At 44.9% G+C, this 59,451-nt stretch overlaps 1 protein-coding gene across 1 annotated transcript; it reads left to right on the top strand.

Annotated features, from left to right (window-relative positions):
• The first annotated feature begins 9,977 nt into the window (after positions 1 to 9,977).
• Positions 9,978 to 29,116, top strand: CBX8 (chromobox 8). Its single transcript, XM_073684124.1, has 5 exons — positions 9,978 to 10,135; positions 15,961 to 16,004; positions 17,035 to 17,100; positions 17,207 to 17,273; positions 27,194 to 29,116. The coding sequence occupies exons 1-5, from the start codon at positions 10,067 to 10,069 to the stop codon at positions 28,016 to 28,018; spliced, it is 1,071 nt and encodes a 356-aa protein (XP_073540225.1). The 5' UTR covers positions 9,978 to 10,066; the 3' UTR covers positions 28,019 to 29,116.
• The last annotated feature ends 30,335 nt before the right edge of the window (positions 29,117 to 59,451 follow it).

Raw genomic sequence — 59,451 nt, 5'->3', positions numbered from 1 at the left:
CCCGTTACAGTTTGCTCGGGCCATGGAACCCGGTGGCACCCAAGCTCCCTCGCTCTCGGACCTTTGTCATGAACTGTTCCGACAGAGGTCCCAACAGGAGTCCATCCTGGGTCACCTGCGGAATGTCAATACTCGCCTGGACACTTTGACTGCCCCACCAGCAACCACCGCTAGTGTCATGACTCGCAGCCCGGCTGCTCCGCTGCCCACCAATACCATAGTATCCTGCTCTGGAATCCGGCTTTCTGCACCTCCTCGCTTCGGAGGCGACTCCGCTCAAGCTCAGGGCTTCATTAACCAGTGCACCCTGCACTTTGAACACCAGTCCCACCAGTTTAATTCCGACCGGGCCAAAGTAGCCTTCATCATGTCCCATCTCACGGGAGAGGCACTGGCTTGGCTAAATCCTCTATGGGAGAGAGGAGACCCTTTGGTGTCCGACCTGCCAGCCTTTCTCACGGCTTTCCGGAAGGTCTTCAACGAACCCGGACGGAAGACCTCATCCGCCTCATCTCTGCTACGCCTCCGTCAAGGGAGTCTCACCGTGGGCCAATATGCCATACGGTTCCGTACCCTAGCTTCGGAGCTGGCCTGGGATAACGACGCCCTGGTGTCCGTCTTCTGGGAGGGGCTGTCCGGCCGTATTAAAGATTAACTCGCCGGTCGGGACATTCCTACCACTCTCGACGATTTGATTACACTTGCCACCCGGATTGACATCCGGTTCCAGGAGCGCGCTAGGGAGGTCACCCGTGAGAGGAGGATTCCACGTCTAGTCCCTACCTTCCAGAGACCCGTCACTCCCCCTGTTACTCCCCAGGCACACTCACCTGAGCCTATGCAGGTCGACCAGACCAAGATGGTCAAGACCCGTCAAGACTTACGTCGTGCCGAGGGGAGCTGTTTCTACTGTGGCAGTAAGGAGCACCGGATCCGTTCCTGCCCTGAGAGGTCGGGAAACGCCTGTGTCTAGGATCGCTCAGAGAGGTCGCCCTAGACAAAAGTAAACCCTCTCCATCCCTGATGCTGTCTGTTTCTATCCTCTGCGGAGAGAACCGCTATTTTGAACTGGCTCAACTTGACTCTGGAGCTGCTGGAAATCTCATCTCTCAATCCCTGGTAGAAAAATACCACATTCCCACCAAACCTCTGGCCGTACCTATATCTGTCGCCGCCATGGATGGGGGCCTCTTACCACATCCCATCCAACTCATCACCGAATCTCTGACTCTACAGGTGGGAATGCTGCATTCCGAGAGCATCTCCTTTCATGTTCTGCCTGGACTCTCTCACGCACTATTGCTTGGCCTGCCTTGGCTCCAGAGACATGCACCCGTGCTTAACTGGCAGACCGGAGAGGTCCTTCGCTGGGGACAGGACTGCCATAAGACTTGTCTAGTTCCCGTTCATCCTGCCCGTCCTTCTCCTACCCCAGCCAATCTGCCCGGTCTTCCGGTTCCCTATTGGTCTTATGCGGATGTCTTCGATAAAAAAGAGGGAGAGACTTTACCTCCTCATAGACCATACGACTGCCCAATCGACCTGATGCCCGGCTCTACTCCTCCCCGTGGGCGAATCTACCCTTTGTCCGCTGCTGAAACCCGGTCCATGTCTGAATATATTGAGGAGAACCTGGCCTGGGGATTTATCCGGAAATCTACCTCCCCGGCGGGAGCAGGCTTCTTCTTTGTCAAAAAGAAGGACGGCTCACTCCGTCCATGTATAGAATATAGAGGCCTAAACCAGATTACTGTGAAGAATAAATACCCCCTTCCGCTTATTCCTGAATTATTTGACCGTCTGAGGGGGGCTAGAATCTTCGCCAAACTGGATCTCCGTGGGGCATATAACCTGGTCCGTATCCGTCAGGGGGATGAGTGGAAGACGGCATTCAATACCCGGGACGGCCACTATGAGTACCTTGTGATGCCCTTCGGTCTCTGTAACGCTCCTGCCGTCTTTCAAGAGTTGGTCAATGACATCTTCCGTGATCTTCTCTACTCCTGCGTGGTGGTGTACCTGGACGATATCTTGGTCTTCTCTCCGGATCTTCCTACTCACCGGAGGGACGTTCGTCAGGTCCTGCTCAGGCTCAGGCAGAACCACCTCTACGCTAAATATGAGAAGTGCATCTTTGAACAGACCTCTCTTCCATTTCTGGGCTACATAATCTCTCAGACTGGTCTACAAATGGATCCTGAGAAACTGTCTGCCATCCAGAAGTGGCCCCGACCAGAGGGGTTGAAGGCTATTCAGCGGTTCCTGGGCTTCGCCAACTATTACCGCCTGTTCATACCACACTTCTCTTCCCGGACCGCCCCTATCTCTGCTCTCACCCGTAAAGGTACGAACCCCAGAGAATGGCCGCCCGAAGCAGAGGAGGCATTTCTTTCCTTAAAACAGGCCTTCCTCTCCGCCTCGGTGCTGCATCGTCCGGACGGCAACAAACAATTCTTCCTAGAAGTTGACGCATCCTCCTCCGGAGCTGGGGCGGTACTTACCCAAAAATCTTCTTGCGGAAGAAAGGTAACCTGCGGCTTTTTCTCCAAACTTTTCTCCTCTTCTGAGCGCAATTATTCTATAGGAGACCGAGAATTGTTGGCCATTAAGATGGCACTGGAGGAGTGGCGTTACCTGCTCGAGGGGGCTCTCCACCCGGTAATAATTTACACTGACCACAAGAACTTGGCATATCTCCAGAGCGCCCAGAGACTTAACCCGCGCCAAGCCCCGTGGTCTTTGTTTTTTGCCCGCTTTGATTTCATTCTTCATTTTCGTCCGGCTGACAAAAACATCAAAGCTGACGCCCTGTCCCGATCCTTTCTGGTGTCTGATCTTGAGGAGGAGCCTAAACACATCATCGATCGCGCCAGAGTAATGCAGGTAGCCCCCGTGGGCCTAAATCGTCTCCCTCCCGGTAAGACGTTCGTAACGGAGTCCGATCGGGAGAAGATTCTACACTGGGGTCACTCGTCTAAGCTAGCTGGGCACGCCGGTCAGAAAAAGACCCTCCAGCTTATTACCCGGCACTACTGGTGGCCTACCCTGCACAAGGATGTAATTGACTTTGTTTCTGCCTGTGTGTCCTGCGCCCGCAACAAAGTTCCGAGACACCTGCCTGCCGGCCGCCTTCTTCCTCTGCCTGTGCCTGCTGCCCCGTGGCAACATATAGCTATGGACTTCATAACAGATCTCCCCGTCTCTGCCGGTTGTACGGTCATTTGGGTGGTCGCTGACCACTTTTCCAAAATGGCTCATTTTATTCCCCTGCCAGGCCTCCCGTCTGCTCCCGAGCTAGCTAAGGACTTTATCCGCCACATCTTCCGTCTCCATGGTCTGCCTCTCCACATCGTGTCGGATCGTGGGGTTCAGTTCACCTCACGCTTCTGGAGAGCCACATGTAAACTGCTCGACGTCACCCTGGACTTCTCCTCCGCTTACCACCCACAGTCCAATGGTCAAGTGGAGCGGATCAATCAGAATTTGACCAGTTACCTCCGGCACTTCGTTAATGCCCACCATTCAGACTGGGTGGATCTCCTACCATGGGCTGAGTTCTCTTACAACAATCACGAGAGCGAATCTTCCTCCAGATCCCCGTTTTTTGTAGTCTTCGGTCAGCATCCTCGGATCCCTTTTCCTGTCTCCACCTCTGTGGACAACCCGGCCGCGGAATCTCTCGTTAGCAAATTTTCCTCCATTTGGGAGAGCACCCGATCCGCACTCCTTCAGTCATCCGAGCGGATGAAGAGACACGCCGACAAAAAACGCCTGGATTCCCCACAATTTCGTCCCGGAGATAAAGTCTGGCTCTCATCCAAATATGTCCGGCTCAAGATTCCTTCCTATAAGTTAGGGCCTCGGTTCATCGGCCCACTGGAGGTTATCAAACAGATCAACCCGGTGGCCTATAAATTGAAACTCCCGGCCAACTTACGGATCCCTAACTCCTTCCATGTATCTCTTCTCAAACCCGTGGTACTTAACTCCTTTTCCAAGTCTACAGGTACGCCTCCTGCTCCGGTTTCTGCTGAAGACGAGTTTGAGGTAGAGAACATTCTGGCCACCAAAAGGGTAAGAGGAAAGACCTTTTTTCTAGTGGATTGGAAGGGGTTTGGTCCTGAGGAGAGAACATGGGAGCCCCGGGAGAACATCCATGCCCCTCTCATCCTTGCTAAATTTCTGTCTGGCCTAAAAAAGGGGGGGCCTAAAGGGGGGGGTACTGTAGCGTCGGCGTCCCTGCCTCCTGCTAGGCAGGGACGCTGTTCCCCTCACCTCTCTGCTCCGTGCCCGGCGGCTTCCTCCCGCTCTGCCTGCAGCGCCCGCTCTCCCCCGGTCACTGTGCTTAGGGCGCGCGGCCGCGCGCTCCCCCTCTCTTAAAGGGGCCGCGCGCGTCGCCCTAAGGAGTCCCCGGCCAATGGCCGGAGGATCCCTTCATATATAAGGCACCTCCTCCAAAATGGAGGTGCCCGAGCAATGTTGTTGCACTGTTCACTACTCTGCTTCAGCCCTCAGGTCCCGTTGCCAGTTACCTGCCAGTCTCCTGCCAGTTTGCTGCCTGATTCCTGCCTGTCATCCGCTTTCCTGCTTGCTAGCCTGAGGTCCGACGGTCTGCCTTCCGACACCTGTCAGTGTGTCTATGGACCAGCTTGCCCGCTCACCTGGGAGCGCTCACCTGCTACCTGCCTGATAGCCTAACTGGAGGCTCCGCCGTCACGTGCTGTGACCACCTGCCAGTCCAGAGACTCGTGCCCGCTCACCTGGGAGCGCTCATCTGCTACCTGCCTGTTAGCCTACTTAGAGGCTCCGCCGTCACGTGCTGTGACCACCTGCCAGTCCAGAGACTCTTGCCCGCTCACCTGGGAGCGCTCATCTGCTACCTGCCTGTTAGCCTACCTAGAGGCTCTGCCGTCACGTGCTGTGACCACCTGCCAGTCCAGAGACTCTTGCCCGCTCACCTGGGAGCGCTCATCTGCTACCTGCCTGTTAGCCTACCTGGAGGCTCCGCCGTCACATGCTGTGACCACCTGCTTATCCTGAGACTCTCGCCTGCTCACCTGGGAGCACTCATCTGCCATCTGCCTGCTAGCCTACCTGGAGGCTCAGCCGTCACAGGTCGTACCTGCCCGTTTACCCAGAGACTGCCCCGGTCACTTGCCGTGACCTCCTGCCCGTTTACCCAGAGACTGCCCCGGTCACTTGCTGTGACCTCCTGCCCGTTTACCCAGAGACTGTCCCGGTCACTTGCTGTGACCTCCTGCCCGTTTACCCAGAGACTGTCCTGGTCACTTGCCGTGACCTCCTGCCCGTTTGCCCAGAGACTGTCCCGGTCACCTACTGTGACCGCCTGCCTGTCTTCCCTGGTCGCCACCCGCTTCCTTACAAGGACTGCCCCCTTGTATAAGTTGCTCAGAGGTTCCGCCTCCCAGACCCGTTACACACAGTGACACCATCTGCAGCAAGTTGATGCTGCAGCTCTCTGGAGGTGGTCTGAGGATTGTCCTTGACTGATCTCACCATTCTTCTTCTCTGCCTTTCTTATGTTTTTCTTGGCCTGCCACTTCTGACCTTAACAAGAACTGTCCCTGTGTTCTTCCATTTCCTTACTATGTTCCTCACAGTGGAAACTGACAGGTTAAATCTCTGAGACAGCTTTTTGCATCCTTCCCCTGAACAACTATGTTGAATAATCTTTGTTTTCAGATCATTTGACAGTTGTTTTGAGGAGCCCATGATGCCACTCTTCAGAGTAGATTCAAAACAGGAGAACAACTTGCAAGTGGCGACTTTAAGTAGCTTTTCTCATGATTGCATACACCTGGCTATGAAGTTCAAAGCTCAATGAGGTTACAAAACCAAAAAAAGTGCTTTAGTAAGTCAGTAAAAAGTAGGTAGGAGTATTTAAAACAAGAAAATGATAAGGGTGCCCATACTTATGCACCTGTCAAATTTTGTTTGAATGCAGATTGCACATTTTCTGTTAGTACAATAAACCTCATTTCAAGGCAGAAACATTACTGTGTCCAACAGTTATTACATATATCAAACTGAAATAGCTGTTGCAAAAACACCAATTTTTATAAAACATTAAGCTTAAGATTAATAGGGGTGCCCAAACTTTTTCATATAACTGTATATACTTTTTTTTGTGTTCCACAAAATAGTCTAGTTTTCACCAAAATGCTGTGCAAAACCCAATAAAAAAGAGATTGTTTGGAGTGGCCATTTTTTCCATTGAGATCAGATGTTTGCTGGGTGTCAATAATGAATCTCTAAATGCAAGACGTAACTTATTTTTCCCATAATCGCAGTATGTTTGAGATATGGCATTTTCTGCACCTATTATGTAAATTAGGTTACTTGCGTTTTTTTTCATGCATTTTTTTTCATGCATTTATCATGTTTTAAATAAAGCTGATTTGTTTTTGATATTTCCTGGTATTTGGCTATGACAAAACGTTATTAATACAGTTATATGAAAAAGTTTGGGCACCCCTATTAATCTTAAGCTTAAAGTTTTATAAAAATTGGTGTTTTTGCAACAGCTATTTCAGTTTGATATATGTAATAACTGTTGGACACAGTAATGTTTCTGCCTTGAAATGAGGTTTATTGTACTAACAGAAAATGTGCAATGTGCATTCAAACAAAATTTGACAAGTGCATAAGTATGGGCACTCTTATCATTTTCTTGTTTTAAATACTCCTACCTACTTTTTACTGACTTACTAAAGCACTTTTTTTGGTTTTGTAACCTCATTGAGCTTTGAACTTCATAGCCAGGTGTATGCAATCATGAGAAAAGCTACTTAAAGTGGCCACTTGCAAGTTGTTCTCCTGTTTTAATCTCCTCTGAAGAGTGGCATCATGGGCTCCTCAAAACAACTGTCAAATGATCTGAAAACAAAGATTATTCAACATAGTTGTTCAGGGGAAGGATACAAAAAGCTGTCTCAGAGATTTAACCTGTCAGTTTCCACTGTGAGGAACATAGTAAGGAAATGGAAGAACACAGGGACAGTTCTTGTTAATGGCAGAAGTGGCAGGCCAAGAAAAACATAAGAAAGGCAGAGAAGAAGAATGGTGAGATCAGTCAAGGGCAATCCTCAGACCACCTCCAGAAAGCTGCAGCATCAACTTGCTGCAGATGGTGTCACTGTGCATCGGTCAACTATACAACGCACTTTGCACAAGGAGAAGCTGTATGAGAGAGTGATGCGAAAGAAGCCGTTTCTGCAAGCACGCCACAAACAGAGTCGGCTGAGGTATGCAAAAGCACATTTGGAGAAGCCAATTTCTTTTTGGAAGAAGGTCCTGTGGACTGATGAAACCAAGATTGAGTTGTTTTGTCATACAAAAAGGCGTTACGCATGGCGTCAAAAAAACACAGCATTCCAAGAAAAACACTTGCTACCCACAGTAAAATTTGGTGGAGGTTCCATCATGCTTTGGGGCTGTGTGGCCAATGCCGGCACCGGGAATCTTGTTAAAGTTGAGGGACGCATGGATTCCACTCAGTATCAGCAGATTCTTGACAATAATGTTCAAGAATCAGTGACAATGTTGAAGTTAAGCAGGGGATGGATCTTTCAGCAAGAAAATGATCCAAAACACCGCTCCAAATCTACTCAGGCATTCATGCAGAGGAACAATTACAATGTTCTGGAATGGCCATCCCAGTCCCCAGACCTGAATATCATTGAACATCTGTGGGATCATTTGAAGAGGGCTGTCCATGCTCAGCGACCTTCAAACTTAACTGAACTGGAATTGTTTTGTAAAGAGGAATGGTCAAAAATACCTTCATCCAGGATCCAGGAAATCATTAAAAGCTACAGGAAGCGACTAGAGGCTGTTATTTTTGCAAAAGGAGGATCTACTAAATATTAATGTCACTTTTCTGGTGAGGTGCCCATACTTATGCACCTGTCAAATTTTGTTTGAATGCAGATTGCACATTTTCTGTTAGTACAATAAACCTCATTTCAAGGCAGAAACATTACTGTGTCCAACAGTTATTACATATATCAAACTGAAATAGCTGTTGCAAAAACACCAATTTTTATAAAACAATAAGCTTAAGATTAATAGGGGTGCCCAAACTTTTTCATATAACTGTATATAGTCATGTATGGATTACATGCGTTTTTGATGCTTTTCCGCTGTGGAAACGTACTAATATGCATGTACATTTTTTCCTGTACGGATTTTCCGCATTTAAACTGATTCTATGGGAAAAATATGCACATAAAACTCAGTGTACCCTCAAGAGAAATTGATATGTTGCAGATTTGAAACACGCACCGCAGGTCAGTTTATGCCGAGTAAAAAAAAAAAGCACAGTGAGCATGAGATCCACTTTGCTGGAACTGTAAGACTGCATTTTTGATGCAGAAAAAATACGCAGCATCAAAAACTCATTATGAACACACAGACTAAAGAGGGTGGTCTGGTCATAACATATCGATGATCTATCCTTCAGATAGGTCCGACCTGCTCTGCAGCACCCAGCCGGGGCCCCTTCACATCCAGTGGAGCTGTGCAGTGCAGCTCAGTGTTTACATGTGCTGCTAATAGCTGGAGGTGCTGAGCGTCAGACCTCACGAGGACGACCAGTCCTGTAAAGAGATCATCAATATATTATGTACTCATCAACTTTGCTGGTACAGTAAAATCGGCACCAAACGTGTGAACTTGGCATAAGGGTGTGTTCACGCATTGCTATTAGCCATGAATTCTGATCCAAAATCCCTGTAAAAAAAATGCTTTAAATCTGCTTGTAACAAGCTTCCCATTCACTTGAATGAGAAAGCGCCTATAGTGCAAGTCAGACTTTTTATGTATGGTAGAAAATGAGTCGTTTTCGGCTTGAAGATTGCAGCAAAACGTGTTGTAGGGGTTTAAAACACAAAAACCAAGCAGGAAAAAAAAAAATTGTAAAAAACGCATCATGCAAGGCTATGTTCAGTTGTGTTTTTGCTGTGCTATTTTATGCAAATTTTAAGCTGCGTTTTACAGTATCAGCAAAGCCTATGAGATTTCAGAAATCTCATGCACACATGTAGGTTTTTTTCCTGTTTTTGCAGAATGCAGCATGTCACTCCTTTCAGTGTTTTTGCAGCGTTTTTGACCCATAGAAAGCAATGAGTAGTGCAAAAACGCAGCAGAAAGCGCAGGTATCAGGTTTTGCTGCGTTTTTGGTGCCAAGACCTGAGGAAATTGAATCAGGTTCTTTTTTTTTTTATGCACTAAACGTTATCAGCATCAGAGATGAATGTACCTGACAAAAACGCCGCAAGAAAATGCAGCAAAACCGCCACAAAAAAAATCAGCAAAACCTGCTTTACTGAAAAAAACGCAGCAAAACTGCAACGTGTGAACATAGCTGTGGTCTTACGAAACCTCCACAAAAATCAAGGTTTTTAGAAGCGTTTTTTCAGCCAGAAAAATCCAAGACAGAAAATTCTGTCTGAATGGGGACATTTTCTACAAAACACAGCATAGTCCAGATTATTTACAGGCGGTTTCCCATAGACTCCTGTATGGCAATAGAAAAACTCAGAATTTAGAAAAATGGCACCAAAAAATACAAATTTATTGAAATATTTAAGTAAAAAAAACGTGAAGGAAGATAAATGGGAAATGATGTAGGAAAAGCTCACATTAGTGAGGCCGCGCTGCTCCCGGTAACGGGAAGCGGGGTCTGCAGCAGCCGCCATGTTGCTGACGCCGGTGGCCGCCATACACTGACAGAAGCGCTCCCTCCATGACCGAAATTACCTCATGACTGCGACCTACACATAATACAGCCACACAAAAGAGCCGTCAGCTATAACCAAGCGCACCCGTGACGTCACTCGCCGCTGTCATTCACTACAAGATCACTGCCAGGCAAGGAGAGAGGGTGACAGACGAATGGGAGGAAGAGCTGGGGCAAGTTTAGGGGCGGAGACTTCTGGCATCCAATCAAATGGCGCTAGAGGTCCATCCTTCCATATTAGCATCGTCTCTAGCAACAAGTGGTGACGTCACGGGGAGCGCGCTGCGCGGCCCCGCGGTGCTAAATATGGAGCTGTCCGCTGTCGGGGAGCGAGTGTTTGCGGCTGAATCGCTTCTCAAAAGACGTATCCGTAAGGTAGGCGGATGGGGGGTGTTGGGGGGATTTTTTAGTATTTGCTTTCCCTTTCGTTTGCCTTCCTTTACATCGTTTCTCCAGACTAGGCCTCAATCCTCGAAATAGCATGATTTTCTGTCCGAATGCAGATAGGGGGCGCTGGGGAGCACCTGGAATAGGATCTGAAGGCTGGCCTGCAGTATGTCTGCCATCGGCTGTGGGTGGATAGTAGAGACCTGGCAGATTGGGAAGCAGCAGTGACCAGGGCTCAGATCTCCATGGTACATGTCTTGTAGACGTCTGCCTCTTGTGAGGAGATGCTCCAGCATGGGAGTACGGGGAGACCAGAGCCCACTGACAGCACAGCTCCTGCTATCATTGTCTGACTGTATACTTCTGTGTGTGTATGGCAGTGGCCTAACGAGAGCGCTGATGAGCTCCAGTATATACTGTGTATATGGCCGCGGGCTGATGAGCTCCAGTATATACCGTATATATGGCCGCGGGCTGATGAGCTCCAGTATATACCGTGTATATGGCCGCGGGCTGATGAGCTCCAGTATATACCGTGTATATGGCCGCGGGCTGATGAGCTCCAGTATATACCGTGTATATGGCCGCGGGCTGATGAGCTCCAGTATATACTGTGTATATGGCCGCGGGCTGATGAGCTCCAGTATATACTGTGTATATGGCCGCGGGCTGATGAGCTCCAGTATATACTGTGTATATGGCCGCGGGCTGATGAGCTCCAGTATATACTGTGTATATGGCCGCGGGCTGATGAGCTCCAGTATATACTGTGTATATGGCCGCGGGCTGATGAGCTCCAGTATATACTGTGTATATGGCCGCGGGCTGATGAGCTCCAGTATATACTGTGTATATGGCCGCGGGCTGATGAGCTCCAGTATATACTGTGTATATGGCCGCGGGCTGATGAGCTCCAGTATGTACCGTGTATATGGCCGCGGGCTGATGAGCTCCAGTATGTACCGTGTATATGGCCGCGGGCTGATGAGCTCCAGTATGTACCGTGTATATGGCCGTGGGCTGATGAGCTCCAGTATGTACCGTGTATATGGCCGTGGGCTGATGAGCTCCAGTATATAATGCGTATATATGGCCGCGAGCTGATGAGCTCCAGTATATACTGTGTATATGGCCGCGGGCTGATGAGCTCCAGTATATACCGTGTATATGGCCGCGGGCTGATGAGCTCCAGTATATACCGTGTATATGGCCGCGGGCTGATGAGCTCCAGTATGTACCGGGTATATGGCCGCGGGCTGATGAGCTCCAGTATATACCGTGTATATGGCCGCGGGCTGATGAGCTCCAGTATATACCGTGTATATGGCCGCGGGCTGATGAGCTCCAGTATATACCGTGTATATGGCCGCGGGCTGATGAGCTCCAGTATGTACCGTGTATATGGCCGCGGGCTGATGAGCTCCAGTATATAATGCGTATATATGGCCGCGGGCTGATGACCACCAGTATAGTAAGAAAAATAAAAATCTATCAGCTCACCATAGTTATCATCAATAAGGGAATACAGGAATGATGCACTGAAAGACCCTGGACCAGCACCAGCTGTAGAGCCACAAGAAAAGAGAAAATCCAGCGCCAGAAAAAATATGTATAAAATTAGAAAAATGTATTGATCTATGTCAAGAATTTAAATACAAATAGGACATGAATGACAAAAAATGAGAAGAGATGGGGGAGGTGGGGTAAGGGAGGGTTGAAAAACAAAACCTTACGTGTCCTTAGTCCTAGGTACCAAACAAGAAACAATGACGCCACATCCACCTGATTAGATGCAGGATCCGGTGACTGGTCACAATGTCATCTATTCCAGTCCAGCAGGGGCCGTCTGAGTGGGGAGAGGATACAAGTGGTTTATTATGTATACTTTTTTTTTTCTTTTACACTGTGAAGTATAAAATATATTCTGGACACCCCCACTGTACTGTATATGATTTGCTCCATCCAAGGGCCAGAATGTAATTTAAGTCCTAACAAGAAGTCGCCTCTGTTCAGACAGGATGTTAAGTCTGCATCCGATCACTGGACACTGACTGCAGCTGTCACTTGATCGCAATGATAGATGCGGACGAGCAGCGCTGGTGTGCTAGGAGTGTATACGCTTTATATCTTACACCCTGTGCTTATTTCCAGTGTAGTGATCCTCAGCCCAGACTAGATCAGAGTAGGAACAGTCACAGTTTAAAGTTCCACAGCAGAATCCGCATGTTATCATGCTGAATTTCAGTTTGGATTTTATCCTTGAGATGCAAATTAGCATGCTACATATTTATAAATCTGCATTGCTGGTCCATGCAGAAAATCTTCTGCAGTGTGCTGATGACATTTGACCTTTTCTGTTTCACAATACAAAGTGTGTATATTACTAAATTAATATCTTAGATCTGATGAGACTGTGGAATAAAAAAAAATCAGATCATGCTGCCATTTTGCTCTAAAATTGAATGCCACTGACCCATTCAAGTCTAACACATCGGACTGCACTCGGATGATATCTAAGTGCAGTCTGATTTCTGCGGACACAGGCAATGGAAAAGATGGAAAAATGTTGTTCTCCATCTTCTCCTCCAGCATACTCTGAATTTCTGATCCGAGAGAATCAACGGATCACACTATGCTGACGCTCGGAACAAACTGATCAGAGTTTGATTGGAGTGTCGTTGGCATAATTAACCTGATTCTCCTGGATGAGAGACTCTACGGTCTGGTGACTCTGGCCTAAGGGTCATACTGTACGCCATTGGCTGCATGAGGCCAAAACTCAGCCCACTGTGATGGCCAATTACCGTAAGATTTTAACAGTCGTGCAGACGTTGGCCCCCCCCCAATGGGTTGTTGAAGCTATGGCTGCCGCACCGTCTAGCTGTACCCTACAGACACGCAGCTTTTTGCACAAAAGGGGACAAAAAGAAAGTGCAGTGCTTTCTGTCTTTGTTCCCACACACCCCTATGTAGTTGCATTGGTTTACTAAATGTGGATCTAAAGCATGATTGTTTATACAAAAACTACATGCAGTTTTAAACTGTCAATACTGCACCATATAGTTTTTCCTCAATAGCCATGATCATGTGATGTGGTGTTTTTTTGTTTTTTTTTCCCCAGATGAAAGGCAGGAAAAAAACCAAAAAAAATCCTCAGTACAATTGCATTGTGTGAACATGATCTAAGGGTGATGGCAGAGTGTCTGCTCAAACTGCGTCTAGGTACATGTGTCAATCGCCCTAAGGGATTTTTTGCAAACCTTTTGGTACTTGCACTATCCATAAGGCTAAATTCACACATCCGTAAGTTACCTTCCGAGACAAAAACAAGACCAAATTATGGCTTAATGAAAATCTATGGGTCAGTGTTCTGTCCGAGATAAAAGCAGACAGCATGAAGATGTCACATGGATGTGTGAATGAAGCCTTATTTTTACAGCTAGATCATGTCTAGCCTGTTTACATGTGATGGAGACACGTCCTTCATTGATCCGTGTTGCAGATGAAACTCATTAATGGCCCTGTGGGGAAAAAAAAAAATGATGTTTCATCTGTATACCTTTAATTGGTGTTGAAAGCTAAGATTTCTTTTTTTTTTTTTTATTCATGATGGAAAAAACGGACACACTTATCAAAAATGGATCCATCAAGTCTGTTTTTCACATACCGGAAAAAATGAAGCTGATGTGTGAAAGCGGCCTAAGATGTGCACATTTAGTTTCACTTTGGGTGCACGATTTCCCTTTAGTTTTACGATTCTCAGCAGCACATCCTACACAAGGGTACGTGCTGCTGACGATCAAATATGTCGGTGCCCACACGAGATGAGATCAGTGAGAAAGAGAAGCGTTTTCTTGTTCATCTGATAACCGGGCAATGATCAGAATCATGTCTGAAGTTTGAATATTATTAATACAAACTATAAAGAATGTACTGTGTGAGTAATCTGTGCGTGGGGTCCACAGTGACTTCCCCAGCAGTCCAGGCGTAAAGTCCAAACGAGGCTTTCTTCATTCTAAGGCCATGTGCACTTGTTGGGTTTTATTTGTGAGCCAAAACCAGGAGTGGAACAAATACAGACCAAATACTCAGCGTGTGAACGTGGTCTAAATAGCAGAAACTTTCATGGGAAACAGAGTTAACGATTCACAAATGGGTTTCCTGACCTATAGTATTCAGCAAAAAACAAACAACCTAGATGTGGTCTAATTAGTGCTTTAAAAAGTTAAATTTTATTGAGCAAAAAAATATTACCAGCAATGAGCATGCAAAGGATTAAAAAAGGGGACACATATCATGGGAATGGTACACAAAAAACACTAAAGTGGTGTATAAAAAGACAGAGGAATATTAAATATCTCAGAACGTCTATATGAATACCAAGAACATGTATAGTTACCGTAATGTCTGAGTTACATATTTGCATAACGGACAATAGATCTCATACAGGAATTGGAAAGGTGTTGGTGCAGAGAAAAGTAACTAACTCCAAACTCAAATATTAGATGATAAAAGTTAGATCTCTTGTGATTAAAGGGTAAAGAGTAATGGACCACTGTGTCCAACAGTAATCCTATGTAGAGACACAACTTGACAGCACCTTGATAAAAGAGGTTGTAGATTTAAGCATACAATATATGGCAAGGTACAATATGACCAGTATATAAGTGTCTATACCGGAGTGTGAGATATGATGTGGAAGGGTCTGTAACATCCACGGTATGCGCCCATTCTGAAGCTCGTTTTGGTGGTCCTTCATCAGGGGGTCACCTACAGTATTCAGTAGATTGGCCTTCACACACCAAGGTCAACAGGCTCTCTGACCCTGCCTGCTTTGTTCTCAGAACTCTTAGGACAAAAAAAACTTAGAATAAGGATGAACTCTCATCGCCACACAATAAAAGAAAAAAGACTAGATCTACCTGTGGCCAAACAATTCTGTACCCTGATCACAACATCATGGACATGCAATTGCTGGTATTGAAAGGTAACTTGACATCCCAGAGCGACAGAAGAATGTGGGAATACAAACTTATGATGACTTTTGACACATTCGGAGCAGGAATGAATGTGTCACATGGATTTATGTCTTTCTTCATCAATTAAGGAATATGCTCCTCAGACTATTTGGGGGGCATCACAACCCTGGACTGGACCTCACTCCTTATATATGAACTCCTCTAATATTTACTGCGACAACTGTTTTCTCCCCTTCCCACAGTAATAGTTCTTATTTACTGCACTGTTCTGTGTCCTGTTGTGTATTATTATGTGACTCTTCATATTTTCTGTTATTCTGAGCCTGATGAGGAGACCCGAGTAGTCACTCTCAAAAGCTGCTATTACAATCTTTTCAGTTAGCCATTAAAAGGTATCGGCCACTGAGGACTCTCAAATTTTAATATTTTGGAAGAACTATAGACTTCTTATAATTTGCCACAAGCAAAATTAAAGACGTTTTGCTATTTGGTTAAATTATTCAGAACTATTGATTGTATATTTTATTTCAGTTGTGGGGTGTTTCTTCATCAATCCTAGTCTAAATTCTAACATGAAAGATTACATGCCCAGCTCTATGGCTGTAGTTTGCCAGTAATCCATATTGCCAAACCTTATCTAGCCTATTGCTGGTATGTTGAAACCTTTCCACCTACAGCACTATTATAATGTAATAGAAGTTATGTAGCACTTGGGCATTTTTCACACTGTCCAGATTTTTTTATATATATATATATATATATATATATATATATATATATATATATGTATGTGATTACTTTTTTTTATTATTATTATTATTTTTCGTCCTCCAGGGTCGAATGGAGTATTTGGTGAAGTGGAAAGGCTGGTCTCAAAAGTAAGAGAATAAATTATTTTGATTGTTATACTTATAAATTATGAAGGGTTCAATGTACCTTGAATTAACGTAACTGACCTTGACGATACTTGTAATAAGAAATGTGATACCTCCATACTCTTTGCACATTGCTAAAACTTTACTCTTCTGCTTCTTTTCATGCAGTTTGCATCAGTATAGCGCATTATTAAAGGGGTTGTCCTGTCTAAATCGATAAGTCTGCAGTCACATAGTGACTTATGAATACCCCCCCCCCCCCATCCTGATCGCACGCACTGTGGAGATTCACCGGGACCAGAGGATATGTATGAGTTGTACAAATACCTGGGCAAAGCCCATCCAGTGATTGCGGCCTCGCTCCATACACTTGTATGAAGCGAGGCTGCACCCTCTAGTCGGCCACGTCACAAATTGGGGCGCGGTCTCACTACGTACAAGTGTATGGAGCGAGACTGCGCCCGCAGGGAGTGTATATAACTCAGACACCCTCCGGTACCAGCTCAGAAACTGGTGAATCCCCGCAGTGTACGGTGCATGTGCTGGGGGGATTCATAAGTCTGCAGTCACACAGAGTGACTGCAGACTTATCTGTTTGGACCGGAAAACCCTTTAATTAAAATACATAACTTTTTTTTTTTTTTGTTAAGACAATTTAAGAGTGACATCACATGATTATGCCATCTTAAATTGTATTGGTGAGTCTTTTGTATATAATCACGCATGTCTATTTTATGTATAGCTTTGGCAAAGAACGCAGGCTTGCGTTTGAAACGCGTTGCTATGTCCACTTTTTCCGTGGAATCTTTATTCTATCAATACATTTTTTGCACATGATAGAAGCTGGAACATTTCATATTTAGTCGCATAGCGTGACTGCAGACTCTTGTCCCAAGCCTGGACAACACCTTTAAAGTGCTAAAACCATGTCGTGGTTAGGACAAGGCCATACTGTGCAGTCATAAGGCAGTCCAACACCGTGTCATTTATGCAACAAAATAAGCATAGTTTAACTTTTTTTTTCTGCTTCCAGGTACAGCACATGGGAACCTGAAGAAAACATCTTGGATGCTAGATTAGTTGCAGCTTTTGAGGACAGGTAAAGAAAGTTTTCTCCCTCTTCCTTTTTTTTTTTTTTTGTCCTTAATTTTAATAATATGCTTAAGGTTGGTGACACAAAGTGTCTATTTTATCTCTTACCACAGAGAGCGAGAAAGAGAGTTGTATGGCCCAAAAAAACGGGGTCCCAAGCCGAAGACGTTCCTTCTTAAGGTAACATTTGCATAATATTCATTTATGCTCTGACTGACGCTGACTTTATGGGGACTCTGTCATTGCTGAATGACTGTTCAAACCAAATACAGGCGATCGGTGCTTCATGGCGTGGGCAATAATTTATATACACCTTCCCACCTGCTTGTTTCCCTTGTATCTCTATCCCCCTATGTTTCCCCCACATCCTCTATCTTGATTGACAGCTTTTGCTTTGAAGAGCAGAGATAGAGGGGAAAGCTGCACATAAATGTTTGGTCTCGCCAAGGGTGCACCGAACTCCTGTACTTGGTTTGAACAGTCATTCTGCATGGACAGACTCCCATTTAAAGGGAACCTGTCATCAGGATTTTCTTAAGTAAACTACAAGCATTGTCAGGTTGGCGCTGTTACACTGATTAAAATAATACCTGGTTGAAGAAATCCGTCTTGTGGTTGTTGTTTAATCTGTGTTTGCAGTTTTGAGTTAATGAGATGCTCGTGCTACGGGTTGGGCCTGTGCGCGGCTCTTTTTTGGTGCTCTGGCCTCATCGTCACCATTCTAGGCTTAAGTGACAGGTCACTGAACCTTCAGTTACCTGCCTCCTATTTTAAATACTGCACAGTTAATATTGTGGTCTTAAAATTTGGAGTCCAACAAAATGTCGCCGGTGGCAGTGCATGCGCAGTAGCATCTATCGGCAAGCAATGCTCTTAATCGGTGGGCGGCACTGTCAGCGGATTGAGAGCATCGCCACCGGAGTCCTTTTTGTTGAAGCCAGTTTTTTAAGACCACAATGTTAAATGTGCAGGCGCAGTATTTAACCCCTTAATGACCTTGAGATTTCCCATTTTTGCGTTTTCATTTTTTGCTCCCCTTCTTCCCAGAGCCATAGCCTTTTTTATTTTTCAGTCAATGTGGCCAGGTGAGGGCTTATTTTTTGCGGGACAAGTTGTACTGTTGAACGACATCAATTGGTTTTACTATATCGTGTATTGGAAAACGGGAAAAGGATTCCAAGTGTGGTGAAATTGCAAAAAAAAAAATGCAATTCCACAATTGTGGTGTTTGTTTTTTTTTGTTTGTTTTTGTTTTTCACTGATTGCTAAAACTGACCTGCCATTATTATTCTCCAGGTCATTATGAGTTCGTAGACACCAAACATGTATAGGTTCTTTTTTATTTAAGTGGTGGAAAAAAAATCCAAAGTTTGCAAAAAGAAAAAAATAAATAAACAAAAATGGCGCCATTTTCCGAGACCTGTAGTGTCTCCATTTTTCGGGATCTGGGGCCGAGTGAGGGCTTATTTTTTGCGTGTCGAGCCGATGTTTTTATTGATAGAATCTACCACAAAATAATATGTTTTGATCGCCTGTTATTGCAATGTTGCGACAACCTAAAAAACTTAGTTCTGCCATTTGAATTTTTTTCTCGTTACGCCGTTTACCGATCGGATTAATTCTTCTTTTATATTGATGGATCGGGCGATTCTGAATGCAGCGATACCAAATATGTGTATGTAGTTTTTTTTTTTAATTTTATTTTGAATGGGGCGAAAGGGGGGTGATTTAAACTTTTTTTATATTTTTAAAAACATTATTTTTTTTACACTTTTTGCCTGCTTCAATAGTCTCTATAGGAGACTAGAAGCAGCAGTTGTCTGACTCTGCTACATGCAAGCGATGAGCAGATCGCCTATATGCAGCAGAAATGCTCAATTGCTGAGAATGCCGACGACTGGGCGGCGCTCATAGCACTCAGGAAATGACAACCACAGGGATCTGCTGCAGACCTCGGGTTGTCATGCTAACCCATGGGTGACCCGCGATCATGTGACAGGGTCACCGGTGGGAGGGGCTAATGCTGCGCTTTCGACGCGGCGATGTTAAATGCCGCGAGTGGTATCGCGATTCCACCCGCGTCTGTTGCAGACACATATCAACTGACATGTGCCCGGTTTAGTGCGGGCTCAGCGCCGGAGCCCTCGCTGAACCAGGAGTGATGACCTGGGGCATACTAGTACGCCCTAGGTCATAAAGGGATTAAAATAGGAGGCAGATCTCTGAGGGTATGTGCACGCACGTTGTGTGTTTTCTGCACCAAAATCTGCATGAAATCTGCTGATAAATTTTCTCTGGCAGGAGATTAGCTGCGTCAAAAATGCTGGTTTAGCTGTGTTTATTCTTACTCCCATGACAGCACCATGAGAGAGAGAGAGGATCTGCCCATCAAGGACAGGAAACCTACAGGTTAAAAAGGGCTGCACCTCTCTCCCGCCTCAGTTTAGGTTTCCTGTCCATGATGGGAGACCTCTCGGGTTACCTGCAGGATGAAGACGGTCTCCTGCCCCAGATGAAGTCGACAGGGTGTCTGGAATGCAGTCTCCCACCCTGGGTCGGTCCTGGATTTCTGGAGACGCCACGGCAGGGCTCATGGGGGCGCCTCCGTGTGCGTTGCGGCAGGCGCGACATCGCCTCACGGGAGGTAGATGTCCGCCATGTGTGGAGCCGCATGTTTTTTGCCTTGGTAAACATGGGAGATTCACAGGAGCAGCTATCACCTCAGCAAGAACAACTGCTGCAGGAGCAGCCCTCTGGGGAGCCCTCACAACTGGCGGTGCAACGACTTTCCCGGTCTGGGTTCAATCGTTCGACTAGGAAGTTCACCGCAAAAAGCAGAAAAGAAGGTCCGGTTGTTCGGCGTGATTCTCCGCCGGTTAAGATGGATTCTTCTGCTTCTACGGTACCAAATATTCCATGGGGTAAGTGGAATCTTCGTGAAAGTTCTACTAATTCTTCCTCCTTCTCTGTCTATAACTTTCTTTCAGAGCAAGAAATGTTCATTTAAAACTAAACATAAGGAATGTGCCTTATGCTGCAGCCCGCTCCCTGATGCATATGTTAAGAACTTATGCCAGCCTTGTATTGACAAGGTAGTAACGGAAGAGACTCCGGGGTTTTCCTTGGGCCTAAAGTCTTTAATTAGAGAAGAAATAGGCAAGGCTCTGCAGGGGAAATCTGAGTCCAGTCATGTTCCTAGGGACCCTCAGCCGGGCTCAGATTCTGATGTTTCAGATGTTTCTTCTTTATCTTCCTCTGATGGCGAGTCGGATAGACAGTGTTTTCCTCTGCAAGAGGTTGATGCCTTGGTGAAAGCTGTCTGGGCTACCATGGGCATTATGGACACAAGGCCAGAAAAATCTGTAGAGGATGTAATGTTTGGGGGATTAGGACAAAAGAAGAAAAGATGCTTCCCCGTGAATACGAGAGTCAAAGATCTCATTGACAGAGAGTGGCAAAAACCAGACAGGAAGGGCAGCGTTCATCCCTCTTTTAAAAGGAGGTATCCATTTGATGATGCCGCATGTTCCTCTTGGTCAAAGGCACCAAGGTTGGATGTCGCCATCGCTAAGGCATCAAAGAAGTCTTCTCTCCCATTTGACGATATGGGAGCATTAAGAGACCCCCTGGACAGACGAGCCGATACCTTCCTGAAAGGTGCGTGGGAGACAGCTGCAGGAGCTCTGAAACCAGCAGTAGCAGCCACCTGCAGATCGAGAGCCCTAATGGTTTGGCTAGAACAGTTAGACAATCGGCTAAAGGAGGGTGTCTCTAGGAAGGAGATAATTTCTTCCCTTCCCCCAATCCAGGGTTCTGCTGCCTTTCTTGCTGATGCGTCTCGGTTAGATTGGCAGCTAAATCATCAGCTCTGTCAAATGCTGCTCGACGAGCCCTATGGATTAAATGCTGGCCTGGAGGTATACAGACGAAGTCTAGACTTTGTACAATCCCTTGCAAAGGAGAATATCTTTTCGGCCAGACCATGGACGAGCTGTTGGAAAAAGCTGGAGATCCTAAGAAGGGTTTTCCATCTGTACCTCTACCCGCTTTTAAGAAATCGTTTTGGAAAAAGAAATTTATCCAAAGGAGATTTTTCAAAGAACAAGAAAAATTCGAAGAAAGAGGTTGCAAAGGTAGAGGCCTACTCTTTGGTTCTTCTTCCAAAAACGAACAGAAACCAGGGGAATCCCAATCGGCCCAGGTGGGAGGGAGATTGTCGTTATTCCTCCCAGCTTGGGAGCGAATTTCACATAGTAATTGGATTTTGAGCCTAATTAAATTTGGTCTTAAATTTCAATTTCAAGATCTTCCTTACAGAAGATTCTTGATTGTTCCCTCTAGTTCCTCCCCAGAACGGCAGACTGCCCTTGTATCGGAAGTTCAAGTGCTAATAAGGAAAAATGTCCTGATTGAGGTTCCGGATTCAGAAGAGGGTCACGGATTCTACTCCCCGCTCTTCCTGGTCCCCAAACCAGATGGGTGTTACAGGACAATCATAAATTTAAGATCTTTAAATAGCTTCCTTAAAATTGACACCTTTAAAATGGAATCCTTAAAAACGATAATAAAATTGCTTTTTTCCCACTGTTATATGGTAGTTCTCGATCTTAAAGATGCTTATTACCATGTTCCCATTCATAAGGACTATCAAAAGTATCTAAGGGTGGCCATTAAAATAGGTGGAGTGGTTAAACACTTTCTGTATACTGCGCTTCCCTTTGGTTTAGCCATAGCCCCGCGAATTTTTACCAAACTAGTGGCAGAGGTTATGGCCCATATAAGAGAAAAAGACATCTTAATAATCCCTTACCTTGATGATTTCCTGATAGTGGGGAACTCCTTTGTTCAATGCGAGGCCCACCTTCAGGTAACTATTTCTGTCCTGGAAGGACTAGGTTGGTTTTTAAATCTGGAGAAATCTAGATTGACTCCATTAAAAGCTCAACAGTTTCTGGGGGTCATTTTAGATTCTGAAAGACAATTATGCTATTTATCAGAAGAAAAGATTGGAAGGGCTTGGTAAGATATTGTATGGATAAACCATCTATGACACTCCGTAAGGCCATGTCATTATTAGGGACCTTGACCTCAAGTTTTTCCGCGGTGCGTTGGTCCCAACTTCACTCAAGAGCACTACAGTGGGACATATTATATAACGATTTGATCCTAGATGGACATCTAGACCGGGAATTTACCTTGGCCCCTCGCTCCTTACAATCCCTTCGTTGGTGGTTAGTACACACTAATCTTTCTAGGGGGTTCCCTTGGGAATGTAAGCCTACTGCAGTCTTGACTACGGATGCAAGTGCTACAGGTTGGGGAGCTAATTTTGAAGGTAACTTAGTTCAGGGGACCTGGTCAGAGAAGGAGGTGCAGTTTTCCTCAAATGTTAAGGAACTTTTGGCCGTGGATTATGCGTTCAACAAGTTCCTTGTATATTTACAGGGCCAGGATGTCCGTATACTCTCGGACAATCAAGTCTCAGTAGCCTATATAAATCACCAACGGGGAAACCCGTTCAAGAGACTTAATGAAAATAGCGGACAGACTTCTTCAAAATGCAGAGGATCATTGTCTCTCCCTTTCTGCTGTTCATCTAAGAGGGAAAGAAAACGTTACAGCAGACTTTCTCAGTCGTACTTCCATAAAAGAAGGAGAATGGTCCTTGAACCTTCAGATATTCTCCAGGATTGTGGCATTGTGGGGTCTTCCAACAGTGGACTTATTTGCAACAAAATCCAATCGGAAGGTGACAACATTTTGTTCCCTAAACCCGAGGGAAAATCCCCTGGCAGTGGACGCCTTCATAATTCCCTGGGAATTCCCTTTGGCGTATGCATTTCCTCCCATGATCCTGCTTCCATCAGTCATAAGGAAGATCAGGGCAGACAAAGCCAGAATAATTCTCATATGCCCCTTTTGGCCCAAAAGACCGTGGTTCCCTTGTCTCCGGAGAATGTCCATAACAGACCCCTGGGTTCTTCCGGAGATTCCGGGCCTTCTCACTCAGGGTCCAGTTTCCCATCCTCCAGCCTCAAATCTCCATTTAACGTCATGGAATTTGAATGGGAGCTATTAACCAACAAAGGTTTTTCCTCAGATGTAGTGAATACTCTCCTATGTAGCAGGAAACCCGTTACTACCCGTATTTATGCTAGGACCTGGAGAAAGTTTCTGTCCTTTTCAAATATTAAACCAGAGGAGGGGCCCCCTATTGGGAAAATACTAGAGTTTCTGCAGCGGGGTTTAGAACAGGGCCTTACCACGAGTACATTGAAGGTACAAGTTTCGGCCTTGGGAGCTTTGTTTTCTTCCGATATAGCGGCTAATTATTGGGTAGCGCGATTTATAAAAGCTTCCTTTAGGTGTAGACCTATTATAAAAACTAAATCCTCTCCCTGGGATTTAAACCTAGTCCTAAATGCTTTGACTGACCCTCCCTTCGAGCCCCTGGATTTAGCCTCCAATAAGATTATTCTTCTCAAAACAGCCCTGTTAGTTGCCCTGACTTCAGCGAGGAGAGTAAGTGACATACAGGCTCTCTCTCTATCCCCACCATTTACTCAAATTCTAGACGATAGAATTATATTAAAACCTGACCCAGCCTTTCTTCCAAAGGTAGTCACTCGGTTCCATAGGACTCAGGAGATTAGTCTTCCAACCTTTTGTTTTCCCCCTAAAAATCAAAAAGAGGAGAAACTACACACATTAGATGTTAGGACGTGCGTACTTAAAACCGTGTGAAACCTCCAGGTATTTAGGAAAGATAGTTCCCTATTCATATGCCATCAGGGGGCTAGGAAAGGTTATAAAGCCTCAAAATCAACAATTGTGAGATGGATTAGAGAGGCCATCGCCCTCGCCTACTCTTCAGGGGATAAGGAAGTACCAGAACAGTTGAGAGCTCATTCCACCAGAGCAGTAGCAACCTCCTGGGCGGAGAAGACAGGGGTTTCCATTGAAGACATATGTAAGGCTGCCACCTGGTCTTCTCCCTCCACCTTCTATAGGCATTATAGATTGGATTTTGGTGACTCTTCTGATCTCACCTTTGGGAGAAGGGTGCTTCAAGCTGTGGTCCCTCCCTAGTCTCCTTTCATCTCTGTAATTCTCTCGTGGTGCTGTCATGGGAGTACGAATAAAGCCTTAGTTACTTACCGGTAACGGGATTTTTCGGAGCCCATGACAGCACCCTTATATTCCCTCCCTACACTGGTGTTTTTCGCACTCCCGTAGAATTAATTTCCTTTTTTGCACCCTCGGGGGAAGTTACTTAAAGTAATTGGCTTAAAATGAATTTGTTTGTTGTAATTAACCTTGGCGGTCCTCTCATGCTCTGTTAACTAAACTGAGGCGGGAGAGAGGTGCCGCCCTTTTTAACCTGTAGGTTTCTTGTCCTTGATGGGCGGATCCTCTCTCTCTCTCATGGTGCTGTCATGGGCTCCGAAAAATCCCGTTACCGGTAAGTAACTAAGGCTTTTTTGTTGCGTATTTGCAGCGTTTTTTTTCAGTCCTTCTGTCTCTATCTTGCCATCAAAAACACTGCAAATACTCAGGTGCGTATTTGTAGCGTATTTTCATCCCTCCCATTACTTCCTTTTGGGTGAAAAAAATGCTGGAAAAAAAAAAGCGCTGAAAGAAGTGACATGTCACTTCTTTCAGCGTTTTTCTAATCACAGAAAATACGCAACAAACAAAAAGCAACATATGTGAACAGTGAATTCTGGTTTCTCAGACTTTGCTGGTACTGCCAGACGCAGCTGAAAATTTACTTAAAAATCTGCTGCAAAACACAACGTGTGTGCACATACCCTGAGGATTCAGTGACCTGTCATTTACGCCCAGAATGATAACTATGAGGCTAGAACACCAAAAAAGACCCGCTCACAGTCCCACCCCAGAGCACGAGCATCTCATTAACTCAAAACTGCAAACACAGATTAAACAAGAACCACAAGATAGATTTCTTCAACCCAGGTATCATTTTAATCGGTGTAACAACGCCAACCTGTCAATGCCTGTAGTTTACTTAAGAAAATACTGATGATAGGTTTCCTTTAAGATGCACTCAAGTTTAAGCAACAGGAAATAGGGGAAAAAAAAAAAAAAAAAAAAAAGTTCATAGTAATTTTAAACTTTTCTGGTGGATTAATTGGCTCGTTCAGTGTTTGGAAGAGCTAGTAGAATTGAAGTAATCAATTTTAAATTCCACTCAAATATCATAAAAATCCATATTTGATAAAATGTGGGTGGATAGAATATATATATATATATATATATATATATATATATATATATATATATATATATATATATATATATATAATAATATAATATAATTTTTTGTAAAAGTTGGGAATGAAACTAAAAAGACTTATATTGTGCATCTATTTTCATGAAAAGAAAATGAACCCAATACTGGTTCCGAGATGGGCAACTATAGTAATTGAGAAGACAATTTGCATGATTGTGGTTTGTTTCACGATTGATCACTGTAAATAGGTCTTTCCTAATATTCCAAACTTATTCATGAGAATATTGGCCTGTTTAAGTAGCCTGGTTGGGCACATTTAATGACCGCCAAGTTTTTCAAGAAATTTTTTTCACTTGGCAGAAACACTTCAAATCCTCCTCCCATATCTAAAAAACGCAGTAAAAACCACTGAGTTTTCAGTATGTAAAAATGATTCCGTGTGCATATATAGCCACTGAGTTTTCAGAGCAAAAACTCAAAATACTTCTACAAAACTCCTCAAAAACCCTGTGTGCACATGACCATTTAGTGTCCTGTATAGATGGACCAAGGAACATTCTACAGCACTTAGAATGCCCTGTTATCTGAAGCCCATCCTGTTAATGCTTAACCCCTTAGTAACCCGACCAATTTTTTGAAATCTGACCAGTGTCACTTTATGTAGTAATAACTCTGGAACGCTTCAACATATCCCATTGATTTTGAGACAGTTTTTTGTGACACATGATACTTTATAATAATGGTAAATTTAGGTTGATATGTTTTGTGTTTATTTATAAAAATATCAGAAATTTGACAAAAATGTTTTAAAAACTGCAATTTTCAAACTTTGAATGACGATCCCTTTAATCCAAATAGTCATACCACACAAAAACATTAATAAATAACATTTCCCTCATGTCTGCTTTACATCAGCACCATTTGTAAAATGTTCTTTTATTTTGTTAGGATTTTAGAAGGTTTAAAAATGTAGAAGTAATTTTTCATTTTTTTTCAAGGAAATTTACACAACTTATTTTTATAGGGACCTATTCAGTTTTGAAGTGACTTTGGGGGTCCTATATGTTGGAAACCACCCAAAAGTCATACCATTTTAAAAACCGTACCCCTCAACGTATTTAAAATTGCTTTCAGGTAGTTCATTAACTCTTCTGGTTCTTTTCAGGAAGTAATGGAAATTGGCATGACAAGAATGAAAAAAGGTTTTTTTTGTTTTTTTCACCACCTGAATTTTGATAACTTCTGAACAGGCTATAGCCGGAAGACTCTAAGGCCGTTATTTGGCTATGAATTGCCATGGCAAACATCAGGACCACACAATCAAGATCTCAGGGTGCCGATAAGGTTAAAGAGAGCTGCCATACTCTGTTAACTATTTAGGTTCTGTAGTCACTATTGACAGCAGCATCTAAGGGGTTTAACATTCATGGTCGGTGCCAACACAGATTGTGGGTGATGCAGCAAGTTGTCAGCTATAGTGTACAGGTGACAGCTACAGGATTGTCACCTGTCGGGGAACACTAGTTGCTTATATCACAGGTCAGTAAAAAGACGTCTGGTTGTCACTATGGGGTTAAATCATTGCTCCCAATGAGCAATCATTGTTTGTCAGGTGATTGCTGGCCTGTGTAGATGTCAGAATAGTCAAGAACGATTGTTCGCCCGAATACTGTTTATTGGCTCATCTAAACGGGCCATAATTCGTAGTTGCTCAATAGAAGTCGATCCTGGTGAACCTGTCTTTTTCACATGTGATATTGTACAATGTATTTCTGGAGACCTTTTCATATTGTTTATTGTAGAGGTTTAGTGAACTTGAAATAATCATTGTACTTTAATTTTACAGGCGCAGGCCAAAGCAAATGCGAAGACCTATGAATTTCGCAGTGAGTCTGCGCGAGGTTTACGAGTTCCATATCCAGGGCATCCTTCTCCAGACATGCAGTCTAGGTCCAGAGAAGGTTTGAGAAGTATTCCTTCCTCTTCCCAGGAGACTAGTGAAACTCAAGTTAACCTCTTTAATGAAAGGTTGGGAAGTTCAGATATCGGAGAACATTATCCTTTAAAGATTAAAAAGAAAAAAAGTCACCATGCGAAACTCCTTCACAAGGCCAATGTTCAGACCTTGAGAATGCCACCTGCCAATCACATAAGTCAGACTGAGCAGGTAAATAATTCTGCCAAAGCAGATGATTCTGGACCGTTAGAGTATCATTCCACACATGGTGTCATACAGATTGCAAGGCGTCAAAACTCAGATTTGGGATCTTCAAGTCAGATTGAACATTGTTTCATATCTAAAGAACATGGACTTGTGCAAACCAAACAACATGGATTTGGAAGGTCAAGTACCGACACTTCTTTACATAGGACAAAGAACAAGGGTGACCTTGTCAAAGATGGTGTCATCCCTAGAACTAGGATCAACTCTCAATGCCAGGAACAGGTGTCTGACTTCTACGGGGAAGCACTAATAAAACGTGGGAGGAAGCCTTCTCTTATTGCCCGTATTCCTGTAGCCAGGATTTTTGGAGAGCCGGAAGAAGAACCATGGCGGCCCCGAGTGGACAACTTGGAGAAAGTAGTAGTGACAGATGTGACTTCTAACTTTCTGACTGTGACTATAAAAGAAAGCAACACAGACCAAGGCTTTTTTAAGGATAAACGATAAGTATTTGTATATAGTATGCGAGTTGCTAAATTTCCTGTTCATGTTTTATGTTTTTGTGATTAAAAAAAATCTATATATTTTGTTAGCTCTAATTAAAGTATTCATTTTTTTTTTCCTCCCCTACTCTGTGCATCCATCCAAAATTTGGGTTGGGTCAGATATCCTTAAGTTCCAGTGCACGCCTGTTTATGCTTGTATTTTATTTATTTGTTTTTGAGGTTTTTTTTTTTGCTTTGTACAAATACAATGTAGCACCCTGCCAAGTGGGCGGCAGTACACGGTTTGCTTTGTCCAGCCATAAATTGGCAGCCTAATCTAGCTACTGAAACATCCATGATCAAAACAGTTGTATAAAAGGTCCAATTGTTTTCGCCAGAATTCTGGCATAAGACACCTTGCCAAAAATTTTGCAATATTTTAAACTCAAAGTTACATAAAAATGTTTGCAACTTTTGGTGTTTTTATGCCATTCCCAGCCAGCTATGCCAACCTTTAGAAAAGTGTGTGGAGTTGCGGCAGAACAGGGCATGACCAGTAGCTGACTAATTCATGATAACTAACTCCGCTAAAGTGGCGACTGTTACGGCAGATATGTACTTCTGTAACAACATTTTCTAGAGATGGCGCATGGCAGTTGACTCATGTCCCAAATTCAGCAAGAGGCGAATGCCTTTTAATGAACTTTGTGCTGCAGTAAGATGTACAAAAGATAGTTAAAGTCTCCAAACATGCAATTTCAGGTGTCCATCCATGTTCTGTTGACAGTTGTCTCTTCCGAATACCGCATATAAATGAACATTGTATATTTTCATTGTAGAAGGGAGAAAGCCGCTGCCAGCAGCTCTGACCTCTGCTTTTCTGTTTTGAGAGCAAAAGGATCTGGCCCTAGATTCTAAATTGCATGATCCTTCTATCCTCGGTCATCTGTTGGAAGAATCAGGAGGCCTTATATGTGGCCTATCCCACCGCTTCAAAGTCACACACACACACACACACACACACACACACACACACACACACACACACACACACACACACACACACACACACACACACACACACACACACACACACACACACACACACACACACACACACGCTTAATTGTTTTCAATAGTTATGAACAGACTTTTTTCTTGAATATAAGGAATAATAATAATAAAAAAAAAAATATTTTGGATATCAAGGTCCCTTGGGAGAGGATGCATTCTAAGTTATTGGTAGAGCTAAATTTCTTTATTTTTATGGTACCCAACCTCATTGATGTATCCCACCTAAATGAAAAGCTCCTTTTTCTGTTTTCTCTTTTCTTTTTGCACTTTAAAAGTATAAAGTTTTGTGAAGTTCCTTTTCTGTGACACAATAGAGTTCCTACAGCCAATGCTTTGCAGATGCAAATAGTGATGTCATTTATTCTCCTATAAAACTGTCATGTACAGAATGTTCGCAAAAAATACCTATGTGTAATTCTTGACTTGGTCATTTTTTTTTTTTTTCTGTTAGTGTTTTACACCTGTATAAATGTATCCATATAGATATTATACATATAGAAGCTAATTATTAAATCATTATTACACTTAATGACTTCAATGATGTGCAATGGGCAATTCTAATACTAGCTGTGAAATCGGGTATCTACGAAAAAACATTAACTTTTAAAAGAAATACAGAAAATGTCTTTTTACACTACATCGTTATTGTTTTTATATTTGTACAGTTGCTTATTAAAAGGAAACTAAACATTTAGTCTATTCTATCTTGATCTGTTGCCTGGGAGCAGCCATTTTCGGCTAGGAAGAGGCGGACTATAATGTCAAAAAGGATGGCAAGGGCATATAAAGTCCAGAAAAATTTCTAAAGTGGTTGTCCAACCTTCGTTACAAGTTGCAGTGATGAGTTAAAGTCTGTGATTACATGAGTTAATAAACGCATAGGCAGCTCCAGTTGTACCTCTGATGATGCTCCATTCTTGCCTGCTGCAGACAATCACAGTCATCAGCACCTGTCCCTGCGCAAACTTCCTAAATGGGCGTGCGATGGATCCAAAGTGGTTGGAGTAGGTAAGTATGCATGATATAATTAATTTTTATAAAATGTAAGAAATCCTTCATTGTAAATTTTTGTTTCCAAGCCTGACAATCCCTTTTAAGATTGGTATGTATCTCTGTATTGGTCCAGCTGGGAGTTAATGCTAAGGCCCTCCCGCCTCACCCCCTCCCCCCTTTAAAAATTATTTCCTATGGCACACAGCATCCTAGAAATATTGCTCTACGGGTATGAGCTACACGTTCTGTATTTACAACAGAAAAATCTACTGCAATTACTAATGTGTTGGCATGAAAAACGCAAAGTAAAATACGTGCATTTTTCCCACTCATTAGTGTGGGTGAATTCTGTAGCAAAAATGCTTAAGGAATTGATGTGCTGCAGATTTAAATCTGCTGAAAATCTGCAAAGATAACATAAGTAACTTGTGCATGAGACTTGGAAATACTTCAAGGTTGTCCACTACTTTTACATTGATGGCCTATCCGTAGAATACGTCATCAGTGTCTGGCTGGGGTCCGACATCCGGCACCCATGCCGATCAGCTGTTTTCAGTGTCGATTCAAATCAATAGGAGGCGGACATGCAGTACCCTGCAGCAGCCACTACAAGTAGACGGAGCAGCTCGGCAAGTGAGTACATGCGGCCATCGATAACAGCTGATTGGCTAGGGTCAGACACCCCCGCCAATCAGACATTGCTGGCCTATCTTTAGGATAGGCCATCAATGTAAAAGTAGTGGACAACCTCTGTTAAAGTTTTGTGACAAATCTCCTTTGAAAGAAAAAAGCGACAAAACCGCAGTGTGTACACAGACCCTTATTGTTAGGCGTTGGATGGTATTCTGCCAAGCCGTTCACATGCCATGTATATTGTAAGACTGAATTTATTTTTATTAGATTTTTTTTTACACTGTACAAACAATGTTTTATGAGCTATTCAGCTGGTGAAATAAGTATTCAACATGTCACCAGTTTCCTAAGTAAAGATGCTATTGACATGAATTTCTCACCAGATAACGACCTATCAAAAGCACACAGGCAAACAAATCAAACCATAACTGTCCATAAATTAGGTTGTGTGTAAGGCCATGTTCACACGTTCAGTATTTGTTCCACTCCTAATTTTGGCTTACGAATACTGATTGGTCAATATTTTCTATCAGAGGAAAGGTGTAATAGAAACATGCGCACCACTTCTGCATTTTTTCACCCACCTCTGGTTTTAGCTTACAAATACGGATGTAAAATACTGAACATGTGAATGAGGCCTAATAATGAGACGACACCGGGAAAAAGTATTGAACACCTGAAGAAAGAGGTGCAAAAAGCCATGGAAAGTTATGACACCACCTGAAATCTGTCAATAATTAGAAAGCAATTCAAAAAAGAACGGCACTCCTCGTATAGTTGGTGCACGGATAGGGTCCCAACCCTTAGGGCTCTTTCACACGTCAGTATCTCCGGTACGAGTGGTGACAGCTTCCACATGTAAGGGAGACACTGACACATGCAGACCCATTCAAATGAATGAGTCTGTGCACATCTCAGTGTGTTTTCACGGACCGTGTGCGCCACACGGAGAAAAGTCCGCTTTTTTGCGGATACATGGTCTGCTCAATGTACCACACGGATGACATCCGTGTGACACGTACCGGCGCCAGGGAATCAGCGCTACAGTTAGCACTGTACCCAAGCATGGGGTGCTGAACGCTGCCTTCATCATGGCTCCCAGCCAGCGATGCGAGCAGCACTAGCAGGGACAGTGATGAGGGTAGTGGTAGTCTACTCCCGGTGTCCCCACCTGTAAAAATAAGAATAAAATCATTCTCCCCAGGCTACTGTTGCCGAGTAGCCGGGGAGAATGAGCCGGAGCTGCGCTCAGTGATTGACAGGACACCCCTCCTGAGCTGCAGCCCCGAAGCGGCTTATTCTACCCGGCTCCTTGGCAGCAGCGGTCACATGGATTACAGCGGGGGACATCTAGGAGAGGTGAGTACATGGATTTTATTTTATTGTTATTTTTACAGGTGGAGACACTGCGGGAGCAGACTACTACTACCCTCATCACTGTCCCTGCTGGTGCTGATCACAGGAACCATGATGAGTGTATAGTATAGATTTTGACGTTTTAGTCTGTGTGACCTTCCTCAGAATGTACACTAGAGATTAATCATGTTATTAACACGTGTATGAACTAAGGAATCCGACTGATCAAGAAATCAGATAGCCACCCTAAAGGTCCTGGTTAAAGGAATATGTATACAAAAGTAGCACACACTCAGTGTGATAATGCATGTACCCTCAGTTCCTGGGCCTCATGTGGCGTGTCTGCAGCATCGGCAGATGGCGACCAGTGTCGCTCTATCAGCTGGAGTCATTATCACATAACTGGAGTCAGTTATGGGGTAATAACTCTGGAAAGCTTCAACGGATCCCAGTGATTGAGTGTTTTTTTGTTACATATTGCATCTCATGATAGTGGTAAAATTTGTTCGATATGATGACTTGCGTTTATTTGTGAAAAAAAACTAATTTGGCCAAAAACTTGTAAATTTCGCAATTTTCAAACTTTTTTTTTTTTTTTTAAATCGGATAAGATTTTTATCTAATTTTTCCAAATACAACATAAACAAACATTAACGCAAATTCCCATATAACCCCCCCCCCCACCCACACTGTTTGTTCTAGACCTTGTTGGTATAATTTAATAATCAATTTTCAAACTTTTAATTTTTATGCCCTGAGAGTTATGTGTCACAAAATAGTTGATAAATCACATTTTACACATGTCTACTTTACATCTGTATAATTTTTTAAACATATTTTTTTTTTGTTTGGAAGTTAGAAGGGTTAAAAGTTGATCAGCAATTTCTCATTTTTACAAAAACATTTTGTTTTAGAGACCACATCACATTTGAAATGACTTAGGCCCCTATATGTGACAGAAAATACCCAAAAGTGACACCATTTTAAAAACTGCACCCCTCAACGTGCTCCAAACCACATTCAAGAAGTTTATTAACCCTTCAGGTGCTTCACAGGAATTAATGTAATGTGGAAGGAAAAAATGAACATTTTACTTTTTTCATAAAACTGTTGTTTTAGCCCCAATTTTTTTATTTTCACAAGGGTAACAGCAGAGAATTGACCCCCATATTTGTTGTGCAATTTCTCCTGAGTACGCCAATACCCCAAATGTTGAGGAAAACTACAGTTTGAGCGCATCATATTGATCAGAAGGGAAAGAGCACATTTTGACTTTTTGAACTCAAAATTGGCTGGAAGCGAGAGCGGACGCCATGTTGTCTTTGGGGAGCCCCTGATGAGCCTAAACAGTAAAAACGCCCCATAAGTGACCCCATTTTTAGAAACTAGACCCCTCAAGGAATTTATCTAGATGTGTGGTGAGCACCTAGATGTGTGCTTCACAGAACTTTAGAATGTGGAGCTGTGAAAATAAAAAATCAACTTTTTCCCACAAAAAATGTTGTTTTAGCCCCCAAATTTTTATTTTCACAAAAGTAACAAGAGAAAATGGACCCCAAAATTTGTTGTGCAATTTCTCCTGAGCACGCCAATACACCATCTGTGTGGGAAAATCTACTGTTTGAGTGCACGGCAGGGCTCGGAAAGGTAGGAGTAACGTTTTGGAATGCAGACTTTGATGGAATGGTCTGCTGGCTTCATGTTGTGTTTGGAGTGCCTGTGATGTGCCTAAACAGTGGAAACCCCCCACAAGTTACCCATTTTGGAAAATAGATCCCTCAAGGAATTTATCTAGATATGTGGTGAGCACCTTGAACCCACAGGTGCTTCACAGAATTTTACAGCATTGAACTGTAAAAATGAAAAAATGTGACTTTTATCACAAACGTTCTTTTAGCGCAAACGTTTTTTATTTTCACAAGTATAGCAGGAGAAACTGGACCCCAAAATTTGTTGTGCAATTTTCCTGAGTACGCTGATATCGTATATGTGGGTGAAAACTACTGTTTGTGCGCACGGCCGGGCTCCGAAAGGAGGGAATGACATTTGGAACGCAAACTTTGATGGAATGGTCTGCGGGTGTCATGTCGACAAGTGACCCTATATTGGAATTGGTCTAGTGTTTTCCTAGTATGTGAATTTTATAATGTAGTGGCATATGCAAGTTGTGTAGAGTGCATCAGGTTGGCATACATGAGTTGTGTATGTCAGAAATTAATGTAGCAGTCCATGGATGTGTGGTACAGTTTGAAGCACTCTTTTATACACAGGCCAGGTTTGTTGGGGCTGGTGTCACATTGACAAGTGGGGTCCTTTTTTCATTCCCCTTCTGTAACACCAGGGGCGTACATAGAAATTATTGGGCCACCCCTCAAAAAATAATAATAATAATTGTTGGGGGCCACAGAAGAGCATATGTTACAACTTTCTAGCCTTTACATAGTAATTTTCCTCTTGCTGAAGTTAGATTCCTCTTTCATTGCCCCCATAAAGTATGATGGCAACAAGAGTGCTCACCAAATGCAGTATGAATTGCTCCACATTAGCCTCTACATGCATAGTGTAATGACACTACTGTACCCCACCTCAACTCCCGAGGCAAAGTATGGTGACCCCAACACAGTATGATCCCCCAACTGTAACCCCCCACACAGCACTCCATGCAGTATAATGGGCCTATATACAGTATAATGGACCCACACTGTACAATGGCCCACACTAGCCATCCAAGCAGTATAATGGCCCCCACACAGCCCTCCACATAGTATGATAGGCCCCACACAAACCTTAACACTGTATAATTGCTTGCCCCCCCCCAGATAGCTCTCCAAATATTATAATGGCCCCACATAGCCTTCCACGTAGTATAATGTGTCCCCCATAATCCTCTATATAGTATAATGCGCTCCCCATGGTCCTCCATACAACATAATGCACTCGCCATGGTCCTCCATACAATATAATGAACCTCCCATGGTCCTCTATACAACGTAATGCGCTCTCTATGGTCCTCCATACAATATGATATACCCCCTCCATGGTCCTCCATACGATATAATACACCCCCCCATGGTGCTCCATACAACATAATGCATCCCCCCATGGTCCTCTGTACAATAAAATACATCCACCATGGTCCTCCATATGCTATTATGGCCACCAGTCACTGATTTAAAAAAAATAAATACAATACTCACCTCTACTCATTCCACCCGATTCTACAGTCTGTTGAGACTGTGGTGTGAAGCACTGCACATGTCAGAACAGCGGGCCCCCCTCCGGCCATCAGCGCGAGCTTTGATGATGGAGGAGGGAGCACCAGCAGACGCTTCCACCCCCATTATTCTGTGCAGGTGGGCAGTGCTGGTGCTGACGGGCGGAGGCCTGTCGTCATTGGTGGTATGCCACTGTGTAACACACTTGGCACCTCTTTTGCGACCTTCCGTTCTTTGTGGTTTCCCTTATCTGGGAAATGTTGCACTGGTATGATACGGGCACCTTCAGTTCCAAAAGTACTGGGCCCTTCCTGACTTCCAAATATTAGGGACTTGATCACTACCTCCTGGAACTGAAGAAACGTACCGGTCTGGCCTGCACATCGTGATAGCACGAAAGAGTTATACATTACCATCTGTACGACGTGCTCGGCCAGCTTCTTGTACCACACCTTAGCTTTTTGCATGGCGCTGTAGGGCTGGAGGTCTTGATCAGAGAGATCAACTCTCCCCCTCCCCATATTTTTATTGTACACCAGGACACAGTCTGGTTTGGTGACCTGTGTAGAGGAACTTCGTACAGTGGTGGTCATCTGCCTTCACCATGTATGGTGGTCAAGAAAAGGACATCCCTCTTGTACTTGACCACCAGCTTGTCACTACATTGGGCTCTGCTCTCACCCTTTCTGAGCAGCTGCCTAATTAGTGTCTTAGGGTGGCCTCTCTGATTTTTGTGGACAGTATTGCATGCTGCGGTAATTCTGGCAGAGAGGGACTTGAAGAGTGGGATCCTGATATAACAGTTATGAATGTAGAGGTGATAACCTTGATCCTGCAGTGAGTGTACCAAATCTCCCACAATTTTCCCTCTCACTCCCAGTACAGAAGGGCATTCAGGGGGCTGAATCCGGGTGTCCTTCCCTTCATAAACCCTAAAATCTGTGTGTACCCTGAGGTACTCTTGCACAGCTTGTAGAGTTTAATTCCGTACCTGGCCCTCTTACTGGGCAGGTATTGCCGTATTTTGTGCCTCCCCTCGAAATGTATTAGGGACTTATCCACGCAGATGTCCCTTTGGGTAACGTACACCGCAGCAAACTTGTTGCTGAAGTGATTAATGACCTGCCGAACTTTGAAAAGTCCGTTAAGGTTGGGATTAGCTCAGGGAGGACACCATGCCTTATCATTGTGATGCAAAAATTTGTGGATGGCCTTAAATCGTTTATGGGTCATAACCATGCGGAACAATGGAGTGTTGTATAAAATATCAACACTCCAATATTGCCGAAGTTCTAGCTTCTTCACTAAGTCCATGTAAAGGACAAGGCTCCAAAACGTCATCATTTTTACTGCGTCTACAGGGGTCTAGTTAGAAAATGATGAAGTGGGGTTTTGGGCCTAAAACTGTTGGGCGTACAAATTTGTCTCGGCCACCATGAGGTTTACAAAATATTCAGGGAAAAAGACGATTTCTGTGAGGCCGGTAGTGTTAAATTTGATTCCTGGTTACATTACAAAATCAGGAATCTGTGGCTCATCATTTTTTGGGGGTGAGGTCCATACAGGGTCAGTAACTATGGGCGCTGGTTCATTATCTGTCTTGGGGCGTCTCCGTGGCGGTTTGGTATCACCTTGAGGAGGAAAAATAAAGGAAGGTGGCATCCTCTTCCTCACTATCAGTGTCGGAGGCAAGGAAGGCATATGCTTTCTCAGCTGAATACCGTCTTTAGGACGAGCAGGACATTTTTTTTCACGTGTGTGTTGTGTGTGTGTGTGTGTGTGTGTGTCCCAAATTTTATTCAGGTGTGTGTGTGTGTGTGTGTTTGGTGTAAAGTTTTTTTTATTTAAAAGAGAAGAAAATGATCTAGAAAGAAAAAGATGAAATAAAAAGAATATAAAATTTTGGTAAAATAAAAAAACAAACATACTAATTGGACGTCATTAAAAAAAAAAAAATTACGGAGCGCCCTCAACTATCTGACACTAACCCTGACTTTAGTCATTGAAAAATACTGTAGTGGATGTTGATTACTACAGTTTATTTTCACTGTTCATAATCTAATCCTATTAATTTAGATTAGTTATTTTTTTTATTCTTTTTTCACACAAAAAACAACAACCGGATGCCGATCAGTGATGTTCATCACTGATCAGCGCTCAACGGCTGTAGGATGCATGTGTAGCACCCTGAGGACTCGGCTGCTACAGGGGTATTACACCTCAAGCCAGAGGTGTGGTATTCCACTCCCGGGTAAGGATGGAGTGTGGGACTGAGCTCAGATAGCTGCATACACTACATACATCCCATTTCCGGGGGAAAGACCGACGGTACTCCCACCAGTATATGTGCAGGTACGACAGTGTCTGTCCCTGGCTGGAGTGGGAGGGGGGTGGAACATCCCAGTAGTGTAGGGGCAGATAGGGGGAGCAGTCTGGGTAAGGCTAGGAGCTCATTGGGTGCTGGTCACCTGAGCTCACACATAGAGGGAGTATATAAGGTGGGCACCATCTTAGATCAGGGTCAGTCTTCTGTAGAGGGTCAGTCAGTCCTGAGAGAGGTCCAGGAGCGCCTGCAGAGAGAAGAGAGAGAGGAGAAGAGAAGGACCCAGAGGGGGAGAAGAAGGAACCCCAAGAACCCAGTATACAACCAGAAGGGTGAAGGGTTGGCACGCAAGGGAACCGGATCCCAAATTAGTGGAGGAGAGAAACTACCCTCAGCTAAGAACCGGAGGCTGCGACATTACATGTGGAGCAGCCCCTCACCAAGTCCACTAAGAAGGCACACCGAGCATAGGGTCGGGGAAGCCAAAGAAGGTTCACCCAACAGGAGACCCGAGGGAGCCGGACATAAGTGGACCCCTGGTGGGAACGGCCAGTAGAGAGGACAGTCAGAAAGGGAGCTCAGGACCACGCTCCAGAATTGCTTGGGGGTTGGCCGAGTCCAGGACCTGGTGGACGCAGCACGGCTCGGGCGGTCACTCAAGGCCAGAGTGACCAACAGAACAGCAGTAAGTAAAAACCCTGAACTCTGAGTCTTCTTACCATCCACACTGCACCACCCCTACCACCATCCTCTACACCTGACCCCCTGAGGCTATACCCCTCCCGTTGGGGGTTATACTACCACAGCTGCACATATACCACCAGCCTCAGCGGACCCTGCTGCAGCGGCGGCCTTTTGACCGCAAATCAACGGGTGGCGTAGTCGACACTAAGAACAACTAATAACATCTGTAAAGACTGCCACACACTGAGTTTGACACCCTGGGCACGGACCGGGTCGCCGCCACTCGGAGACTACAACCCCCATCTGATCCGGCTCCGGGTAATCCCCAAACAGCACTGGCCCAGGGGGCGCGTCAACTTTGGCGTAGTCGGCAGGATTACGTGCCTGCAACCACCGGGTACTGCGTGCCTGAAGAAAAGTTCAAATTTACCTCAAGAAGAAGTCTCCCGCCGGTTCCAGAGGGTCCCCGTCATGGAACGCCATCACGGATCGTTTCCCGCCGGTTGCCCGCCATCTGCAGCTTTTTCCCGCCATCCACGGAGTTTCCCGCCACTGGGAGACGATTCCCGCCATTTCCAGAAGATTTCCCACCTTGGAAGAGCAGACGCCATTATGGGCGTGCCAGAGGGTGGCAAGAGGTCACCTCCCATCGTGGGCCAGGTCAAGGAATGGCGCCAAAAGCGGAAACCGCCCCCACCAACGGAGACTGTGATGCTAGAGATGTCCATCAGCGTGAGAGAACTGCCCCTGGAACTGACAATCACAAAGTTGCCCCGGGACCACCTTCAATGTGGGCGGAGACAGAACAAAAGAGCGAAGATGGGTGCAGCCTGGAGGAGTCTGGAGAGAGCGCACCCGGAGACAAGAAGTCTGGAGAGGACTCCGGAGAAGTCGTACCCGGAGATGGAAGGAGAGTCAGGCAGCACCAACCCTGTGGTCAGGAGCCTGCTGCAAGCAACAACCCCACTAGGCTTAGTGGAGATCCTGGCACAGCTCCCCCGAGACCGGGAGTGTGCGCAGACCGCGCTGGAGCGCCTCGCATGGAGGATGGCCGAGGTGCAGCGAGAGACGCTGACGGAGTGGAGCCGAGAGATGGCCCTGCAGGCAAGAACCAGCCAGCGAAGCACGCCACCCGAGACGAGGAGACAGACCGCCTCTGAGGATGGTGCAGGAGGAGTGAAGGCCGGAGACGGCGCCGAAGAGGGAGCTGAACAGATGGAGGCAGGTAAAGGGGACGTCACTACCCCGAGCCGAGAAACCGCGTGCCTGCCCCAGCTCCCCGTCGCAGAGCCCGAAATTCCCCCTGCCGTGCCCGTCGCTGCATCGTCACCGCTCCAGACAAGGCCTCAAGCAGAAGCCGCGGCCGCGACCCCTGTGACGTCACGCGCCTCAACCCTGAGCGCGGCAAAGCAGGAAACACCACCGGCCTGGTCGCAAGGTCTAGTACCCCCGGGCGCCGCAGTACCAACAGCGCCCTCTACCTCCACTGAGCCACCGGCCTGGTCGCTGGGCCGAGTAACCCCGGGCGCCGCCGTTCTTACGGTGCCCTTGACTTTCAGGGTGCCCCAGGCCTGGTCGCAAGGCCTGGTCAATCCGGGCGCCGCTTCCACCACCGCGCCCTCAACATCTAGAGTGCCGCACCTGGGTGAAGACCTATTTGCCCAGCATACGTGCCCGGATGGGCAGCCCTTTAGATGACCACCGGAGTACTACCAACTGGAACTCCAAAAAGCAAGGCCCCTGTGCGAGCCCCTGATTCCGGCTCCGAAGCCCGTTAAGAGGACCCCGCTCCCGCTGGAAGAAGCGCAGTTCGAGTGGGACCCCACCGGAGGAGACCTCATGGGGTTCACTCAGGAAACTCGGGCAGCCGCAGCGAAGCGTGTGGAGTGCTGCCGCCAGCAGTTGGCAGTCTTCGAGCAAGAACGGAGAGAGAGGCGGGTCCGTGAGCAGCGGCTGCAGGAACAGAGCGCAGGGCAGAAGAGCAGGACCAGGAGAGACCCCCGTGCAGCTCATGGTCCCCGTACCACCGGGACTGTGATTAAGTTTCAATTGCAGCACGGGTGGGGCTTCATCAGGGATCACCACACCCCCGGCGACGTCTTTGTGACCAGAAGAGACGTGGAGTCCCATCTGCCGGAGGGACACAGAGGTCGTGACCTATATGTAGGGGACGAGGTCACGTTCACCCGGCACAAGTGTGCCAAAGGACCCTACGCCCTCCATGTACACCGGCTGACGGAGGAGGAGCTACGGTGTGAAGAGGAGCAAGAGGATCCGGACGGGTCTGAAGGAGGAGCAGGAGTACGCCGTCATTAAAGTACGGTAAAGAGACTGTATATAGTTACCCGTCAGGGTATAAGAACTGTTACTGCTGCTAGTTAAAATATAGTCCCTGTTGGGACCAGCAAATTGAACTGAAACCCGTGTGTCCCTATTCCCACTGACCGAGGACTGAGAGCGGTCATTCCTTTCCTAATACCTGGCCGAGGACTGAGAGCGGCCATATTTCATCTTGTAAATAGTTGCGCTTTTTAAGGCGCCCCCTACTGGTTTTATAGGAAAGCTGTGTTATTCTACAAGAGACTGTCGCACTTTACCCGGTCACAAGTGCACCGTGGCCGGAGGAACAAGAAAGTTTACAAGAATGTTTATTATGAAAAAGTTTTATGCTGCAGAAATATATATATAATGTTTTATATGTTTATGTTGTTATAAAAAAAAAAAATTGTATGTTTATGGATGTTTTATTCTCTTACAGCCCGAGGACGTGCTGTGATTTACCAGGGGGGAATGTAGCACCCTGAGGACTCGGCTGCTACAGGGGTATTACACCTCAAGCCAGAGGTGTGGTATTCCACTCCCGGGTAAGGATGGAGTGTGGGACTGAGCTCAGATAGCTGCATACACTACATACATCCCATTTCCGGGGGACAGACCGACGGTACTCCCACCAGTATATGTGCAGGTACGACAGTGTCTGTCCCTGGCTGGAGTGGGAGGGGGGTGGAACATCCCAGTAGTGTAGGGGCAGATAGGGGGAGCAGTCTGGGTAAGGCTAGGAGCTCATTGGGTGCTGGTCACCTGAGCTCACACATAGAGGGAGTATATAAGGTGGGCACCATCTTAGATCAGGGTCAGTCTTCTGTAGAGGGTCAGTCAGTCCTGAGAGAGGTCCAGGAGCGCCTGCAGAGAGAAGAGAGAGAGGAGAAGAGAAGGACCCAGAGGGGGAGAAGAAGGAACCCCAAGAACCCAGCATACAACCAGAAGGGTGAAGGGTTGGCACGCAAGGGAACCGGATCCCAAATTAGTGGAGGAGAGAAACTACCCTCAGCTAAGAACCGGAGGCTGCGACATTACATGTGGAGCAGCCCCTCACCAAGTCCACTAAGAAGGCACACCGAGCATAGGGTCGGGGAAGCCAAAGAAGGTTCACCCAACAGGAGACCCGAGGGAGCCGGACATAAGTGGACCCCTGGTGGGAACGGCCAGTAGAGAGGACAGTCAGAAAGGGAGCTCAGGACCACGCTCCAGAATTGCTTGGGGGTTGGCCGAGTCCAGGACCTGGTGGACGCAGCACGGCTCGGGCGGTCACTCAAGGCCAGAGTGACCAACAGAACAGCAGTAAGTAAAAACCCTGAACTGCACAGCCCGACTCTGAGTCTTCTTACCATCCACACTGCACCACCACTACCACCATCCTCTACACCTGACCCCCTGAGGCTATACCCCTCCCGTTGGGGGTTATACTACCACAGCTGCACATATACCACCAGCCTCAGCGGACCCTGCTGCAGCGGCGGCCTTTTGACCGCAAATCAACGGGTGGCGTAGTCGACACTAAGAACAACTAATAACATCTGTAAAGACTGCCACACACTGAGTTTGACACCCTGGGCACGGACCGGGTCGCCGCCACTCGGAGACTACAACCCCCATCTGATCCGGCTCCGGGTAATCCCCAAACAGCACTGGCCCAGGGGGCGCGTCACATGCACGGATGTGGTGCAAAAAGGGGATAAAAAAAAATAGACAGGAATAAAAAAAAGCCCTGGCCAAAAGCGAACACAGACGCTGATCAGTGGTCTGCGTTATTGATCAGTGGCTCAGCAGCTGCAGGAGGCATGCACGAAGGAGGTGCAAAGAGGGGGGAAGGGTTAAAAAATAGACAGGATAAAAAAGTCCTGAAAAAAAGCGAGCATGGGCGTCGATCAGTGATGTGTGTCATTGCCCAGCGCTCGGAGGCTGTAGGATACATGCACAAGAAAAAAACTGGCAAAAATCAAGCGATGAAGTACTGATCAGCGCTTGGCGGCAGAAAGGGGGGTGGGCAAGGGGTTAGGGAGAGGGGGAGAGGATTAAAAAGGAGGAACGGTGGAGAGGGTGGATTACTAAAAATCAGGGAACAGGTCAGGAACGGGTGAGAATTGTCTTCTTTCTTCTTTTAGGAACAGGAGCAGCAGCAGAAGTGTTAGCACAGGTTTGTAAAAGTCTGTGGCACCACAAGGCCCAGCAGATGCACAACAGAACAGCACAATGACCGCTCTACAATGTCTCCAAGCACAGAAAGAGAGGAGAGCACCACCCAAAATGGTCTACCTAGGGATCTACCTGTCACATACAAAAATGGAAAACGGTAGTAAACAAAGAGAAAATAAGTATGTATAGATAGTGATCACCACTAAGATCAAAAAAATGTATATCATTTTATTAATACAGACTAAACAAACAACCCAAAAAACTAAAAAAAATTAAAAACAATTAAAAAAAGCATCCTCTTCTTCATCTTGAATTATCATTCTTTGATTATTCACTTTATCTGGGCTAATTGTGCTAACAGCATGGTATATTTTTATATCTCATCATGAGTACTATTTTGTATGATATTGACCTAATATTGTCGTTTATAATTGCAAGTATAGATTACTACCATTATGCCCTAGGATCATTAGGATGTATTGCATATGATTATATATTAACAGATTGGTGACATGTTGGAGGATTGACCTGAGCATTATTATGTTGTGGTTTGGTATATTGATGAGCGTTATGCTTTTTTAATTGTTTTTATGGTTTTTTTGGTTGTTTGTTTAGTCTGTATTAATAAAATGATATACATTTTTTTGATCTTAGTGGTGATCCCTGTCTATACATACTTTTTTTTCGCTTTGTTTACTCCAACCTGGAATGAGGAAGTGTAGGGCGATCACTGTGAGGTCAGACGCATCTATGCACACTGATTGGAGCCATCTGCGTCATTGTCCGATTGCCAAATCAGTGCTGGGGCTGGCGACGCTGCCGTTACCTATTACCAGCCTATGAGCGGTGCTCTTACAGCACTGATTAAATGCTGGACATCAGTGTTTCAGGCAATTTAATTTAATTGCCTGAAACTCTGAAATCGCTGTGACTGAACAGCCAATCACAGCGATCGTAGTTGCGGTGGGTGGCAGGGGCACGAAACCCCTCCCTGATGACGAGTCCCGGTGCCCTGCTGTAATATTCAGAAGGCACCTTAATGCGTATTTTAAGGCAAAGAAATAGAATATTCTCCAATGGCCGGTTCAATCATCAGGTCTCAACCCCATCGAGCAGCATTTCACATGCTTAAGACAATACTTAAAGGGGTTGTGCTACGAACAAAACTATATTTTAATCAACAGATCTTGGAATAAAAATAAACTTCACAATTGGATGAGTTTAAAAAAAAATGTTCCTGTCCCGAGATAATCTTATAAATGTGCCCCTGCTGTGTACTGTGTAATGGTTGTGTCTGACCGTACAGGAACATGGTCTGATCATACCACATCTCCTGGGCAGGGGGGAAGGAAAATAGTATACAGACATTACAGCATGGGGTCACAGCTGATTCTTTCTTTGAGGTAAAATATTGTTTAAAAACAGGCAGTGAAATTTTTTACCTCACAGAAAGAATCAGCTGTGACCCCATGCTGTAATGTCTGTATACTATTTTTCTTTCCTCTTCCTCTGAATTTTGTTGTGCATTTTCTCCTGTTACCCTTGTGAAAATGCACAATTTTATGCTAAAAAACATTGCTGGAAAAATGTTGCTCTTTTACATTTTCACAGCTCAATGTTGTAAACTTCTGTGAAGCACGTTGGGGTTCAAGGTGCTCACCACACATCTAGATAAGTTCCCTGAGGGGTCTAGTTTCCAAAATGGTGTCACTTGTGGGGGGTTTCCACTGTTTAGGCACATCAGGGCCTCTCCAAACGCGACATGGCATCCGCTAATTATTCAAGCATATTTTACATTCAAAAAGTCAAATGGCGTACCTTTAGTTCCAAGCCCTTCTGTATGCCCAAACAGTAGTCTTCCTCCACATATTGGGTATCGGTGTGGTCAGGAGAAGTTGCACAACAAATTTTGGGGTCCATTTTCTCCTGTTACCCTTGTGAAAGTAAAAAAAATTGGGTCTAAAGTAAAATGTTTGTTTATTGTTTTCTTCCAGTTAATAAACTTCTTGAATATGTTTTTGAGCACATTGAGGGGTGCAGTTTTTTAGAATGGTGTCACTTTTGGGTATTTTCTGTCATATAAACCCCTCAAAGTCACTTCAAATGTGATGTGGTCCCTAAAAAATATGGTTTTGTAAATTTTGTTGTAAAAATGAGAAATCGCTGGTCAACTTTTAACCCTTATAAGTTCCTAACGAAAAAAAATTATGTTTCTAAAATTGTGCTGATGTAAAGTAGACATGTAGGAAATGTTATTTTTTAACTATTTTGTCTGACATAACTCTGATTTAAGGGCATAAGGATTAAAAGTTTGAATATTGCAAAGTCATATCAAAGAAATTTTACCACTATCATGAAGTACGGTATGTCACGAAAAAACAATCTCAGAATCACTGGGTTGAAGCATTCCAGAGTTATTACCTCATAAAGACACAGTGGTCAGAATTAAAAAAATTGGCCTGGTGAGAAAGGTGAAAACAGGCTTCGGGGTGAAGGGGTTAAAGCTAAAAGGCTCACAAACAAGGAACAACTGAAGTCAGCTGCAGTAAAGGGCTGGGAAAGCATCACTAAGGACGAAACCCAGGGTTTGGTAACATCCATGGCTTCCAGACTTCAGGCAGTCAAAGGATTCTCTACAAAGTATTAAACATGAACATTTTATTTAGGGAAAGTTCATTTGTGCAATTACTTTAGAGCCCCTGAATTGAGGAGACTTTGTTGAAAAATGGTTGCAGTTCCTAAATTTTTCACAGGATATTTTTGTTCAAACATTTTTGTTCAAACCCTTTAATTAAACCCGAATGTCTTCATTTCAATCACATCTCAGTTGTTTCATTTTAAATCCCAAATAGTGGCATGCAGAGTCCAAATCACAAAGATTCTGTCACTGTCCAATATTTCTGGACCTAACTGTATATACAGCAAAACTTTATTCATATTTGCAAGAGTAAGTTACTCATCTCCCATATTGATAAAAAAAATGTTGCTAAAATAATCAAATATTTGTAGACGAAGCAGTGCCATATGCTTCATGTGGTTGGGTTGCATCACTTTTCTCTGCTGAAATCTTTGCAAAACTAATTTACACATCTCACATAGGAATCGATTGGAAATTACATTTTTTTTAGCTCAACGGTTTATCTCTTTCTAAAAGCAGCAGTGCCATGTACTGTGATATATGCTGCTGTCAGCTCTCTGCTCCGTCACTTTGCACTGGGGTGATATTTGCAAAACTATGTTGGAGATGCTATTATCCAAGAGACTGATAGAGTCATCTGCCAGAATCCCCTTAAACGAATGATTTGCCGTCTCCTGGGTGACACACATGTCTTAGTTGATGTGGGAATTAATGACAGAATAAGTGGCAGGTGGAGGATTGTATGGAGTCAGTTTAAGGAATTAGGTCAAAAGATGAAGAGTAGATCCTCAATAGTTGTGTAATCTGGAATTTTGCCAGCCCCATATGCATTACATACAAGGCAGAAAGAGATTAGGAGGCTTAAATTGGCTTTCCCATTTTCTAGAGGGATGGCATATTTTCATGCAATGTCATTACTACTATATGATAGGTTACGGTATGACCTCTTAATTCAGAGCTGTGGCCCCTACTGTTTTTCCGACAAAGCAGCATCTGCCCACCAGCTGTGCAGGGCAACTTCAGCACCGCTTCTTTCGAGTAAATATGGCTAGCTGCAGTCTCATTCACCCCCTTAATTCTCAGGGTCAGTGGGGTTCCCAGAGGTGCCATCTTTTCCTGCTGGGGGAACAATGTGATTATCCTCCCATCTACGGTAGATTTCTATAAGTGAGCTATCATGCTATAAACATATAGTCAGGAAGCTTAAAATAACAGTTATCCCCTTTTCACAGCACAGGTGAGAAATATGTGATTACTTGGGGTCTGGCTGCTTAACCCCTCAATAACCGCTAAAAAGTCTTTTTACACACCTGAGGTATAAGAGAATAACATCTCCATACAGGTGACAATCCAACAGCTGTCTGGTGACTACGTCGCCGAACCGCTACGTGGGTGCAACTGTTGTGCAATTTCCAACCATGCGAGGTCAATAGCCAGCCTGTCGTGGTTTGTTGCTCCACCAATGAAATGAGGCGCTCGATGTCAACACTGGGGGGCATTTTAACCTCTTAGTGACTGAGCTAATTTTAACCTTAATGACCAGGTCAAATGTTACAATTCTGACCAATGTCACTTTATGTGGTAATAACTCTGGAATGCTTCAACTTACCCCAGTGAATCTGAGACTGTTTTTTTTGTGACATATTGTACTTTATGATGGTAAAATTTGTTCGATATGATTTGCGTATATTTATGAAAATATAAAAAATTTGACAAAAAGTTAGAAAATTTAGCAATTTTCAAACTTTAAGTTTTTGAGCCCTTAAATTAGATAGTTATACCACACAAAATAAATAATAAATAACATTTCCCACATGTCTATTTTACATCTGCATCATTTTTTAAACATCTTTTCTTTCTTTTAGGAAGTTAGAAGGGTTCAAAGTTGGTCAGCGATTTCTTATTTTTCCAACAAAATGTACAAAACCTTTTTTTTTTAGGGACCACGTCACATTTGAAGTGAATTTGGTGGATGCATACAGGGTCAGACTGGGGCACCGGAGAATTCTCCAGTGGGTCCGGGTCCTCGGGGGGCCCCTGAGCAGGACACACGGGGCCCACTGGTTAACATGGACGCCGTTGCACCTGCATCGGGGCCCGAAGGTGGAGGGAGGGCCCTTGCAGTGCGGCTGATGAGGGCAATCTGGCCTGCTTCGTGGACCCCCAGGCTCCAGGGGGACCATGGCCAGATTGCCCTCATAGTGTGCGGCGGGCAGGGAGCGATGCGATCCCTCCCGCTCCGCTGCTGACGGGAGGAAAATGGCAGCGGAGCGGAGGGATCCGTCCTGTGCTTCCTGCCCGGCGCTTTCTCCCTGACACAGCCTCGCGCTGCTTGATGACGTCACCATGCAGCGCCGGCCTGTGTCAGGGAGAAAGATGCCGGGCAGGAAGCCAAGGACGATGCTGCGGGGAACGAGCAGAGAGGGTAAGTATTGTTTTTTTGTTTTTTTTAACTAATACAGTGGTGATGGAGGAGGTGGGGGGAGATGAGGGAGAGCAACAATGATGGAGGTGAAGGAGGGAGATGAGGTAGACCAATGGTGATGGAGGAGGTGGGGGAGATATAGGAATGGTGATGGAGGAGGTGGGGGGAGATATGTATGGCATGGTGATGGAGGATGTGGGGGGATATGGCATGGCAATGGTGATGGAGGGAGATGAGGTAGAGCAATGATGATGATGGAGGAGGTGGGGAGATATGGGAAAGGTGATGGAGGAGGTGGGGGGAGATATGTATGGCATGGTGATGGAGGATGTGGGGGGATATGGCATGGCAATGGTGATGGAGGAGGTGGGGGGAGATATGGCAATGGTGATGGAGAATGTGGGGGGATATAGCATGGCAATGGTGATGGAGGAGGTGGGGGAAGCATAGCAATGATGATGGAGGAGGTGGGGGCAGATATGGCAATGATGATGGAGGAGGTGGCAGGAGATATGACAATGATGGAGGAGGTGGGGGAGATATGGCAATGATGATGGAGGAGGTGGGGAGACATGGCAATGATGGAGGAGGTGGGGGAGATATAGCATGGTAATGATAATGGAAGAGGTGGGGGAGATACGGCAATGATGATGGAGGAGGTGGGAGAGATATGGCAATGATGATGGAGGAGGTGGGAGAGATATGGCAATGACGGTAGAGGAGGTGGGGGGAGATATGGCAATTATGGAAGAGGTGGGGGGAGATATGTCAACGATGATGGAGGAGGTGGAGGGAGATATGACATGGCAATGACGATGGAGGAGGTGGGGGGAAATATGGCAATGATGATGGAGGAGGTGGGTGGAGATATGGCAATGATGGAGGAGTTGGGGGAGATATGGCAATGATGGAGGAGGTGGGGGAGATATGGCAATGATGGAGGAGGTAGGGAAGATATGGCAATGATGGAGGAGGTGGGGGAGATATGGCAATGATGGGGGAGATATGGCAATGATGGAGGAGGTGGGGGATATGGCATTGATGGAGAAGGTGGGAGAGATATGGCAATGATGATGGAGGAGGTGGGGGGATATGGCAATGATGATGAAGGAGGTGGGGGAGATATGGCAATGATGAAGTAGGTGGGGGAAGATATGGCAATGATGAAGTAGGTGGGGGAAGATATGGCAATGATGATGGAGGAGGTGGGGGGAGATATGGCAATGATGATGGAGGAGGTAGGGGCGAGATATGGCAATGATGATGGAGGAGGTGGGGAAGATATGGCAATGATGATGGGGGAGATATGACTGATGATGGAGGAGATACGAAAATGATGGAGGAGGTGAGGGAGAACAATGATGGAGGAGGTGGGAGAGAGCAATGATGGGGATGGGGGAGAGCAATGATGGAGGAGGTGGGGGAGAGCAATGATGGGGAATTATTTGGACGCTATATGCTGTTAATATGTGGTCTGGTCATGGTGTTGTGGTATTTCTCCCTTGTATGTGGTATTATTTGGTCACTATGTGGTGGTAATATGTGGTCTGGTCACGGGTGTCACTGTATTTCTCCCTTTTATGTAGTATTATTCGGTCACTATGTGGTGGTAATATGTGGTCTGGTCATGGTGTGGCAGTATTTCTCCCTTGTATGTGATACTATTGGTGTTGGTATAATGGATTGTGTTGTGTATGGCAGTCATTTGTTCTCTCTGATATTAATTAGAAGATTCTTTATTTCCATTAGTGATTAAATACTTGGAACAAGATGCACTTACAGGGGTTCTCCCGGGAAAACAAGTAATCATCTCTCCACAGGATAAGTGATAAATTAGTGATTAATGAGGGTCTGACTGCTGGAACCCGCACCAATTGGTAGAATGTGGAGTTTTTATCCCATTAGACTGGAGCTCATGTGCGACTTGACCACTGATCCATTCATTCCCTCAGTGGCTGTTCTTGTTTTTTTCTGGAAGCCACAAAGAGAATGAATGAGGCTGCGGTCAGATGTCCCACCTACCGCTGCATTTTAAAATGGGAATAACTAAGTGTCCTGTTCGGAAGAATGGGGACATTTTGTCCCTATCAGTGCGTTTTCCAATGTTCGAACTCAAACGATCAATAAGTGATCACCTATTTTGTGTGGCCTATGGATCGTTGATAACTTGTTTTAACCAAAGAACCCCTTTAATGCAAACTATCGTAATTGTACATCCGAGTTTTGGTGGCGCACAATATATGTGCAGGAGCCGCCTGTGATTTACAGTCGATGCTCCACTATAACGGAGATATCAGCTAACAGGTATTTGCATATAGCTGTAGGGTGGGCCCCGAGGATCAATTCCTCCTGTGGGCCCCAGACATCCCAGTCCTACACTGGATGTATATGACAGAAAATACCCCAAAATTACACCTCTCAAAGTCCTCAAAACCACATTCAAGAAGTTTATTAACCCTTCAGGTCCTTCACAGGAATTATTAGAATGTGGAAGTAAAAAATAAACTTTTTGTGAAAAAAAGAAAAATATTAATTTTAGCCCCAAATTTTTTACTTTCACAAGGGTAACAGGAAAAAATGAACCCCAAAATTTGTCATACAATTTCTCCTGAGTACGCCGATACCCCATATGGGGGGGGGGGGGACTACTATTTGGGCACATGACATGGCTTGGAAGGGAAGGAGCACCGTTTGACTTTTTGAATGCAAAAATAGCTCGAATCGAGAGAGGACACCAAGTCGCGTTTGGAGAGCCCCTGATGTGCCTAAACAGTGGAAACCCTCCAAAGTGACACCATTTTGGATACTAGATTCCTCAAGGATTTTATCCAGGGGTATAGTGAACATTTTGAACCAACAGGTACGACACAGAATTTGATAACATTAGGTGATCATATTGAAAGTGCTTGCTACTCGAGTTTGCATTGGGTACTCAGGTATCGCAGGTGCTGGAGTGACATGTTTGAGTCCCCACCCGCATATTTCACGGCTGTTAGACAGCCAAAATAACATGCGGGGATTGCCTGCCATACACTGACAATCCCCACATGTTTTTCTGGGTGTCTAACAGCCATGAAATGTGCAGAGCAAAGATTTGAGCACGTCACTCCAGCACCTTCGATACTCAGTGCTTACCCGAGCACCTAATGCAAACTCACGTAGTGAGCAATTTCGCTCATCACTAGTCGTCATATCGTCATCATTCTTTTTCTAACTTTTGTAAAACCTAAACCCTAAGCCCAACCTAAACCCATCCCTAAGCCCAAGCTTAACCCTAAGCCCAACTTTAAACCCAACCCTAAGCTCAACCCTACCCTAACTCTAACTGCAAAGAATGAAAGAAATAAAAATGCTAAAATAAAAAAAAAATGAATCTGACTAAGGGGATGACACAAGGGGGGGGTGACATACTAATTATTGGCTTTTGATCACTGTGATAGGGTCTATCACAGTAATCAAAAGGAACTGTTATAGCAGAAGATGAGGCCACTCAAATTCAGAGACCCTATCTATGCTATATAAGTCAGAAAGTTACTTTAGGTCAAAATAACACCAGCAGTGAATGTTCCTTCTTGAATCAATAATGCGTCCTTGCTAGTCATCAGAATGTATCTGATTAAATGTGTCTAATCAAATGTGTCCGATTGAATGTTTCAACACAAGCACGAGAATAGAAATCAGTCTTTTGTGCTAAAATTGTATAATCAAACCATATATGGTAAATCCGTTTCCTGCCTTCAGGGTGGATATAAAACCCATGCTTTGTAATAAAGTTTAGAGTTTGTTTGACACACATCCTGTCCTGTGTCTCATCTCTCCGAGCTCGTAATCCAAAGGATAGAAGACTCAGAATGCAGTGACCACAGCTGGCGCCCGAACAGGGACCTTGAGTTAATCTACCCAAGGGTGCTTGACCGGTCCGAGACGTGGGACGAGTGAAGCTCTCTGTTGGTGATATATACAGCGCTGAGGTAAGAATAACTGTTATATTCTACCTAATTATATCACTGCATAGAAGAGACTCCCTCACCCCCGAGCGGTCGGCTCCCCAGGTAATTCACAGATTGTTGTCTGGCTCAGGTCCCTTTGAGCCAGTAGAATTCCCTCAGATAAATTGTCAGTCCTGCCTTCTATCCTTTGGAGAATTTAAGAATGAAAGTATGGATCCGATGATTGTGTTGTGGGTGTGTCTTGGGATTGGTGTTTTTGGTCTGTTTTTCTGGTTGGCGTATAAGTCCTGGAAGGCTAGTAGTGGAATGGTTCAGAAACCTTTGTGGCCCATTGTCTAAGTGACCATTGTTTAAGTGACTGAGGAGTCTACTCTAAGTGAGGAGAACCGAAAAAAATGGGGAACCAAAATGCCAAGGAAGGCATTATAGCCAAAGACTTAGTGGTACGCAGAGAAGGGAAACAGGCACTGATTGGAATTGACAAAATATTGTGTAAAGCGGGAATGAATGAGAATGGAGAGATGAATGGAGACAAATGGAAATCCTTCTTTAACTGCTATCATGGATGGCTGAAAGATAAGGGTCTGTTGAAGACAGTGGATGTATGGATGAATGCATCTGCTCATTTTAAAGGAAAAATTGAAGAATTAGGAGACGGACGTTACAGACTGACAAACGGAATGACAGATTTTTCTCTCTGTCCGCTCTCGACGTCACCCAGCTCACCCACACCCCAGTACCAGAATTCTCAGGAACCCAATTGTTGGGTTTGCCCCAGGTGTGGACAGCAGAACCCCTTGACAGTAGACATCTGTGTGGCATGTGGAGGACCGAGACCCCACCCAGCTAGGCTATTCCCAATGAGGACGGTAGTTGTGCCAGGAGCACCGGGAGCAGCAGCAGCGGGGGGGGGGGGGACGCAGTTGTTCCAGGTCAGGAAGCTCGCACAATGTTAATGTATAGACCATGGAGTCCTTCAGAGCAGTTGGCGTTGATCTCCCAGCTGCCAGATCCGTCCCAGTCCCCTATGGGTTTCGCTGGAATGATCACCACCATACAGGATATGTACCATGCCACTAGAATAGATCTGCAAGGAGTAATTAAGGGGAAATTGGCAGAAGAAGCTTGGTATGACAGACTGACGGGCGAAACTTATAAACAATATGACAATAGAACGGGCCCTGATGTAGCGGAGGCTAATGATGCAGCAGCCGGGGTTCTGTACGTAAAAGCGTTGGTAAAAGCATGTAAAGACAGGCAAGCAGAAAAGCAAGTTACACTAGAAGATAGAGTGCAGGGGAAGGAGGAAGATCCTAAGGATTATTTCTATGCATTAAAGAAAACCTGGTCAGAAATGGGGTTCAACCCCGGAAATAAGACTAGTGAGAGGGTATTAGCAAGTGCTTTCATGAATGGACTAAAGAAGGAGATTGCAGAGAAGGTAAAAGCAAGTAGACCGGACTGGAGATCAGTGAAGGCAGAAGATTTAGCTAGAATAGCTCAGGGGGCACAGCATGACATAGCGCAGGCAAAAAGAGCTGCCAGAATACACATAGTAGAGATGACCCCCAGAAACAACAGAGGCAGAGGACGGACTGAAGGAGGAGGACAGAAACTGTGTTACGGATGTAAAAAGCCAGGACATTTTAGAAAGGACTGTAGGACCAACCCGTATCCAAATGCTCAGAGTATGGGTCCTCCAGCCGACCAAACAATGCCCCCATAGGATGAGGGTAGCTTGCACATGAACCCCCTCATCTCCTTACCCCCAACTCCCAGTAAAGAAAAAGAGCGTGCCAGGACAACCAGCCACATATAGAATGGTCCATGACCTCCGGTTGGTTAACAAAGCCACAGAACTTCTAACACCAGTTGTGCTCAACCCGCATACTCTTCTGTCACAGATACCTTCTAACTTTCTTTGCTTTTCAGTGGTCGATTTGGCAAATGCATTTTTCAGTGTACCATTACATCCTGACTGCCAGTACTTGTTTGCTTTCACATTCCAGGGTAGTCAATATACATGGACAGTGTTGCCACAGGGTGCCCAGAATTCACCCACAATGTACACTGCAAGTCTGCAGGAAATACTGGAGGGATGGTCTGAACCACATATCGTTGTTTTACAATATGTCGATGACCTGCTCATTTGTGCCCCTTCTAGGAAACAATGTCATAGTGCAACTATATCGCTTATGTTGTTTCTCTATTGAGCTGGCTGCAAGGCATCGAAAGAGAAGCTTCAATTTTGTAAATCTTCAGTCACCTTTTTGGGACATTGCATTACACCAGGAGCTAGTCATTTAACAAATGCACGCAAACAAGCAGTACAGGCATTCACCGTCCCCATTAATGTTGCAGCCCTCAGAACTTTTCTTGGACTTGTTTCCTATTGCAGACAGTGGATTCATGCCGTCTCTATTTTGATGCAGCCCCTCTATGACTGTCTTACTCCAACACCTTTTGTACTAACACCAGAGGCAATAGACTGTTTGTATTCTCTCAAAAACCGTATTTTGGCCGCTCCAGCTTTGGGTACCCCTAATTATGAGCTCCCATTTACTCTGTATCTTCATGAACAAGCCGGACATGCAGCAGGAGTTTTAACTCAAACACACGGTGATAATCAGAGACCTGTTGCCTACTTTAGTGGCAGATTAGATGCGGTAGCCAGAGGTGCACCATCCTGCGTACGTGCTCTGCATGCTGTTGGACTATTACTCCATAAATCTGCAGACATTGTTCTTGACCACCCGCTCACCGTTCTAACACCTCATGATGTCTACACTATATTGAACCAAGTGCAACCCGCTCACCTCTCAGCAGCACGTCATCTTAGGTTACAATGTGCACTGTTAATGCCTCCCAATGTTTCTTTACAGAGGTGTACTACCCTGAATCCAGCAACTTTGTTACCTCTCTCGGATCTAAAGGAGGGGTCAGGTACTGTGCTTTTTAAGGAAGATCCAAGAGAGGAAGTTCCTCATGACTGTGTACAAATAATGGCACAAGAAACGGCAGGTTTACCTACTGTATTTGAACATGAATTACAAAATGCAGATTTTTAATTTTTTGTAGATGGATCCCGTCATCAGGATGATTCAGGTACTTTCCATACTGGATATGCAGTTGTCTCCCTCAATGCAGTAATCAAGGCAGAACCAATGCTCCCACACCAATCGGCTCAAGAAGCTGAACTTAGAGCCCTAACCGAGGCCTGTAAACTAGCGGAAGGTAGTATTGTTAACATTTACACAGATTCTAGGTACGCATTCGGTATATCGCATGATTTTGGTCCCATATGGAAGTCAAGAGGTTTCCTGACGGCAGCAGGACACCCCATTAAGAATACTGATGCGGTCCAGCAGTTAATTGATGCACTACAACTACCCAAAAAGGTAGCTGTCATAAAGGTAAGAGCACATACCAGACGCACCGATCAGGTGAGTAGAGGAAACGCGATGGCAGATGCAGCGGCAAAAACAGCAGCCTGTAAGCCGCAACAAAGGTCAACAGTACGTCAGTTAAGTGCCCCTAAAAACCACTTTGTGTCGGAGGACATCTTATCCCAAATGCAGGCTCAGGCTCAAAAGGAGGAGGTTGATAAGTGGTTAAAGGAAGGTGCATGCCTGAATGAAGCAAATGGGGTATGGGAGAAAGGGACACGACGATGCCTTCCAAGGGCACTGTACCCAGCAGCTGCCCAGATGCTACATGGGCCAACACACCAATCTAAAACGGCCGTGATGAGTGTGATGCAGAAACATTGGGTGGCACCAGGATTCTCCACTTGTATTGAAAACCTGGTACAAGGGTGCATGATATGTGCTACACATAATCAGGGTAGAGTAGTTAAAACACCACTCAAACACACCCCCCGGCCCCTCTATCCATTCCAGAGACTGCAAATTGATTATATTCAGCTGCCAAAGTCAGGATCATGGGAATATGTGTTGGGCTGTATTGATTTGTTGTCAGGATGGCCAGAGGCTTTCCCGATTGCCAAATCCACGGCTGCGGCAACCGCAAAGAAACTGCTTGCGGAGGTGGTCTGCAGGTATGGGGTACCAGAGGTAATTGAGAGTGACAGAGGTACACACTTCACAGGTGAAATAATGAATGAAGTCATGCCAGCTCTAGGAATTCAACAAGCATTCCACACCCCATATCACCCGCAAAGTAGTGGTAAAGTGGAAAGACTGAATGGGACATTGAAATTAAAAATGCAGAAAGCCATGGCTGAGACAGGAAAACCATGGCCGGATTGTTTACCGCTTGCTCTGTTTTCAGTAAGATATACGCCTAATAGAAAGACTGGACTCTCTCCATATGAGATATTGTTTGGCAACGTACCCAGCCTAGGGTGTTTCTATCCGCAAGCATTAGAAATGAATAACCATGTGCTAAGTTCCTACGTGAGGGCTTTACACAAAAAGATTAAGCAAGTACATGATAATGTCTTCAGTTCTCTTCCAGATCCAGATCAAGACTCTAGCAGCCATACGCTGCAACCTGGAGACTGGGTGGTTATAAAAAGACACGTGAGGAAAAGCCTAGATCCACGGTTTGACGGACCCTTTCAAGTTCTGCTGACCACAAGCACAGCCGTTAAGCTAGAGGGAAAAGAGACCTGGATCCACGCGTCCCATTGCAAAAAGATCCTAGGAGAACCAGCGGACAAAGAATGAAGACATTGTTTATACTTACCTGCATCCTTGCGACCACAGGTGCATGGACTAGGTTGAGCACCACAGATAGAGACGACAATAGATTCATTAAACACCATCTTGCTCTAATCGATGGACTAAAGGAGCAAAACCAGACTATTGCTAATTGTTGGATATGTACACATGCCCCTGTGACATCCACTAGCATACCCTTTCTCGCTGTTCCAGTCTCATGGGAAGAGATAAACTTTTGGGTGAACTGTTCAGATAATAGGGCTCGCATGCTGTCATTATATAGACAATTCTAGTGTATTGACGCTGAAACATAAGTTAGAGGACGTTGTAAAACTAAGGAAGCTTTATGATGAGGCCAACCTCAAGAATCAGGATTCCTGGTGGGCAAACACCTTTTCCTTTCTAAATCCTGCTAATTGGTTTAAAGGTATCGGTGGGTGGTTGGCTAGTATAGTGCAAGCTATTTTACAGGCTTTGCTAATGTGTCTTGCGGTTTATTTGGTTTTTAAGCTTTTTCTAATGTGTATTCAGCAGTGTACTAAAAGAAAATATAGAGAAACATTGATAAATGAAGGAAAAAAAGGATGGAATGTTATAGCAGAAGATGAGGCCACTCAAATTCAAAGACCCCATCTATGCTATATAAGTCTGAAAGTTACTTTAGGTCAAAATAACACCAGCAGTGAATGTTCCTTCTTGAATCAATAATGCGTCCTTGCTAGTCATCAGAATGTATCTGATTAAATGTGTCTAATCAAATGTGTCCGATTGAATGTTTCAACACAAGCACTAGAATAGAAATCAGTCTTTGTGTGCTAAAATTGTATAATCAAACCATATATGGTAAATTCGTTTCCTGCCTTCAGGGTGGATATAAAACCCATGCTTTGTAATAAAGTTTAGAGTTTGTTTGACACACATCCTGTCCTGTGTCTCATCTCTCCGAGCTCGTAATCCAAAGGATAGAAGACTCAGAATGCAGTGACCACAGAACCAATAAGAAAATTCCCTGCTGTTGCAAGGTACTGGCCAGCAGATTTTGGCAGGCGCACTGCCCATGCGCCCTCCACTTTTTTTTCATGGCGAGGAGGCGGAGGGACGGACCAGGAGGGATCCGGGGATGGAGGAGGTACCGGGGTTGGCTTGGGGGACATCACTTCTCTCTCCTCTGACATGTATATCATGTCAAAAGAGAAATGTTTTTAATAGCGGTCACACTTTTTTTTACGTGATCGCTATTATTCATTGAATAACGATGATCACGTGATTGAGGACTGGAAAATCCGGCATTGATCATGTTCTCCAGGGTCTCAGCTACCCCCAGTAGCTAATACCCCAGAGATTTTTGGACTCTGGGGCGTGCTATAGACTTATTACCTATTGCCGTTTTAAAACGGGAATGAGGGCCGCTGTTTTAATGCATATCGGCGGTCGTTAAAAGTTAAACTTCTGACACAGGAGACAAAAAAGACATGTGCTTCTCCAAACAACTCCTACTCTCCATAGAGGAAATGTACACCAGAGCTTAGTAAAGTACTTTCATATAAAGTTCTGCACACAGCAGTAAAAACAAAAACACACACAGACATTGCACGGATGGCATCCATGTGCTATACATTTTTTTCACAGACCCATTGATTTGTATTAGCCCTTGTCATCCATGCTGCCAGAAAACAAATGGACATGACTCTGCGTGGTTCACAGAGGCATGTGAAGGACTCCATTGGTTATAATGGGTATGTGTAGTATCCGTGAAAAAAATCGGATGCCACACGTACCTGAAACACAGGGCCTAAAGAAGATTTTTACAAAATCTTTTTTTGTTCTAAAATATGAAAAGGATTAAGCTCCTGTTTTGCTCCTGTTTTAAAATCCCAGAGCATATTTTAAAGGTACCAATGACATGCTACAAAACATGCGAAAAGAAAAGAAAGGGCGCATGTGTAGACTCACAGGGCTATTTATATAATTTAAAAAGTGCCAGTACACTCATCTGTGATGGTTGTGTACGTCTACACAACCAAGATTAAGCGTGTGATTAATGAGGCTCCGGGTCACCTCTATTTGTAGTACCGTCCTGTCGGTGTTTGCCTCGCAACTCCGTGCTCCTCAAGTGGTCACACGATCCTACCGGACTGGATACCACGTCACCGCAGGTCCTCAGTAGTTTAACCCGGTGGCTGGATAACCGCAGGTCCTCACACATCCAAATATGCCCGGCTGCTCCTGCCGCTTTGGCTCCGTATGGAGATATTTCACAAGTAAACAATGGTGCAGCGGTCTCAGGGAGCGCCAAAGGAATACTGGACAATTTAATAGATGGCAACCGACTTTTATTCTTCCTCCAATACCACTGCCACAACGCGTTTCAACGGTCTAAGCCGTCTTCATCAGGTGGGGTAAAGGAGAATGTTACAATGACAGCTTTATAAAGGGGTGGTATTTTACATAATTTAGACCACGTGTTGTAATCAATTAACCCTTTCATTGAAAAACTCCATATAATGCATTCTTGACCAATTAACCTCTTATTTCCCCTTGAAACAGCATTGTGCACTAAAAAATCCCTACATGGATTCATAAAATCACAATTCTTGGTAAAAACTTCCTATTTGTGTTTAAAAAAGTAAATAACATTTTTTTTTTTTTTTTTTTTTTAAATTTTTATTACCAACTATTAAAAATTATTAAAATCACCCTGGGGACCTTCTTAGGGTATCTTGACAGTGCTATACTGCAGTTTCCAGCCCCCAATTTAAAAGTTGAGTTTCTTAAAGAGACAGTACACTTTCATATAAAATGGCCGAAAATAACCTTGTACCATTGCCCACTACGATTATAAACCCCATAAATGTTTAAAAACACCCTGGGAACCTTCGCTATGGGGACGAGATTCGCACCAAGCTATGCTAACCTTTTTATGGGCGCGGTGGAATCCGTCCTCATCGCGCAGCCAGGATCATCCACGAGTGGAGTACTTTTCTATAGGCGCTTTATAGATGATTT

Source organism: Phyllobates terribilis, unplaced genomic scaffold (assembly GCF_046119375.1).
Source record: "Phyllobates terribilis strain yellow unplaced genomic scaffold, ASM4611937v1 Scaffold_5__5_contigs__length_657084704, whole genome shotgun sequence".
Taxonomy (NCBI): domain Eukaryota; kingdom Metazoa; phylum Chordata; class Amphibia; order Anura; family Dendrobatidae; genus Phyllobates; species Phyllobates terribilis.
Note: the sequence above shows the minus strand (reverse complement) of the source record. Positions and strands in the feature narration are given on the sequence as shown.

Excerpts from the sequence above, each read along its gene's own strand:
- CBX8 (XM_073684124.1), top strand. The coding sequence starts at position 10,067 with ATGGAGCTGTCCGCTGTCGGGGAGCGAGTGTTTGCGGCTGAATCGCTT. Across the intron at positions 17,101-17,206 it reads GTTGCAGCTTTTGAGGACAG|AGAGCGAGAAAGAGAGTTGT; the intron begins GTAAAGAAAGTT and ends CTCTTACCACAG. Across the intron at positions 17,274-27,193 it reads CGAAGACGTTCCTTCTTAAG|GCGCAGGCCAAAGCAAATGC; the intron begins GTAACATTTGCA and ends TTAATTTTACAG.